The sequence below is a fragment of the Oreochromis aureus genome, linkage group 23, assembly GCF_013358895.1.
Source record: "Oreochromis aureus strain Israel breed Guangdong linkage group 23, ZZ_aureus, whole genome shotgun sequence".
Taxonomy (NCBI): domain Eukaryota; kingdom Metazoa; phylum Chordata; class Actinopteri; order Cichliformes; family Cichlidae; genus Oreochromis; species Oreochromis aureus.
Window position 1 is genome coordinate 28,152,615 of NC_052963.1, and position 72,089 is coordinate 28,224,703.

General features: G+C 39.5%; 2 protein-coding genes across 11 annotated transcripts in view; one reads left to right on the top strand and one right to left on the bottom strand.

Moving 5' to 3' along the window:
- Positions 1-1,653, top strand: part of LOC120436318 — a 12,905-nt gene extending 11,252 nt beyond the window's left edge. Inside the window, exon 2 of the mRNA XM_039607139.1 lies at positions 1,503-1,653. Coding sequence (XP_039463073.1) covers positions 1,503-1,588 — 86 coding nt within the window. The 3' untranslated portion in view covers positions 1,589-1,653. The remainder of the gene's footprint in view (positions 1-1,502) is intronic.
- A 19,857-nt stretch (positions 1,654-21,510) lies between these two features.
- LOC116333029 lies at positions 21,511-55,231 on the bottom strand. Of its 10 annotated transcripts, XR_005610296.1 has the most exons (7): positions 53,922-54,311; positions 53,088-53,219; positions 50,064-50,297; positions 45,542-45,602; positions 44,415-44,568; positions 38,927-39,079; positions 38,575-38,836 (listed from the first exon to the last, which is right to left on the bottom strand). XR_005610296.1 is itself a non-coding variant. In XM_039607122.1 (6 exons), the coding sequence occupies exon 2, from the start codon at positions 52,902-52,904 to the stop codon at positions 50,247-50,249; it is 2,658 nt and encodes an 885-aa protein (XP_039463056.1). In that variant the 5' UTR covers positions 52,905-53,219; positions 53,922-54,342; the 3' UTR covers positions 21,511-21,531; positions 26,333-26,445; positions 44,415-44,568; positions 45,542-45,602; positions 50,064-50,246. The 10 variants fall into 10 exon arrangements, 9 of the variants coding, with proteins under 9 accessions (XP_039463056.1, XP_039463061.1, XP_039463055.1 ...); XM_039607122.1 differs by lacking the exons at positions 38,575-38,836; positions 38,927-39,079 and adding exons at positions 21,511-21,531; positions 26,333-26,445 and having other exon boundaries at positions 50,064-53,219; positions 53,922-54,342; XM_039607121.1 differs by lacking the exon at positions 38,575-38,836 and adding an exon at positions 26,338-26,445 and having other exon boundaries at positions 38,902-39,079; positions 50,064-53,219; positions 53,922-54,342.
- Between the last annotated feature and the right edge of the window lie 16,858 nt (positions 55,232-72,089).

Here is a 72,089-nt window from a genome sequence, read left to right on the forward strand (position 1 = left end):
CCTGATCAGAGTCATAACATCAATGATGAGCGACTTCCATAGAGAAATGGAGGGAGGCTCAACCCCCACCCATCTCAACATAATGCTTTTTCTGGCCAACATTAACAGTGACTGAATTACATGCTCATGTTGCACCAGTGAGACAGGAATAGATCCCAATAAACACATTAATGGGTTTTCTGTCACCTGATGACCAATGGCTGTACTAATATTGGTGCAGACCTCTTTCCAAAATGACTGAATAATAGCACATTCCCACAAGCAATGGAATCTAGTGCCCACTCTGGCCTTACACTTGAGACAATTCGGAGATGTTCCCATATTATACTTGCTATAAATATACGGAGAAATATACACATTGTGCAAAATTTTGTACTGCAGTTCTTTAAATCGGTTACAAACAGAGATTTTAGATGGAAGGAGCAGGATTTTGTCCCATGCCTCTATATCTATTTCACATTTAAGCAACATCCCCCAAGATTTTCTCAACCATGCCAATTTGTCCACACTTGTGGCATAAATCTCTGGATAAAACTTTGATATAAAATGTTTATGCTCCCTGTTATCCAGAAGAAATTTCTCGAACCGAAAAGAGGCTGTTGAGATTTGTAATGATTTACCATTTTTTAATACACAATGTCTCAATTGCAAATACTTATAAAACTCAGTATTTGACATAGAATACTGGGACTTCAGGGATTCAAATGATTTAAACTCACCATGTTTAAAGAGGTCATAAAACCTCTTTAAACTCACCATGTTTAAAGAGGTCATGAAACCTCTTTAAACTCACCATGTTTAAAGAGGTCATGAAACCTCTTTACACCTACTTTATGCCATCCCACAAAGCTTTCCTTTCATTGCTAAAAAATGACCCCGTCCATATTATTTTAGATATCCAGCATGACTTGTTTCACCACTGAGATCTGATGTGTTTTAAAGTGTTTTTGTTTTGTTTTGTTTTGTTTTTACAAACATCATGATCCCTATAAGCCAGTTTGAATGTTAAGTTCACATGATTCAAATCCTTCTGTGCCTCAGTGTCGCTACGGTAGACATTTTTTTTCTCCATTAACCTTACTTTGTTATTCAGCCAAATTAGTTTATTTCCATTTGTGTGTTTGTGTGTGACAGAATGGAAACTTTGTTCTCTACATTCACAATGATTATTCACTAGCCTGTGAGTATACTCGGTTGCTTGCTAACTTAATTTTCATTCTTATGTACAGTAAATATGTTATGAAATTTAGCCTAAAATGATGTGACAAAAACATGATATGTGAAGTACGTTCAAAGATGGATTCCATTTTTGCTGTGTTTTCCTAAATGCAAATATTTGAGTGTCATCATTATTGGTTGAAGGTGACATAAGAGTGTGGTGGGGTGAGGTTGGTGGTTTGGCTGCAGGGAAGGCGTAGAGCAGTAGGTTCATGGCGTCGTGGTAGGGAAGGCAGGGTTTCGCAGCTGGTGAGAATCTTCTAATCATGCCTTCCCTATTTCAGTAGTGGTCAGGCCGAAGAGGAGGAGGAGGAGGAGTAGCTGCAGCAGAGAGCCGGAACTGGGAGTGCTGCAAAGTGCCGTACTATAAGAAGCACCAATCACAGAAACAGTGTGAACAAAATAAAAAGGCTGAAAGTGAGTTTTCTGAGTTGTGTCGGGTCCTTCAGGATTACAAAGAGAATAAGTTAAAGAAAACACTGAAGTTAAATCACAGACAGAGGATGAAGCACAAAGCTCAATCATGCACAAGCCCCTCTGTGACTGCGAGACATTACCAGTCCTAAACCAACACAAAGAGGATGCTGTGGCGTATAATTTTTAGTGCTTGTAATATTTACCACTTGTACATTTTCCAACACAGAGAACTGGCAGAAAATTGGTTTTCTTTGTTAACCATGTTATAAACACAGAACACAGAAAACATTAACTTTAAGTCCTGGGCTCCTGAATTATGGGATGTGCTTAAGTTTTTCACAGTACTGCATAGAGTCACGTGACTGTATAATTAAAGTATGTCTCATATGTACTGGACATGTGCTGAGGTGAACGGCTGCACTAAACAAAGACTTCGTCTTATATTTTATTGAAATCACTGTGAAAATTAAATTCCAGAAGAGGGTGATGTGAAATACTTTGTGTCAAAGAATGCGTAACAGCCCTATGATTTATGATTGGCAGTAAGAAAAATTTATGACATTCAGAACTTTTATACCATGCCATAAAGTTATAATATTTATAACATCTTTGAGATATGTGATAGAAATTTAATTAGGTAAGGAGCAATAATTTATAATTGTGTTTTGTTGTAATTTTAAGCAAAAAAAGTTTACTTTTGAGACAAAAAGTCTACTTTTGTGTGTGTGTGCATGAGAGAGAGACAGAGAGAGAGAGAGAGAGAGAGAAAATGTGTTAAAACGATACAAGATTATGTCTTTGCAGGTTCATCATAGTGTAAGGAGCTTGGAAAGAAAAGCGTCTGGACTGGAGTCTGGATGACGTGTGGGGTTGCTTGAAGATGTTTCACTTCTCATCCAAGAAGCTTCTTCAGTTCTAAGAACAATTGGTGCAGAGTCCCAGATTTTGAGCCCCCTATTGATCCTCTGCCTAATCACTTGAGCCAAGGTTTGAAACGGGTGTTGGTCCAATCATCCAAGGTTTCGGGTGAACCTTTTGTGAGACGTTGCCCCACCCTTTGGAATGAGTTGTTACTGTGTTTTGTACTACCAGCTTTTAAGAGAGCACACAGGCAAAGGGAGGGCTCTGCTTTTACTTTGAGCAGTTTGTTTTTATTTTTTTTTCACGAGTGTGTATTTTTCTAAGGAGATCTGCATCAGTTAGATTTTGTTACAACAAACTTCGTGTGAAGTTCACAACAGAGCAAGAGAGATTTAAACACACCAGTTTAGGGAGGCAGGGGGGTCCAGAGCGTCAGACTGGGTCCACAGGAGAGGTGACGAAGAGAGAGTCAGGGGAGATGTGCAACAGAAGCAGAGGGAACATTTTTACAAGATGGTAAATGGCACATTTAGATGTTTAAGGATTTTGTTGATGAGATTAAAAGATATGTCCATCAATGTTCAGCAACATTTCAGTTTGATTAAAGTTTTAAACTACACAGGGTCTATTTTCTTATCTGATATAATTTTTATATTGAACAAACCAGTGATGGAAGCAAGAATCTGATGAAAAACAGTAAACGTGTGTCTAATTAAACTGTTCCAGTGAACCTTCAGTCCCAAACAGCCTTAAATCATCCTTTAATATGTTCAGCATTACAAACTTGAAGAAACACAGAAAAGATAATCAGACATTAATTTAATCAGTTTTCAGCCTCATATTGAAATGTTGAAATCTTTCCCGCTGGACCTAACTGCAGCGTTCAGTACTGTTGATCATAATATTTTATGACAGTTATTATTATTTATTAAATGGAGAGTCCACTTCACACACTGAAGTTAATTATGGAGTTCTACAGGGTTCTTTGCTAGGACCAATTCTGTTTACATTATAAATGCTTCCCTTTGGCAGTATCATTATAAGGCATAGCATCCATTTTCACTGCCATGTAATTGATACCCACTTTTATTAGTGAAACTGCAGGGATGTCTTAGACACATAAACACCTGTAATTTTCTGCTTCTAAATTCAGATAAAACTGAGGTTATTGTACTCGGCCATGAAAATCTTAAAAACATGGTGTTTAACAAAATCCTTACTCTTAATGGCATTGCCTTGAGCTGTCTGTTGTAGTAATTTGGCGCATTGTAAATTAAATTGAAGAACACAATCCCGTCGCACGACATCAAGATTATTTACATACAAAAAAAAAGTAAAATTGTTACTTCCAACTCATCACGATACAGGACCAAAACAGATTACGTGGGTACATAGGGTAAGTCCTCATCTTTAACCTATAACGGTTCTCTATGAGCGCATGCCACAAACCTACCCCCCTCGTGTTTATAGGTGACCCCCTGCGAGTGGGTAGAGCCTCTCAGACTCTGCATTGTGTTGGTCCGTTTAAACAAATTAATAAAGCTGTGTGAAATTTCAAACCCGACCCCTGTGTGCTCTTTTAAAAACTGGTGGTATAAAACACAGTGACAATGTGTGTATTAGATACCCTCGCTCCAAAAGCATAAAAAACTAAAATCCTAAATAAATGGCATTCTGGGATTGTTACAGTGAAATAAAAAAAACAGCCAAATTTTCATCCAAAAATGTTGAATTTTAGTAAAAGAAACAATGCTCTGAAGTTTGATTCTGTCATTGCAGACAAAGTGGACGTTTAAAGCCTACCGGTATCCTTATAAGCTGGAAATATTGAAGTCATAAAATGACTATTGAGAGCAGTTAAAAACCATTAAATATTGACCATGTTGGGCCTGTTCCAAAATTTGAATGCACATGCGTTGAATCCACAGGTCTTGCTGAATCATTAAACATAAATTTCTGACTCTGTATAAGCAAAAAAACTTTAAATTATTGTCTGCTTGAATATCAGCCTAGTTCTACTTATCATTGTTGAGTCAGTTATTTGTTTGTGCTACTTTTTGAAGAAACAATCAGATTGTTTATTATTGGCAAGAGTGAATTTATGTGTTTGGTTACTTACTTAAGTGGGAGTACTGTGGAAGTTTTACAAAGACCTTACATACATCTAACAGTATGAGAGAGGGATGATTCAGCAGGTTCTGAGGTAACTGTGAGGTAACAAAATGTTGTATCCCATCCAAAAGTTCTTTACAATTTTACATTCAGAAACATATTTAACCCACATCAAGTACTATGGCCATCACGCCTTTTTAACTGTTTAAATAACTTGTGTCTTAAGTCATTCCATCATACAGAAAATAAAAACGGCACGTGGTTCGCTTTTGAATAACAAATTGGTAGAAATATGAGCCATTCATAACAACCTGAAAGGTTGGGCATGTAATATGCAAACTAATGGAAACACGAGGTTGTGAGTAGAAGAGAAGTAGAAGGCCATAATGTCACAGAGCACATGGTGTCTATTATTGTGTAGACATTTATAAATAAGAACTTAATAAAGACGTGACATGCTTAGTTAAGAAAGCAGATGGAGTGATCTTAATCCAAAATTGGAAATTACATTTGTAGCTAAACCATTGTACACAAAAACTTCAAAAATGTGTGTGTGAGGCTGCATCAGTTAAGGGTGACTTGCACTTCTGGCCATGTGCAGTGTTGGTCAAGTTACTTGAAAAAAGTAATCAGTTACTAATTACTGATTACTTCCCCCAAAAAGTAATCTCGTTACTTTACTGATTACTTATTTTCAAAAGTAATTAATTACTTAGTTACTTAGTTACTTTTTAAAAACACGATTTACAACCTGAATAGGTGATAAAGCGATAGATCTTTCAGCCCAATTCTACTTTTTCTGCATAATCCATCATACAAAATGTAATCAAATGGAAACGTCTCTTTTTAAAACTTTAAATCTTTTAACTTTATGCATCAAGCAAAAACTTAATTATATGCAACATTCTCTGACTGGAAGAAATTTGTTTAACATTTAAACCTATTTTCTGCACATTCCAGCACATAAAATAAAATATTTTTTTTGTGTTTACACTCACTCTTTCAAATAGATGAAAGTAAAACACAGCAGAAAATAAATAAAATCAAAGACTCAGCAGTCCTGTTGCTCTATTTTCACCTGTAAAGCAGGAGTGGGGTAGGCGGAGGCTTACCCTGGTGCAGGTGTGCCGCGGTGGTCAGTGGAAGAATCCGCGAGTTACATTACGTCATAGCGCACTCGCTGCTTGCTTGGAAGTTTAGGGGTTTTTTCGCTGTAAAAAGAAGTTTTCTTCCCACGCACAACGGACACTAATGTTTTTGTCACTTTTTATGGAATCAAACTCAAAGTAAGGTCAGTACTTCCACGCTTTAAACGCTGCACGCTCATACTCTCTCCGCACTCGATATATTATCCATTGTTGATCTGCAGACAGCTGTTGTCATGAACGTCGCACTCGCTTACCTCACTGTCATGAGACATTCTCGCAAAAAATCACGGTTTTAGTAACGCAGTAACGCAGCGTTCCTACGTGAAAGTAACGGTAATCTAATTACCGTTTTTGCAATAGTAATCCCTTACATTACTCATTACTTGAAAAAAGTAATCAGATTACAGTAACGCGTTACTGCCCATCTCTGGCCATGTGTAATAAACCAACTGTGGATTTTACACTTTATAGTAACACTTAAGCAAATGACCACAGACTCTCAGAATCAAGGTTTCAACAGGTTTTACTTCCAGCAAGGACTGAACCATACAACTTCTCTGCCTCCGTTTTAGGGAGTCGCCTTCTGAGTTACACAATGAGTCTTTCAAATGTGTTGGAATATCCCACTGCATGTGCAGTCACGCTGGACACCACATGGTCTTATTTTTATTAGCCCTCGACTCTGCTGTGACCTGCTTTTCAATTAGTTACAGGGTCAGTTTGTTTTTCATCAAGTCTTCTTACAAGTGCATCAGAATGATCTGCTCTCATGCAGACATGAGCTGATTGTGTCTAGGAAAAAAAGCAGCTTATAGTTAACTCTGGATGTTTGTGGGTTTTTGTCAAACTTGGAGAGAACAAAAGCAGAAAAACAGTAAAAGATGCAGACTGTGAAAGATTAGTTTATTTCATTAATTCAAAAAAGTTTACAGTCCACAGAGCAAAGTAGCGTACATGACAAATGGACGTGAGAAATAAAACTGATTGTCTTACCAGTTATATTCTTTAAACTTAAAAAAAAACCCTTGTCACAGTCTGATGTCTTAGGTCTGCTGTGTTCTGGCTGGCCTCCCCCTGGGGACTGGCATAGGTGCCGGGGCAGACTGGACACTAGCTACTCCCACCTGAGGCACTGGTACAGGTGCAGGGGAAGGCTGGACCACAGCTGCCCTGGGAACAGGAACATGGAGAAGCAGAGGAGAAGACTCTGAAAACAGATTGTCCTTTTTCCAGCAGTAAAACAAAAACTGGGCGCACGAAAGGTAACCAGGTCAGTTAACTTAGAAACACTCAATTTTAGACTTTTAACTAGCTTGGAAGCAAAGAATGTAGTATTGCCTTTCACAGCATCTGGCTTTGGAACAGAAAAAGCGGTCATATGTTCTGTTTACCCAAAAACATGAAAGTCACCTTGAACATCGTCCAGTTCTGAATAGATCATTTTACCAGTGTTCCTGTCAGCTTCACAAACACCAAAATCATTGAAATATTCATTCTGCTCAGAAACACCAAGGTCACAGGAAAGGTTAAGTTCTGAAACAAGAACCTGACCAACACTGTCCCGCTTAGAAATCATACATTCCTGTTCATTCCAGTTTGACATGGGAACAAACCTCCAGACGGCTGGGCTGCGGCTGTGGAGAAAGATGCCGGGTGGTGAGAAGGGACCCCCTCATCAGGGGGTGTAGCAACTCCATCAACCAGGGAAAACCCAAGAAACATCCTTGTAACTGGCAAGTCACTTCCTCATGGTTTTCCTTCATGAGGAGCTCCAACCACTCGGTTCACAGTGACTCCACAATCCGTATTATTTCCTCTCAGAACCACACAGAGAGGCTGCAGTCTGCTGGGTCCATCATGGTTGGATCGTACTCTCAAGGTCTGATGCTGCAGACCGAGTGTAATAGCGGTGTGGACCCAAATGCAAAAGCACAAGAGGCAGGACTGAACAAAAAGCAAGCCTTTATTGTAGTCAAAAACAAATATAAATATAAACAACAAATTAACCTGGGAGAAAACTAGAAAAACCCTAAACTGAGAGAAACTAAATTCATGAAAAAACTGGAAATTTCTGTATTCATGACCCAAGGAAACACAGGGGTGATTAGCAGACAATCCAACAATGAACAGATGGAGACAGAGGACTAAAACACACGGGAGGGTAATGAGGGAAATTGAAACACATGGGGAACGCAGCTGATACGAGACTGTCACAATAAAACAGGAAACAGTGGAATGCAAGACTGACAGACGAGCTTGACACAGGAGTGGAGGAAAGGCAGACGAGAGAGGGAGCGAGGGAGCACGAGAGAGAGGGGAAAAGAGAGACGGACTGGGGAACATGGATAAACATGATAGACTGGGGGAACATGGAATGAAACACAAGGAGGCGGAACAAGACACACAAACACACACACACACAAACCCACATAGACACTGACACACAGAAAGGGACACAAAGGACAAAGACACACAGGGAGCACAAGTGGACAAGAAACCAAACGGGCAGTATAAGGAACTCAAAACAGACTAAACTTAAGACTACTAAGGAACCTAAAACATAAACCACAATATAAAATACCACCAAAACACAAGAACTCAAAAACACTGGGTCAAAATGACCCAGAACCATGACACCCCTGATATTAGAGTTTACTGTTTTAAGTCATCTATTAAAAAAAATGTGTCAATACTTCTTTCTCCCAGCAGTATTACTGAAGGGACACTTTAACGTACTGCTGATGCTTCACATCACAATCTTTATGATGAAAAAACATATTTTTTCACTATGTCCCTGAACGCTTCAAATCTTTTGAGTTTTTGAGTTTCATATTTATAAAGTATTAAAAAGAAGACATTTATTCCAATGTATGAACTACTCCTCTTGTAAAAAAGCTGTTCAAAGTTCAAACACTACACATAATTACAACACATGGTTTGAAAAAAGATGATGGTAGATAAAAGTAATTTTGTCAAGAGTGATGGTACTTTTATGTTCACCAACAGCTCAGGAAGTCCTGAGTCCAAACTGACTTTATGGTGTATTACGTGGGAAATGTCAACTCAGGAAGCTCCTGAGTGACCTCATGACCTCCCCTGTGCGAGCATACACACACACTCGCATAGTAACACACACCGTATCGCACACACACATACAGAAAGAGAGAGAGAGAGAGCTCATTAATTAAAAGGTATCGTAGCATTTTAAAGACACATCTTAATATGTTGACACTTTGCCAAGGTCTGGAACAAGACCCAAACTGTGACCCTCAGATGAGAGGAAATTGGGCAGGATGTCTGTGAACAGCCCAGGAAACACCAAGGCTCAAGCCTGCTATGAATGTGAAAGAGCTAGAACACCAACATCACTCTAGATGTTGATCATATTTGAGATTGAAGCATTAATTAATAGAAAGACTTTTTTGATCAGTCTTGATAAATGTGTTTTACCTGATTTTACACATTACATTGGAACAAGACGAATGGACGAAGGCACCAGGTGGTAGCACGTTTGAGCCCCTGCCCCAGCCGTTTGCCACTTTCAAATGTGCACGCACTTCAGCACCTCCAACTTCAAGGCCCTTCCCATGGCTCTGCTTCAGAAACCAACACACAATGTCATGGTGACTTTGTCCACCTTTTAACCTCCATTTGGTCTCAGTTAGCCTAATTTTTTTTAACCTAAGTCCTGTGTGATTCCTCATCAGTGTTAAGTTTCTCTGGATGTGGAGTTTGTATTGGAATCTGTGCTGTGCTGGGAACAGGCTGTTTGGTGGTATTAGCAATTATCAGATTCTTCAAATTAATTTGTATGAAAGAAAAAAAATAACGGTCACTTTCCCTCACTACACTTTCATGACAGTTAAAGTCCTTTCAGGCAGCAGTTCTCCTATAACTCATTTTCAAATGCATTTATTTATACATGTTTGACTTCAGCTGTTTCAGCTGCTTAAGCCTTGACGCTTCATTTGAACTTTGCAGTGTTTCAGCAGTGAGTAAAATATTTAATATTTATTAGTTGGTTTATTTTTGCATCTTGTAGCTGACAACTCCGATCCTGTCACATTTTTCTATATGTTTGAACAGACTCCTGTTTTAACTCTGTTAGACATCAGCAGCCCTGTTAAACAGGCTGAAGCGTGCAGTTATTTCAGATATCATGAAGTTGACATTCCTCAAAACTACAGTATGACTTACAATAAAAAGGCTTGAGTGGCTTCTTATCACAAAGCTGCAGTTTCTGAGGCACTTCAATATGTTTTTAGACACTTTATCATCATATTTCTCTGATTTTAGAGCCACAGAACTGATCAATTTTAATGCTTTGAATAAGAAACACGTCTGAGGTCATTTAGTCCATTAATAAAATACAAACTTTTTCATGTAAGTGTATGCACAAACCAGACCAAAAGAAAGCCACAATATGTTTCACAAAATAAAGTAATTTGTCAGTATCAGTCTGCAGGAAAAGCAGACTGAGTGGTGAGTGGATACAAGCACAGATGCAAGTAGAGTTTAAATGAAAGTGAGTTGTTTCTTGGCTGATTGCAGGAAAGTCTAGAAAGATAAAAGACATAGTCCAGAAAGGCTAACTAAGAAACTATAACCACTAAAACATGAAGGGGACAAATTAAATTCATTTGAATCGTTAGTCTACTTGCCTATCAATCCACTCATTGGTTCTTGCACTTGGGCTACATCAACTGATTTCAGTTGTCATCATGAAAATAGCAGGGCACTTTACAGAAGAATATGGACTTTTTTTTTTGTTCAAAAGGACGAGACCCTAATGCTAAAGCCAAACTGCATCCAGAACAGAATCAACTGTGTTTTGCTGCCACCACAACTTGGGCTAGCCAAAAACCCAGAGTGAGGCGAAAGCTCAGTTAAAGTCGACCCCACCCCAGCACCGTGGTCAACTAAGCAGTTATTTGTGAGCTGCGGTGAAGCCAGCCACTGCTGAACTTCATCAGGTAACAAAAAGATGAACAGTCAGGCTGCAGCTTCTGTTTCTACCTGCTCATCTTTCTACCGTAGAATCACCGTGGTGATCGCTTTAAAGTCTCTTTGTGTTGGTTATATCTTTATTTTTTTGGCTTTGTGTTCATAGCCAAATACTAAGAGAAAGGTTATTTTCTCCTTGGAGTATTCTTGTCAATTCCATCGCTGGGGACTAGAACAGACAGATAAAAAGAGGAGACATTGACTGTATATACACAGAAGGGCAATGTGGAGAAGAGGAGACAGTTGTGTAGAACAACATATACGATAAAGGTCTAAATTTCTCTTTACTCACAATTCACAGAGTGTATGTTTGTTAATAATTTGATTTGAGTTATTTTGGATGAGGATACAGTGTAAGATAATGGGGAATTTCAGTCTTTACTTTACAATTCTGTTTAGTGTAATTTTGATCGCTAAATGGTATTTTCTATCCTTATTTAACTTTTACGTAGGCTACTGATCCTTTAATACATGGTAATTATGCACAGGGGGAGCGGTCGCGACCGGCACTGTGGAGTAACGGAGCTTTTAACTTGCTGTGGAGTCAAAGACTTTTCTTACCGTGTTTGGCAGTGAACAGGAACATTCAGATTACAGATTACTGTAATTCAAGACGGTGGAAATAAATGTTTGCATGTTTGTTTTCAACTACAAGCGGACTTTGTGGATTATTTTCAACTGCACAAGGACACGTGCACTGCCTGACCAGCTAGTGCTTCCACGGTAATACAACACAGCTGAACTAAACCTCAGAAGATTAGACAAGGGAAGCAAAAGTAAAAGCAAAGCACAAGAACACTTCAAACTTTTAAAAATAACTTTTAATCCCTTCATGCATGAATTATGACAACCTCTATCAGGATTTTTTTCTTAATTATTTTTAATTCATCTATAGGCATGAAAAGATGAATAATAATACTTAAGAAAAAAATCATGATAGAGGTTGTCATAATTCATGCATGACAGGGTTAAATAACAAATATTACAATGAAACACGTCATACATCTATAGCAACATTAAACGACCAGTGGGTGGCAGGGTATGGAGTGACACATCACTGTCCAGTGTAGTGGTTTTTATGCAAGTAAGTCATCAACACTGACACAAATACAAGAAAACAGCCTTTGAATAGCTGTCCACTGTAGTGACCACTGTGTGTGAAAGGATCAAAATAAAACTGGAAGTTAGATAACTTAATGGGGAAAACACAGATACATGAAACAATGTGATATGGGAGGGATGAAACAGTATAATTCAATCCTCAAACTTATTACTCTCAGTGGTGGTATGTTAGTCATGATTATGTGTGTATGTGTGTTTGCAGGAACTGTACAGAGGAGGTCTGAAAACACCTAGGGGAGATTTGCCCTCCAGAAATTAATATAAAGACATCAATGATTAGATTTTACAGTTTTACAAGATTAATGTTGTGTTTGAAGTACTTTAGGCTGTATCCTAAAGGAGATGTGAGGTGGTGCAAGCTTTAAAATAATGTTGCCCCCACCCTCAGTGCTGATTGACGACATCAAGAACCAGACTCCAGAGATAAGTGAACTGAAACTCCATCCATTTGGTAAGCATGGCAGAAAATCTTGCAGTAGATTTGGGTCCTTGTCTCTAAAATCAAGAACTGGCTGTGAGAAAACATTGAACTACAAGTCAGTTTTCTCTTCTTTGACACAAAGCAGTCCACATAAATGTTGTATCAGTGTTAGATTTCTTTAAATATTGTTCCATCTGAAAACGTGTGCATTTGAGAACAAAGATGTAATCAGCTGTGAATATTGTACAAACCTTTGTAGTACAGACCTGCATGTATGAATACACATTATACGTGTTATTACAATAAAGAAAGTTAATGCATATGTTTATCTTGTTCGTTTTCTTTAATACACATAATATGCATTCGAAGGAGACTGGAAAGAAAGCAACTAGATTGCTTTAAGTTTCTTGAAGATGATTCAACTCTCATCCAAGAGTCTTCTTCAGTTTTAAAACCAAATGGTGGACAGTCCCGGGTATTTAAGCCCTCGTGGGAGTTGGCTTTTAAGAAGATCACTGACACGCTATCATTCATGTGACTCATCACATGAGCCAAAGTTTGAAAAAAGGTGTGTCATTACCACCAGAAGTTTCAGCTGAAACCATTGTATGACCTGGCCACACCCTATCATGTGTCTTATTAAGGCCTCCAAATGCAAGATGTGAGTTAGGGTTGATGCACTTGGGAGGGATCTCAACACTAGATTATAGATGGCAGACAGTTGGTGTCGTAAGCCACCCACTGTGTTCACGGATAGTCGTTCAAAGTGGACATAGATGGCCTCTTTCACCCCTCTTTCAAACAATCTGCCTTCTTTGTGAAAAATGTGAAAATTGGCGTCTTTGACAGAGTGACCTTTATGCTTCCTAAAGAATAGCTTCATGTTGCACTGAAATTACTATTAGCAAACCCAACAAGCAAATTCAGGATGTTTAACATACACTGGATGCAGTCTTCTGTGAATGGTAATCTGTTTATTTTGTTATTAGGCCCTCTTATGTTTATCACCTTATCTAGAAGACCTGTACACTTGTGCTTGATGGGAGTTGTTGCAGCAACTAACTGTGTTGTTGCATTAAATGTTGTGGGTAGCATCCACTTGCTAGTAGAAACAGTTTGGTAGAGCTCGTTGTGCTATACCGGGATCAGTCTGCTTATATGTGTTCTTATTTAGTTTTTACATTCAGCATTTACAAGTTCTATTTGCATTCTGCATTATGTAATTTACATAATTAAACTGTAGGAACCATAAATAATGTTAACAGTTTAAACAATAGATTTTACAGAGAAAGCATTAAATCCTGTCTGCTTTTAGAGATTAGTGAGGCGTTGAATGACATGTTTACAAAAGTCAAAAATATAACACACCATTACTACACCATAACTCATGTCAGTATAGTTTGGTCCAAAGGTACATTTTGTCCTGTCCTAAAATTTAACTTAATATAAGGTTAGTTTTAGATTTTTATCAGGTTAAGTTACCATATTTTTTCCTACTAGTGTGAACTCACAGAGCACAAGACTCCATTCAGATGTCTCCAAGTTTCAAAGGCTTTCAGTTTTGTGCACCACATTGAACTGAAAAGAATTTTCTGTGTTGTGCATGAATATGAGCGTCTGTGTTGCAATGCTGCCACCTGCTGGACTGTTTCTCTCTAAGACAAACAGTCTCACCTTGAACTTGAATCCAGCTCTGCTCTTTACTTTCATCAAATAAAAACAAAATCACACGGGCACCCTGACTGGTCTGCTGCTATGAGGCCCCAAACGCAACAAACTGTGGTGCACTGTGTATTCTGACATTGTTTTGTCAGATCCAGCAGTAACTCATTCAGCAGTTTGAGGTACAGCATTTCATGTGTTGGTTCGGACCACACAAGCCAGCTACATGACCCTATTGCTAGTTCATCACTGCTCCTTTCTTGGACCACTTTTGATAACTACTGCCCAGTGCAGATTGGAAACACACTGCAGGGGCTGCAGCTTTGGAGATGCTCTGACTCAATGGTCTAACTATCAAATTTAAGCACTTGTCTAACTTAAAACCCCTTTTTTCTGCTTCTAACACGTAAACATTGAAGACAAAAAGCTCACTTTCTCCCTAATATATTTCACTAGCAGGTGCCATGATGAAGAGATATTTACTGTTATTCACATAACTTATTAGTGTTCAGAATGTCACATCTGATCAGTGCAAGCAATACACAGCTGCACACATGCTTATTAATCGTTAATTTACCGTGCAAGTACAAAAGTAACCGAGGGAAATATGTTTTTGAGAACATTTGAAGCAGAAATTAATTTTAATCTAATTTCAAAGTTTTCAAAGAGATGCATGCTCTAATTGACATATAATAGTACAAACTGCATCTTTATGTAAATGATGGTTTCACAAAAAGTTAAAAGTATAAAAATGATAATGACCATTATGAGACTAGAGACAAGTAAAGGCTGAGGATAAAGATCATTATTTTCAATTATTATTTTGGCCAGCAGGTGGAGACACTCTGTGATCATCATTATTATAAAGATACTTTACTGACCATCTCCAAAAGTTGAATCTGTTCATCTGGACGTAGCATTTTGTGGGAGAAACGTTTCGTCACTCATCCAAGTGACTTCTTCAGTCTCAGCTGACTGCAGGTTTCCCCAATCTTATAACCAGTACATTTGCATAATGACTGAAACCAGCCCACTGAAGAAACAATGGGCTGGGAGGTCAGTTCCTTAATCATAATTATGCAAATTCTCATGACCATTGATCAACAACCACTGACCAAAACCCATTGATCAAAGAACACTGATCAATGGCCATGAGTACCATTCACAGAGAGTTGGGGAATGGCTGCAATCACAGCATTGTAAGATGGCAAAAAATGCCAGATACAGGCCAGCGGAGACTCTTTCAATGATGAGGATGTACACATCCTGGACAGGGAAGAACGCTGGTTTGAGCGCGGAGTCAAGGAGGCCATTTATATGAAAAGGGAAAGAACATCTCTGAATCGAGGAGGGGGCCTAAGGGTACATCTTTCATCATCTTACAATGCTGTGATTGCAGCCATTCCCCAGATGAGATTGATGAGATATGTGCAAGCATTTTAATATCTTTAATGATCACTTGATGATTTATTTATTTTTACACTCATAGGTACCTTACACCAAATAGAAATACAGACTAAATATATGATAACTGTTTGAATGTAAGTAAAGTACAAAATGGGGTAATGGTATTTTTTACTGGTTAAATGTTTGTATTTATAATGTTAAGTATTGGCAAATATAACTTAAGTAATGTTTCTGATACCAATTTTCAGACAAAGTATAGCCAGCTATGTGGGTTACAATGAAAATGTATTATTATTACAAAGTAAACACATTTTTTATATAAGAAAACTCATGTTGTTCTTCAGATATCAGTAGGGCTGGTTCAGTGTGCGGATTTTGGGTGTGGGGAGGTGGAAGTGGCACAGGTAAACCTGAGCCAGATGCCGTGTTGCCTGGCACAAGGTCCGCAGACATACCAACTTTAGTGATAGTGATTTAGTATACACAAGTACAAAGGATCTTACATGTTGGCTAAAATATCACAAACACACTATTTTCTGTTAGAAAGTAAGCTAGCTAACACTGGGAAAGTATTTAATGCCGGCTTCGTTGTGAGTTCCTTTTTTTTACGCAGACTTCACTTTTATCGGAGCCATCCCACCGTTTTTTTGTTTTGTTTTTTTAACCTGTCCCGTTTGGTTCTTTTGCCATCAGAATTATTGTCTAAAGGCGAAGAAAGATGCCCAACGGATTTATTTTACCAAATGGACCATCCCAGCCTTGCCGTAATGGTCCATCTGATTCACCTTTTATTGTTTATTTTATTTTCACTTGCTGAATACGGGACAGACTTGACTGGTGGAAAGAAAGGGGAGAAAGAAAGAAGGAAAGAAAAAAAAACCTGAGAAGAGGGACGGGGAAAAAGGGCAAAAAACAAAAACCAACAGAATAAGCAGACAAAAAAAAAATACATATCGATCACCTGGATCACCTGTTGAGAAAGAAAAAAGAAAGCAAACAGAAGAAGACAAGAGTAATAAACAAGATCACAATGATATATGGGAATATGACAGTAAATACTAAATATTAAACATTATGGTGCAGCACGTGAGATCGACAGAGCCATCCCACCGTTATACCTCACGTTCACCTGGATCAAACCAAACCATGAAATAAGGAGGGGGGAGGCGGGGTCAGAGACTTGGTCGGGGTGAAAAATTTGTTATGTTTATTTCTTTAATAAATCATTTTGATCAATAAGCTTTCCTTGTTTAAACATGCTCCATGGTCAGGTCTTTCTTTGCTTGTGACTTGTTGATGTTGGTAAATACAACAGATGAAAAATACATATAATATGCATATAATAATGTACAACACATTATGGAGTATGCTTCTGCTGTGAGGTCCTGCCTCCGTGCACTCAATTAATCACTGGGCAGCTGGACAGGTATAAATAACATCATATTAGGCAAATTCTCTTATACGTGTTTTTGACCTGGGGGTCGAATTTATTGTGAACTGGAAAGGGAGAATGCTTATGAACATGTAAAGTAAAAACATGCTGCATTTAAGGTAACCCTTTTTTATTTCTTTTAAGAAGCGAATTTGTTCCACTGTGCGATGGCCGAGTCTGTTTTTTTTTTTCTCTTGGAGATAAGAGAAAATCCTCTCACATGGAACAGAAGATGCTGGAGAAACTGAAATGCAAGTTGGTAGGGATGCAAGTATACGGTCTTCCTGGGTCCCACAGAGCTAATGTGTGTTAATGAGTCATCCTTAATTTAATGAGAATGGAAGTCTTTCTAAAGTTATTTAATGATATTTATATTATGAAAAGCAGATTTATGTTTTGCTAAGACATTTTAAGTTTTTCACGTTTTCAGATAAAATAAACACATACAAAACAAAAGGAAACAACAAGAAGACAAAGCTGGCAAACCCATCCGACTGACCAAAATCAACTCAAAATACTCCACACGACAGAGCCTCCACTCTTCCTCGCTGGCTCCATATCTCTGAATAGAATGATGAGTGGTTCGCTATCTCTCACCATCAAAACACATATCCCGAGAATGATTCACTTTCTTATAAACCACTGTGGAGCTAATGTGGCTGTAATTAAGGAATTTAATTTAAGACGGTGTTCTGACAAACCTGTTTTGTGCAGTGAAAATAGTCGGCAGGATGCGAGTAAAGATGCAGGAGGAGAACTGTACCGGTGAGTTAACAGCATACTGCATCATACACCAGGAAACGCTGTGTGGTAAAGTCCTTAAAAGGAGCATGTAATGATCACCGTAACGCAAACCGTAAATTTTATCTGAGCTAAAGGTTTAAATCACCCTCAATTTCAGTCTTTTATGTGGGAAATAGATTCAGAGTTTGCCGACATTCCATATCATACGGAGGTCCGTTGGCTGAGTTGGGGAAAAGTTCTCAAAAGAGTTTTTGAGCTCAGCAAGGAAATCTGTCAGTTCATGGACATGGCATGTATGATGCGGTGAAGGCATTCCAAGTGAAGCTGTCACAAATGCACCAGTGCAACTTGCCTCTTTCCCTGTTGCCAAGTAATGTTGAACCGAGTCAGCGGACTTTGCTGATGCACTGAGTGCGCACTGAGTACGCACGGCGCTTGGGTGACTTTGAAGCACAAAAAGAGAATTTCGAGCTGCTTCGCAACCCATTTACGTGGAAACTGCACCTGTGCATATTCAGATGGAGCTGCGGTGTAATGGGACACTCATGGCAAAGTACGACACTGAATGGCCCGCACAGTTTATTAGTTCCATTCCTGAAGCAATACCCCAGCTCCGTCTACATGCGGCTCCAACCTTGTGTATGCTTTCATTTATTTTTTCTGGGGTTTTTGGCAGCATGTTCATATTTCTTACTTGCATAATTTGGTTGAAAACGATGTGCCGGGAGTCCGCTGTTGAGTTTTGGACGAAATGCATTCTGGGATATATAGCTGTCCCAAGTCCACACCGATGCATGCTCGATAAAACGGGCGGATCGAGAACACATCCGGGACTTTTTCGCGTTCTCGGCTTGATGCGTACTTCGAATTGGAACAGTACTTGGTCTCCGACTGATGACGTATCACGAGTACACGAGAACGCAAGTACGCACAAGTACGCATATTGAGAAACGCCCAATGTTACTGAAGCAGTGTGTTGCTTTGACACACGCACCGGAGCGTCAGCTTCTAGCGGGGCATCATTAGTCATGGGCGCTTAGAATCATAAAGATTTTCTCCGTTCGCAACAAAAACCAAAAAAGGGTCCACAGGTGGAGATGGGTGATGAAAACTAAGCAGCAGGCAGGAAGCAGGTGAGGTCTTCCACTGTCCCATTTTGTGAATGTGTATGACGTTTTGTGATACTTTAATGTTTTAAAACTAAACACAGTCCTTTGAAAGTCGGCTGTTTTGTGTATCTGATCTCGTACATTACTGTTAGTGTGCTATGATCACTTTATTCTTATTATCCACAGAAAATAGCCATAGCATAACCATCGCTGAGCTGATGGTTATTCAACATGGAAATATTTGCTGACCTCAGGAGGCAGTTCTCCGTATTTCAGTGGCATCCAGATAAAAAGAAAAGTTTCTAGCACACTAGAAGCTTTTTACTTGTTTGACTTAGTGATATGAAAATAACCTCGATACTTAAGCTGCTTTGGCAGCTCAGTGCTGTATTTGAATTTTGTCAGTGTTTCATCTGATTATCTCATTATCCCAACAGACTTTCTGTAAGTTTGAAAAGACTCTTTGTGTTTTTGGTTTTTTAACTCTGTGTAACATCAGCAGCCATTATAGATGTGTCAGTGTTTTCAGTCAGAATGGATCCACGTTTAAAACTTGGTTGTGGGCACCTCACCTGGGGCTTATCCTGTATACCACATGTAATGTAATAACTTAAATAACAGGAATAGTAATGAATAATTAATTGAAATGAATAAATAAAGAGATGAAAGAAACACCTGAACAAGAGGAGCATATAAAGACTTTATAGGAAAAGCTAAATGTGTTTGACAACACTGTGCTTGCAGATCATAATTCTGATTGCAAACCTGCCAGACAGGACAGGGAAAAAGCAGTTTTAAAAGAAGCTTGTGGGATCATTTTTAGTTAGTGAATAAAATACAGACCTTAAGATTTTATACACAAAGAAATTTCATGTTGATCCAGTTTATCTGCAGAACAACCAGTCAGAAAACAACATAAACCTGAACTAAGACGGGTCATTTAACATGAAGTTTGAACAATATCAATTCAAATAAACTGACCACAAAACTCACAGTATGTTGCAAGAAGTTATTTAAGTCTGTTTGACTCTGTGGGATAAATGTAATTCATTTAAATACATGATTACAAATAACCAGAATATCAGGGCTGCAGCTGTTTTCCTCTGAATAGTTTTATTGTTTCCTTTTTTCCCCTACAGTGAGCCTTTAAACTGTTGGACTGTTGTGAAGGTTTTATATGAAGACATTTGCTTCTTTTATTATCTGTGCAGGCTCAGAAATACTTTAGGATTAGCATCACTGAGAAATCACTCGGCTGTTTGAATGTAATAGATTCGACCATCTGTATGCAAGGAATAAAGGAGGCATTGAGGGTAAGGCCAGTCCTGAGGAGGAGAATGGAAAGAACAAGATCTGGGCAATCAACACCTACGTCCTGCCCGAAATGAGAGAACTTGCTGGGATTAAAAAGCTCACTAAAGGATGAGACAGTAGCCACTGACATCAGCAACCTGATCTGGCTCGCTAAGCAGAAGGAGGGAGGGCGAGGACTATTGAGTGACAGAACCACAGTCCAGGATGAAAACATACAGATCAACAACAAAGAAGTACACCAGGAAGATGGCCCCAACCAATCACGTGCTTAGTGATGTATAGAAGCAAAGCAGATGAAGACGGCCGTAGTGATAGACGTAGCAATACCGAATGACGAGAAGCTGTAGAAGTACCAAGGGCACAGAGAAGAGCTTGAAAAGATGTGGAGGGTGAAGGTAACAGTGGTCCCAGTGGTAATTGGAGCACTAGGCGCAGTGACCCCAAGCTAGGCGAGTGGCTCCAGCTGATCCCAGGAACAACATCCAAGTTCTCTGTCCATAAGAGCGCAGTCCTAGAAACAGCAAAGATACTGCACAGGACCCTCAAGTTCCCAAGCATGTGGTAGAGGACCCGAGCTTGAAGGATATAGACCGGTTAGGGTGAAGAACCAGCCTTCACTTTAAAAGTGTAATGTCCTTCATTAACCCGATAATTTTTTTTATTACATTTTTTTTCCCCAGAACTTGAATAAGCCGTGAGTCCTGCAGGCCAAGCGTAAATCAGTTTGGACGCATTTATCCTGATGTCCTCCTGTCAGCATTCGGCTCTCTGCATCTTGGTGGTTTTGATGTGTCTGCTGTGCACTTTATGCCCAGGTGAGTCTCTGTAAGCTGAGGAACCCGTTTACTGCTATTCATCTGTGAGAAAAGAGAACAGTCATGGTCAGAACTGTCACCTCAGAGCAAGAAGGTCCTGGGTTGTCTTAACAGCTTGAGAAGGAAGGCACCTGGACTTCTTTAAGTACCTAAAGGTCAAAGGTCACTCTTTAAATACTAGGGTTTAAAATGCTGAGCCTTTCGACCATTTGGTTTTAGACCTGAAGAAGTCCAGTTGGCGTTTTTTCAGCCTCCTAAGATGACCATGACCTGCATGACTTAGAACCTACCTTCATATCCAGGCTGGAGCTTATGCCAGCTGTGGTAGGGCAAAAGGCAGGTTGCCAGTTTATTGCACGGCCAACATGAAAAAACAGACAATAATTCACACCTACAAGCAATTCAGAATCAACAATTAACCCAGCATGCACTGGTCTTTGGACTGAAACCCACTCAAATTTAGGAAGAACATGCAAACAAATCACATAACGTTCTAACTCTCTGTGCAATGAAATGTGCACTTGTACACTAGATTAGCATTTAATCTCCCCTTGCCACACACAGCCTGAGGCCTGGCTGTTACTGGGTTTACTGGGTTCTTCACTATGGACACACCGAGCTAAACCACAAACCTGTCCTGTCGTCCTGCAGCCAGCAGCCAGTCTGTGAGGACCGGCTTCATCCGGGATGAGGTCCTCCTGCCCTGCGTCTACTCTGAACAGCTGTCTGAGCCGGTCACCGCCTTCTGGAGGGACAAGGATGACAAAGTTGTGTTGGACATCATCAACAGCAGAGAGGATAAAATAGATCCAAAGTTTAAAGGTCGTGTGGTCAGCTTCCCAGACCAATACAAGAACGGAAACCTCTCCATCCTCATAAAGGGCCTGAGGGCGGACGACGCCGGCCCGTATGACTGCAACATCCCCAAAGTGGACTATCAGGCCAAGATGACTCTGAAAGTCACAGGTCAGTTCAGCAGCACGAACACTTTATTAGGAACACCTCAGTGTTTGTGCAGCAGCAGCTCAGGAGTATCTGAAAAGCCTTTGAAATTTCCTCTAAATCAATTTGATTTAGTTCAGTTCATGTCAGCCTTAAAAAAAATCACTAAACTTTTTCAAAGTTGTCCTGATTTTCTGGAACCTTTCCTCCACTCCAAATATAACTTGGTAACAGACCATCAGAGGTTTGTATTCCACACACATTGTGTTCATTTTCCATTTGACTCAAAGGTGTATTTTACATATGTATTAAAAGGAAGGTTAAGAGGATATGAGAAAAAAGAAAAAATATGAAAAGACAGGGACTCTAACTTGTGCTGAGTCAGATTGTGACTGTTTTTGCCTCTTTGTAGACACAAGTATATCAAGTCAAGTGGCTTTATTGTTATTTCAACCATGTGCAGTGGTGCAGTATACAGTGAAGCGAGACAGTGTTCCTCCAAGACCATGGTGCCACATATAACAGACAATCAACACAGACTACATGAAGTGCAAGTGTGCAAAAATTGCAAAAAAAAAACCCAAAAGAAAGTGCAACACCAGACAGAACAGAACGATACAGACACAATGAAACTAACATTGATACTAACCCACTGCAACAATGACAGTGGGTTAGTGCAAAAGACTGAGCATTGTGCAAAAAGTAGCTTGATATATGCATATATGTAAATATGTAAGTGTAAGCTAATTCTGTTCTCAGTGCTGTTTCATTTAGCCCTGGGCGACCTGTCCGCTCTGAATTCTTTTTTTATTTTTATAGAGCTTTTTGATTATTTCCAGAGTGAGTTTGCTCCGTTCAGTTTAAACATTATTAGTCCCAAAGTTCAGTTTTTTCTGACCTGACCTTCACACTCATGATGATGATGATGATCTGAGCTATGTTCATTCAGGCATCTGTCCTTAAAAATAAAAACTTTCAGCTCTGATTAAACTGATGTTTGGTTGTTTTGTGTTGCAGAGAAACCTGCTGTTAAACTAACGTTCAAGGCTGGAGACCCTGTGAGTGTTTCACCTCGTGGTGCAGCAGTAACCGCCTCCTCAAACCACCTCCTGACTCTCCTCTCTGCTCCTCTGTTTGCACTGTTCTGCTCTTTAAAGTAGGCACAAGTTGGGTTTAACTTCAGTCATAAATTATATACAATCACGTTGACATTCCACACTGTGAAGGGATGAAGGGAGGCAGTCTTTATTTCACCAGAAGAAGCTCTAAATTGTTAAATCACAGACTTCAAGCCTTTCTGAGTTTGTGTGTCCTCTTCATGTCTGTGTAGATTCTCTCCGGATACTCTGGCTTCCTCCCACAGTCCAAAGACCTGGGTACTGGGTTAATTGGCTACTTTAAACTGGCTGTATGAGTGTGAATGGTTGCTTGTCTCTTTATGCTAGCCCTGACACAGACTGGCAACCCCACTTCTCAACCTGACTCTATCGATAGGCTCAAACCCCCAGGACCAGAATCCAGCACGGGTTAGCCTCTTTTATTTTGCTTCTCTTATTGGCTGATGTTTGCTGTCAGTGATGAACATTTGCCACTAAGATGGAACTTATGTACATCTTACTTGTACAGTAAATTATCCACATTCATCTGTCGTCTCGGATCAGTTTTCAGTGCAATCATAAAATGCTGGAGGAAAGTGAAGAGACTTTAACACAGGTCAGTTATTTTTCAGGATGAAGCTCTTTAGATTGCTTGGAAAAAATCACCCTGATGTGGCAGCTCTGTGTGTGAAGTTTGTTAAGTTTACCTTCCTACCAGCGGTGGTAATTTGTGCTTTTGTGTGTATTTGGGAGAAAAAGTCAAAAATTTCAAAGCCTTTAAGTTTGAGCCACAAGCATTTAAAACTTGATGAACCTTTAAAGTGTCAGAGCCACCACATGGTACTGTTACCAATAATAATAATAATGACAATTACAAACTGCTGTGATGCTGCAGCAGATTTAAGACTCAGGGATGTTGATTGGTTCAGAGAGCTCCTGACATCACAGATGATTGGCTGGCTTTAATGGAAAATTTTGTACAGATTTGTTTTTTCTGCTACATTGAAGTGAAAAAAGATGCACTGACTATTTATTTATTTATATATTTATTTAATTATTTCTTTAAAAAAAATAAAATGTGCAAAAGGAAAAAAAATAAAAAGAAGAAAGAAAGAAACACACACCAAAAGTTCAGCAAATTCTTCACACTGATTATTACAATCATTGCTGGAAAAGCAGTGAAAGAGATATTGCACTTTACAGAAACATTTGAATCTCTCACTGCACTTATTGTTTTGTTTTAAATACATTATATTGACTGTGAAATGTTTGTATTGTCTAGCGTGCTATTTAAGGTGTGAAGGAAGTCAGTTTGCTCGCATTAAAAAATACATTATTGATTCTTCAGTTGGTTTGAGTTTTAGTATGTTGAAAATTCTTGTTTTCTGCTTCAGACAGACTGCAGTTTGCTAGTGTTTAAAGTTCGACTGAGCTGTAAAAACACTGAACTATTTGTTAAAAATGTGTTTGGAGAAGTGAAGGTGTGTCTCCACCTGGTGACACATCCAGCTTCTGCATTTCCCCCATAGGTAACTGCTGTTTGCTGTAATAAACTGTTTGCTATAATAAACATATTATAGATGAGATTTTCTCTGAACTGTGGAAATTTATACTTTTTGTTTTCCAGTTTTAATTTTGTTGTCATTTCAAACAAAGTCAGAAATGGTGTTCCTAAAGTGAACTTCACTCCTTAAATCAGGGATGTCACATTCATCTTGCATTGTGGGCCACTTGAGAGCCCACTTTCACCTTAAGTGGGGCAGACCAGTGAAATCCTCCTTTTTGTCAGTGTAAAGAAGTTTAACCACACGCTGAAACCCTCAGTTATCATGTAAGAGGGGGAAAAAAGTGCTTTTCAACAACACCCCTCAGTTTTTCTACATGATAAAGAAATGCTTCTTTAGTAAGTGGAAGAAATCTGGCAGAACGACTCTTTGGGACTAAATTTTAAGTAATAAATATGTAAAATTAAAGAAATAAAATGTAGCTTACTGCACAGACTGTCCTGTATGTATGTATGTGTGTGTGTGTGTGTGTGTGTGTGTGTGTGTGTATGTATATATATATATCTATATATATAGATATATATATATGTGTATAGGCCCAGGCCTCTGGTAGAGGACCCGAGCTTGGAAGATAAACCGCCCGCAGGGGCGAGATGGGTGTTTTTTTTTTTTATATATATATATATATATATATATATATATATATATATATATATGTGTATATATATGTATGTATATATATATATATATGTATGTGTATATATATATATATATATATGTATGTGTATATATATATATATATATATATATGTATGTGTATATATACATATGTGGGAAGTTACAGGACTGAGTCTGCCACCTGTCACAGCTGCACACTTCCCACTCTCACTCCAGATAAATCCCACCACGTAGTGTTAGTAAAGCTGACTGGTATGCGTTTCCAAAAATAACTGTAATAGACACCAGCAGCAGGAAGTATTCATCCTCGTGTCCATGTCGTGGCCTGTTCACCCTCATGGCTTGTCTCTCTGGACCTCAGTGGGGTTGCTGTGTCTGCTATGTAGTCTGAGCTCAGGTAAGTCCCTCTAAGCTGTGAGGGTCTCGGGTTTAAAGTAGACCCGGTCTGAAATCTGAAAGTGTCGTTTTTAGAGGTCAATAAAGAGTTCAGAGTGTCGGTGGGGCGCGTCGTCCTTTTGGCTTGCACCACTGGTATCTGAGACTTACAGAGTGCAGTCTGTATCAGTACAGAAGGCATGTACAGCACTATGAAACAGAGACCAGAGAGTGAAAAATAACATTTGAGCCATGAAATCAGAGAAGGGATCTTTGTAGTTTTTCTTCCTTATGTGGGAAGCAAATGATTTAAATCCACAATTTTAAGTATATATTTACATATAAGCAAAGAGCAGAGCTGAGCAGGGAGTCTGGTACTGTGGATACCATCTATCTCACACAATAAAATGGGCTGCATGGTCACTGAAAGTCGCCTATGTGCACGTTGTTATGCCCAAATATTCAACCCTTTTGTCCACTATGCAGAAAACAGAGACTCCATGGGGTCTTTATGACTGGATGAAACATAGATGATTAAAAAAAAAAAAAAAATCAGGTTAATGTCCTCTGCAGCATGGCTGCAGCAGAAACGAAAAACTAACAACACAGTCATTGCGAACAAACTCAGTCATTGTGAATAAAATGAAGTAGCTGAAGGTGAGCATTCTGAGCCGTGTCGGATCCTTCAGGGTTACACACCCCTTTCTTCATCACACCTTTCTGCAGCTCTGATGGTTTACTATCTTCTCTTCGTGGTACCCTCCATGGAGGATAATGTTCCCCGTGGCTATTCATTTTATAGCCAAGCATTTCAAGGATAACTTGGTTGGTTTGTTTTAGTGATGGTCGCAGTAGTAATACTACATTCACATTTTCTACTAGACTTTGCACACAGCGAGCTAAAGCACAGAGCTGTGGTGAAGCTGTGCACAGGGAACCTGTAACTCACCTGTCCTGTCGTCCTGCAGGCAGCGGCCAGTCTGTGAGGACCGGCGTCATCGGTGATGAGGTCCTCCTGCCCTGCGTCTACTCTGATCAGCTGTCCGAGTCGGTCACCGCCTTCTGGAGGGACAAGGATGACAAAGTTGTGTTGGACATCATCAACAGCAGAGAGGATAAAATAGATGCAAAGTTCAAAGGTCGTGTGGTCAGCTTCCCAAACCAATACAAGGACGGAAACCTCTCCATCCTCATAAAGGGCCTGAGGGCGGACGACGCCGGCCCGTACGAGTGCGACATCCCCAAAGTGGACTTTCACACCAAGATGACTCTGAAAGTCACAGGTCAGTTCAGTCCAGCTCATTTCTTTATTTGTATTCATAACAAATTGTACCAAACTGTCTCATAAAATTATTCTGGCTCTTCTTTTTAGCCATATGTGGACAAGCAGACACTGGGTCCTTTTTGATAGGTGTCTTGATGTAAAGATGGAATACAGACAAAATCAGTGGCTTGAATATTCCTTAGTGGAATAATTTGCTACACTCGTGGCATCAGAAGCAGACAGAACTTCGTGTGGGTGTTTTGTATGATTTTTCTCCAGTTTGATTCAATTCCTTCAGTTTAAAGATGTTTTCTTCCTTGTTTTTTCTTGTTTTTTATTTCAGTATTTCAGTGTCAGGTATATTTCAAGAAGCAGCAGTAGTGTTAAAAACAGAGTGGATCAAACAGGAAACAGACCATCTACAGCTCAAACACTGACTATAATGAACAGTTATTTTACTGTAGAGATAAGAGAATACGCTCCTTCTGGCAGGTTTCAGTCCAAATGATCTTCACCAGTTTGGTGTTTCAGTGTTTCTTTACATGTTCAGCTCTGATTAAACTGAAACTTTTTTGTGTTGCAGAGAAACCTGGTGTTATTAAAATAACGACTCCACATCCTGACCTTCCTACGATTAGTGGTGCAGCTGTAACATGCTCCAACCACCACCTCCTGGTTCTCCTCTCTGCTCCTCTGTTTGTGCTCTTCTGTTCTTTACAGTAAACACAGGTTCAAACTTAAGCCGGGTTTAGCTCAATTACACCTTAAAGTATTGTCTTGTTTAAACTGCCTTTATTAATAAATAATTGATATCTCGGATCTGCTGTGTTTTATATTTCCTGCTGCTGTTGTTTCTGATTCAAATAAGTACAAAATATCCTGAACACTCACAGTTTGAGCACTTTATAAACAACCATTAAGCGGCACTTTAGTAGCTGTGTTAATATATTAATACCTTTGTACAACAGTGAAGCAGAATTTAGTAGAATTGTTCTTCAATTCAGTTCTTTTTACTTTCTTACTTTGAGTACATTTCAGAGTTACTTGTCTACTTGAGTAAAAAAGTTTCTTCAGTATTTTAACTTTTACTGGAGTACTTTTTTATCTCAGGCATTTGCACATATCCTTAAGTAAAGAAAGTTTGTACTTTTGCCACCTCCTGTTTTTAGTTTTAGTTCACTAGAATAATTCTGCTCGTCATTCATCTGATGCTGAGCAACGGATTGTTCTCAAAATGTTTCATTTCTGTAAGTTTTCTTTGTTACTTTGTTTAGTTTATATATGATGGAGGTAAACACAAAACCAACAGCACAAAGCAAAGATGAAAAACAGCACAAAGAGACTTTAATGCGATTGCCACGATGATTTTACTGTAGAAACACAAACGGGTTGAAATGGAGGCTGCAGCCAGACCGCTCATAGGTTTGTTACCTGTTGAAGTTCAGGGTCTGGCCAGCTGGGCTGTGGTCAGCGTTCATTAAGCTTTATCAACACTCTGGGTTCTTAGCTAGCTTAGTGTTAGCATGTGTTAGCATGGCTGCAAAGCTCCAAAGTTGCGTTAGCATCAGAAAGCAGTCGTTTCTGTTCTGAACAGAGTTTGTACTTTACCAAAAATAAAAATTATGTCCATCTCTACGCTGCAGACTGTTACACTATTTTCCTCCTCCAGCACGAAACTGAAATCACTAAAAGTAAAAGAGAAAACAAGAAACAGGATCTATTGACAGGCAGACTCACAAATCCAAGGAATTGAACTACTAGGAAAAGTTTTTTGATTCCCATCCCTAGTACAGTATCATTTTTTATCAGAAAAAACCTGACCAACTTAACCAACTACAAATCTGTGATTATGTGACCAGGATGATTTAACTATTAGAAATTACACTGCTTGTTTTTGTCTGACCACAGGTAGCACACAGTGTAGATTTTCTCTTAAAAACCATTAAGGAAGATGCTGCGACCGCACAAAAACTATTTGTCAGTCAACACTTCAGCTCTGAAGTGCTTCATGTTTGTGTATTGATTGTCATCGTGATCAAATATCGATACCTGATACAGTCTGAAAGGTGAGCGTCTCAGCTCAGGTAACCGGTGACATCTGAAGGTAATCACAGTGGTCATGTGACCCTAGTCTCGTTTACTGTAGTAGACCATGGCCTGAAGTGTAGAAACCAATCTGGATGCATTGTTGGAAATGTAGGAAAAAGTAGCCTGTGTAGGGTTTTTTTTTTTTCTTTTCCTCCCTGTCTGTGGTTGTTTTTTAGAATTTACCTTTGTTGTGTCGCTAAGTGTGATATTGCAGGTTCATCTCTCATTCTTAATAAAAACCTGACTAAAACTAAATAAGACTAAACATTTCTCTGCAGTTTTCTTTTGTTCTGCCACAACGAGGAGCCACTGCATACACGCTAATGATGGAGATGTTTAATTATTACATAAAAATTTAGTATAGTGGTAATTTGATGTATTTATACATCTTTTTTATTCAATAAAAAAGATCACCTGATCATTGTACCCCTAGTTCTGGTCCCAGTAAATCAGGACGGGTGGCCAGCGTGGAGTAACTTTCAAAATGTCCACTGGAGGTTGCTGTATAGTCCACAGGCACTCATAGGCATTGGTTGGTACTGACAACAGGAAATAAAGCCGGTCTGCGCTATGGGCTGAATCATTTTTAATTGTGGATTTTAACACAATGCAATATATTCAGTTTTAGAGTTTACGTTCAATATAAATTGTAGCTAGGGTCACATTGTTAATGCTGGCTTATTTTAATAAATAAATTGTCAAATACACAACTAGGGTGGCAAGAGATTGGCAAGACATGTCGAGGAGCGTGTCAGGATACATTTCACTGTGTGTTATACTTGTATAACTATGCATGTGACAAATAAAGAACCTTGAACCTTGAACCTTGATTATTTTAGGGTGGCACCCATGTAGATCCAGCCCTGAGTGTTAACGGGTTACGGGGTGAAAAAGTTAGCATTTCTTCAGATCAAATCAGAATCAGAATCCAGAAGTTGCTGAGAAAGATTGCATTTTTTTTAAATAGCAATTGGCACTTGGCTAGCATTTTTTACAACTGAAGTTCTGTCAACTCCAAGCATTGGTTTTAAGACGCAGTCGTGGTTATGGGTGGAGACCAGATGGATAAACAAAATAAATAAGTATAGTAAGGCAGGACAGCCCTGCTGGGTATCACAGCTTAGCTCGGGGAGGATCCATTTTTCTCTCAGCTGTGACACCAGCAACAAGAAGTATGGTCATCCTCAGAAGCGTCTGTCAGTGCTCGCCTCTCTGCAGCTCGGTGATGCTGCTGTGCCTGCTGTGCAGTCGGAGCTCAGGTGAGACTATATTTTAAAACCTGCTTACTGTGATTCATCAGGGAGAAACAAGGACCTCAGAGTCCTTCCAGCTCACAGACTCTGACAGCTGTGAGGTGAGATTAGTACACACTCTCTGATACAAGTGCTGTGATTCATGGGGGGAGAATGTCGAGCAGAGAGATTACCAGGTGTGAGGGTGGTGGGCTTTATTCTATTTGTTGTACCTAATTTAGAGGACAGAAGACTTCAGTTTGTCTGCAGGTTTGTTTGTTTTTTATCTCAGTTTTAGTTCCTACCACTGGTATCTGAGGCATGCCTGTTGAAACCAGCCGAGTAAACCTCCACATGCTACTGCAGCGCTCTCAGCTGTAATTAGACGTCTGGATCTGTGGGTGAAGATCAGCCCTGTAATCTCTGCTGTAATTATGGGTTTCAACTTGTTTTTCTTTGGGTTTAGATGTTTTTTTTCTCTTCTGAGTTCAGTTGCCACAAAGGGTTTGCTAACTTTGGTTTACTGTTTTCTTTACTTAAGTGATGATAATGTTGTTTGTGCTTTGACTCATGTCATTGCATCAGGCCAGGTTCTTCTGAGCAAACAGGGGAAACATGCACAAACAACGTCTGTGTGGAACTACAGGTCTATTACTGTGCATTAGAAAGCAGCCTTAATGATTCAGTAGTTCCCACTGATCACATTATAGTTATTTTCTGAATGTAAACACCTCGTCTGATTGTGATTTCTCTTTAAGATATATGTAAAAAACAAAAACTTGTACAGCACCAGGACTTCAACTGAGGGTATTGTTGGGAGCGGTTTGCAGTGTGACACAGCGGGAATGAGAATCAGAACCTCCAAATGGAGGAGTTTAAGTATTTCTGGGTCTTGTAAATGAGTGAGGGGGAGCAGGAGATCAACAGACGGATTGGCGCAGGTGCAGTGATGCGGACACTGTACTGGTCCATCGTGGTGAAGAGCTTAGCATAAAAACGAAGCACTCAATTTACCAGTCAACCTACGTCACAACCCTGAACTTTGGTAATTAGCTTTGGGTATTGGCTGAAAGAACGAAATCCTGGACACAAGCGGCAAAAATGAGCTTACTCTCTGAAGGGTAGCTGGCCTCTCTTTTAAAGATAGAGTGGATGAACTGGCTCCACACTGAATGGAGCAAGCTGAGGTGATTTGGGCATCTGATAGGAGGCCCCGGGCCAGAACCAAGACACACTGGAGAAATTATCTCTCCAGCATGTCCTGGGAACACCTTGGTGTTCCCCCTGACAAGCTGCAAGAGGTGGCCGGGGAGAGGGAGGTCTGGGGTTCTCTGCTTATGGTTTTGCCCCCACGGTCCGGCCAAGGATAAGCAGAAAAAGATATATGGATGAACGCACATCTACAGCAGTATGAAACAGAGATTGGAGAGTGAAAATTTTTATTTCTGTAAATTCAGAAACATCTTGATGCATGCTCAATCATCCAGGTAAGTAAATCTCCAAAAGTTAACTTTTAAATTCAGAAACAGGAACTAGTTTTTGTTTCCTTTGCGAGCAGCAGAGGGTTTAGATCCAGTTTTGTATGTACTTGCATGTAAGTGAAAAGCAGAGCTGATCAGGGCATCTGTTGAAACTGTGATGCACAGAATAAAGAGGCTGCAAGGTGGCCAAGAATCACTGATGTATATGTTTGTGTCCCTTATTGCATTATTTCTGTTTTGTCCAGCAGAAAAGGACATGGTCCGTGGAGTCCTTATGGCTCTATGAAATATTCATTAAAAAGGACCTTTAAATTTGTAGGCTGGTATACTGTTCATATCATATGTGATATGTGGTTCAACCAATGGCAGAACTAGGAAATGTTCATCTTTGTCTCTCTTCCACAGCAGGTCTGTTTGTCCTGTCTCCTTCCTCTCATCCCCAACCAGTCACAGCTGACCACTGTCTCTCCCTGTGCCTGGTTCTGTTGAAAGTTTCTTCCTGTTAAAATGGAGTTTTTCCTTCCCACTGTTGCCAAAGTAGTTGCTCATAGGGGGTTGTCTGATTGTTTTCTCTGTATCATTCTAGTGTCTTTGCTTTACAGTATTAAGCACCTTAAGGCAACTGTTGTTGTGATTTAGTGCAATATAAAAAAAAACATTGAATTGAATGGCTGTATCCCAATTCAGGGTCTGCAGCCTTAAAGGCCGCATTTTAAGGCTGATTACGTCACAGCGACGCAACGAAGGCTGTCCCAATTCGAAGGCTGCTCGAAATGCAGCCTCAAATGCGTCCTTCATTTCCGTGAATTTTAAGGATGTGGCGGTGTAGACTTCGTGGGCGTGGCCCAACATATCCCGGACTTCATAGCGCGGCAGTGGGTGTGGATAATTTTGCCGAAAAAAGACGGTGGAAGCAGAGCGGCCAAAGAGTAAACTTTTAAAAGTAAGTACAGAATATTATGTAACTTATTTATGTGCAAATGTTTAATAATGAAGAACATTAAAACATTACTGTTGGCCACATGTCGGCAAAATTATGTGACATTAGCAATGTTTGTACTTTCAGCGTTTACTTGGTTTTAAAGCCTTTAAAATATACACCGTTCAATAGTCGACCTTAATCTTACAGAGAATGTGATGATTTTATGCATAATTAAAGTCAGTCATATATCCACAAACACAGCAAGCTGAAAGTCAGTGATGCTGCTCGGTTTGCAGTCCTGAATATCACGGCACAAGCAGGATTCACTGCACTGTTAATGTTAGCTATGTTATATTGCTGCCTCTGTTCGGTGGTGTCGAGCCAAACGGACTTTAACGTTTGTTTGAACGAGCTGACGGTTCACTCGTTGAGCTGAAAGAAAGATGCTTTAATCACAGGAGTCACACATGTGTCCACTGTACCATCTGGGAACTCTTCTTGTTTAGCACTCGTAATAACACAAACACTAAATCCTCCTTCTCTTGTGCTGTTTTGTAGCAGTGTATACACCTGAGACTGTCACCTGTCTGTCTGTCCTGCACTCTCTCTCTGTTTCTTTCTCTCTGATTGTGGAATAAAAGTATGAACATGTATTTATAAGTTACACTTGTGTTTGAATCCTGCAGCTTATCACACATTTGATTTCCATGTGTGACAACTGCAAGTGTCCAGAGTGAGGACAGACTGAGGGACCCACTGCTGCACATCATCTGTGAGGCTTTGCACCCTGATGATCCACCAGGACAAACTCAGCAGTGTGTGAGGAAGAGGAGGAGGAAGAGCCAGCAGCAGCTGACAGATGGAGAGAATAGACAGACTGTTCCCTGTTTGTGAAGGACTGCTAGAAAAGTTTAACATAACTAATTGTCTGTCCTGAATCAGTCTTATTAGGTAATGTTCAAATAATGTTATCATTCCAGTGTTTTCAGTGTGGGAGAAAGTACTCAGAGCCTTCAAGTTACACACTATGAAAGGCAGCAACAAGTTTAATATTCAGAAACCTAAAGTATGTATCAGCAGCAGAATGGACCTAAAAATAAATGTTTGTTTCAGTTCTATGAAGCTTTGAGTGTTTTGGATTAGTAGTACTGCTGTGTTTGTTGCATCATATTGCTGTAATTGTTTATATGCTTTATATATTCTGAGGTAAGTTGATCTATAGTGTTACATCATATTCTATAAGGATGTTATGTGTTTGTATACTTTCTGCCCAGTTTGACCCATTTAGCAGAAGTCAGCCTGTTTAAGGCTCTGATATCTATTCTGTATGACTTAAAGCAGTTATGTGTGTCAAGAGATGTATTCTAAAAGACACTTCTTCAGCTGAGAGTCAGAGAGTAGAAACACACACGCTGCAGTTTTTACTTGCAAGGGCACTCACAGAGCGCTCGCACCCGAGAGTGGGGGCTCAGGGACTCGCGCTCTGTTACTGCTCTGGTCTTTATTTATATACATGGATAATACAACAGTAAATACGTTTGTTCATGATAGAGGAGAATGTTGGTGCATAAGCACGTGCATATGTGTGTGTGTTTCTGTGGGAAACGGCTCCTGTTCCTGATAGGGAGTGAAACTGCTTGTTCAGCTCTTATTATCGCTAGAAGAAGAAACTGCTTTGTATGATAAGAGGGAACAGAACAAGTCTTGTAGAGAACAACAGTCTGAGTCATAAAAAGGTCATCATGCAGTATTCTATCATATGCAAACTTATATTATTAAAAGATTATACTGACTACTAAGTACAATTTTCTATTGACAATGTGGTCTGATTTTCTCACCCAATAAAGGAATATTTAATATATCAGTCTACTCTTCATTTTATCAGAAACAGTTATCACAGCTCGGACACTTGCTTTTTCCACATATATGTAAGCATTGAGCCAAATTTAGTAATGCCAACATACTGAAAGACCAATATTTGTCTCTTATATATAATACATCTGTATATACACTGTCAGAGATACTTGTCTTTGAGTGAAGATTTAAGGTGATGGGAAATATAAATAAATGCCACTTGAATCTTTACTGAAGCTCAGTATTTGACACAGAGTTCAAACTCACTGTTGTAATAACTAATAATGATTAATATAATAACTATAATATTGGCCATATTATATTTACATTACCAAAGTGAGATGACTTTAGTCTCATGAACAACATTAGCTAATTGTTATTTACTAGCTAATCTTAAAATAACTGTTCAGTACAGAAATGAAGGCCAACAATCATGTTTTACAGTCCTGTGGTCTCAGCCTCAGATACTTATCACACAAAGCTCATGTAGAAACAAATGAACAAAATATGTTCTCCTTCATTTCTGTCAAACAAAGCTGTATGAAACATTTCCAGCTGTTAGTATCATGGTTGCTAGGCAACCTGGGCAGCGCGACGGAGGCTAGACCGTCCCATTTCACAAGCCTACAAGCCTCGCACTTCCGGCCTTAGCGGTCTTTGAGTACGCGGCCCTTGAGGACTGTTGAGGCTGCGTACTTTAACGGTGTGTTCACACCGAACGCGATAGGCGCGAGCGAAAACGCCCCAAACGCCCCTAATTTGACGCGTGCACATTCGCACCTCGAACGCCTGTCCAAGAAAAATCCATCGCGCGTCAAAATTGCATATTTTGACGCGCGTGAACCGGAAATGTGGGAGGGATGTGGGAGGAAGTTGTGCCAGACAGTATCTTTGCTAGACGGCAGCTGTCTAGCTAGCGTTTCTATTTACTGTGGAGAGCAGAGCAGCAGCGTTAAGGACGTCCTCGCCGTACCTGGGTCCATCAAGTCCTCCAGACGGGTGAGCAGTTTGGTGAGTTTCACCACTTGCTCCAGGAGCTGCGCCTGGATGACAGCCGATTTCAGCGATATCGCCGTCTTTCCCTCGCCCAGTTTGAGGACCTGCTGTCCCGCGTTGGTCCAAGCATCGCCCGCCTAGACACCAACTACAGGCGCTCAATCCCACCTGCAGAGCGCCTGTCCATCTGCCTGCGGTTAGTAAAAGTGTTTAATCACGGTAGTCCTTTATTGATACCTGTGCTAATATGCTAAACTATCGTTTATACACTGCTAACATGGATGTGCTATGCTATCAATGAATGCCGTCGGTGTTTACTGATAGCAAACTGTGGTACGGAGAGCGACTGTTTATAATATTTCTAGTGATGCTTGAAAGGTCTCATCAAGTCCCGATTTAATTCAATTTATGCTGTTATCAGTGTTTGCATTGATAGCATGGCTGTGGTGTCTATCAGTGTATGCTCTCTGTGTTTGCTGATATCAAACTGGTACAAGGGCCACTGTGGGTTAATCTTTGTAGTGATACTCACTCCTTATTTACACCTGGTTTAATTCTGGTATAGATGAATATTTGTATGTAATCCTCGCAGCTGTCAGACTCTATAACAGGGGTCAGCAGCCTTTCTTTAAACTGAGAGGTAGATAAAATTGTGAACAGTTTGGTTCATCTTTAGTTATATGGTTCTATCTTGATAAGCTATGTCTTATCACAGATTAATTTTTCAAAAATATTAATGATTTAAGCAAGGAAAGGGCTACATGTCAACATACAACTCTTTATTTCTATTAATGTCTTACTTCATTCCTGCCTGATTTACATGTTTAGGAATTATGAGTGATTGGCTCACTGTAGTGGTAAAAGTTGCTACCAATCAAATTATGATATGGTAAAGTTAAAACAAAACACAACTGACTGTTTTATATTATATCTAATATATATTATGTAATTATCCTTATAATTAGAAAATGTTTTATGTAAGATTTATGTTTTGTAATTTAAATCTGACATCACAAAAGTATTTGGAATTTGAATAATGTATTTTGTAACTGCAGTACACACAATACTAATTTTGAACACTTTTGTCCAGGTTCCTTGCCACCGGGACTCCTTCAGGACCATCGCGTTCAGTTTCAGAGTCGGTGTGTCCACGGTGTGCCAGATCACCCCCAGGTAGCGACGGCCATCTGGGACTGTCTAGTGGGCGACTTCATGGCTGTGCCTTCACCTGGAGACTGGCGGTCCATCACAGAGGGATTCCAGGGCGCTGGAACTTCCCTCTCTGCTGTGGAGCTCTGGATGGGAAGCACGTCCAGACAAAGGCCCCCCATATATCACATAGGAGACACACACATTGATATACACTAAATATTTATTTCATTTCTTTTTGTGGTGCCCAAATTTATGCTCCTGCTTGATTTTGTTTAAACAATTATTGCACACTTTTTGTAAATCCAGTAAACTTCTTTTCACTTCTCAAATATCACTGTGTGTGTCTCCTGTATGATATATTTAACTGACATTTTTATTGTAACAACTAACGATTTATACAGGAAAATAATGGCTATTAACAAGGTTGCCCAAACTTTTCCATCCCACTGTATTAGTATATTCTGTCATTAGTGTAATATGAAATAAATTCTACATGTGTCAAGTCGTGTGCCAACATTTGCTGTGTAGTAGAACTGAGACATTAGTCATTATAAAAATTTATTTGAAATAATATTAAAATTCTCACAGAGAAAAACATTAAACATAAATATATAAAATATAACTATTTACAGAGAGACAGGAAAAAAAAAAAAAAAGACCCAGCTGCTCTCCAGAGCAGGAACAAGGCTGAGGAGGAAATGCTCCATTGCAGACTGGTGTGGCCTCTTCAGGGACTCCAGGATGGCCAGCTCCACTGCCGATGGACCGTCCTGGGACCCGTCCCTCATCTGCCTCGGAGCTGTCCTCCTCTCTGGGCGTGTAAAACACAGCACAAAACACAAAGAAATGAGAAGGCTGCTACTAGATTTTAATTTCAACATTGAAAAAACAAAACAGGATATAATCAGATTAGTTGTAGATATTTAGTAAAGGTGATCACAAGGCAATCCCACACCGGTAAAAGCTATCAGTGCTTGCTGTACATACCTGTGGGTGCAGCAGCAGGAGCTCAGGGACTGGGGAGCCAGGAGAAGCAACAGGGGATGCTCTGCAGCAGAATCAGTTGGTTCTATCAAGACAATATTAACTGTTAACAGGTTGAATACAATAATCATAGAGAAAGTATATACAGTGGTCCCTGTTTTATTGCAGCAGGGGTTCTCAGAATAACTAGCCCCTCGCCACGCACTTTCTACACTTTTTTCCCCACACACATGAACATTAGTCACAGTTCTCACAAGTTGATTCTCAAAGTGCAAACCTTTGTAGATTGCAAAACGTAAAAAGTATTTTTATGCCGCGTTTGTCTTCATCTGCCTGCCACTTTCGGCGCCTTTTCCTTTTCCTCCCGGTGCAGGTGTCTATTTCGAATGAGGGTCATAGTTATGAGTGTTTTGTGCTGTTTTTTCTATTGGACGTGATGGTTATCAAAACCAAACATGATCAATTTGGCAAGCGCAGGAGACACGACACGGAGGAGATTTGTCAATCAGGCTGCAGAATGCAATGCTGTACGGTGCAATGAAAAATCAGCGAAAAAGCGAGGCAGTGACGGATGAGCGGGACCACTGTGTGCTGTTTATTAATAAACAATATATTCCTATATGACAACATGCATAAAACCAGAACGGTATTTGTACATCAGTGGGAAAATAGCGGGACAGTAGGCGGGCTTGCTAGCTTTTAGCGGCTTCATCGGGTCAGTCTGAAAATTAAAAAGAAGAACAAATGAACTTACCAGGTTGCCCGATCTCCTCACTTCTGTGCCTCCAAGCTCGGTCCTTTTTATTCCTGTCCCGGTAGAAGTAGCAGCTAGCATCGTATAGTTCTGGACGATTAGCCACTGCGTTGATGAGTTTTTCCTCCATACTGAATGAAGAATGAAGGGCTTTGGTTTGATCTGCCCTTTGACCTGGTTACAGCCACGTCACCAGGCTCCTGATTGGTTGACGCGCGCGACCGGACGCTGGAGTTCAAATTTTTCCAACTCGAGCGGTAGAGGCGAAAGACGCGTATGCACAAAATGCAACACAAAAACTCACGCGCGTGGTTTTTTCCGCGAGTCAACGCGCCAGACGCGCTACACTGACGCAGCGTTTCAGGCGTTTTGGCGTTTTCGCGACGCAAATCTGCTTCAGAATTTTCGCGGACGGCGCAATCGCGTGTCATCAGCCTCTTTCCATTGACTTTACATGTAAACCTGACGCTCTGGCCGCCTCTATCGCGTTCGGTGTGAACGCACCGTTAGCGCTGACCACCTTCGGCGTGTGGGGAAGTAGGGCCCAAAATGCAGGACTTTTCAATGCAAGCAGTGCGTTTATTTACAGTGATGTAACAAATACACAACAATAAATCCCCAGTGTGTTCCCGACTCCCGTTCCGTGTCTTCTCCCTACACCCATGCTCCGTGTCCCCGTTCCCTGTGTACAGTGCGTCAGCTGCTTCCTCGTTTTCACAAATACTCCTGGGAAACACACACACACAAAGGCGACTGTGAGTACTTTCACACAACGGCAGACTGGCACTTACTTTGCACATTTGCTGAGAAACTGACGGGAAGTCACTCAACAATCCAGCGTCGAGGAGCTCTCAGCCACACTGCTTTGTAGCTCCCTCGATGATGGTTGATCAGCTGCAGGTGTGTGTGATCATTTCCTCACGAGTGGCCAGCCACCTGGCAGGGCACACCCACCAGGCCTGAAGACTCCTGTAGACCAGTGCTCAGTACACACACACACACACACACAGACACAAACCCACAAACCAGGAAGACGAGGGACAGCAGCACCAAAAATCAACATGTCCATAACTGCTCAGGGACCCTGGGTCGCTCAGATCCAGGACCCTGCCAGAATGTTATATGGATTAGGGATGGGCTGTCACTCAACTTAAAAGGCTTAAAAGGCAGACAGTTGAATACTTTTGGGAATGTAGTGTACCTCATCTCATCTGTAGTGTACCTCATCTCATCTGTAGTGTACCTCATCTCATACTCAGTTTACAAATAATTCAGTTTATAATAAGAATATAATGAAAGAATCTGTATGGATTTCAGTTACAATGAAGTCAAGTCTGAAAATCAAAGCGTAGGAGGAACTTTGAAGGACTTGGATTCAAGTTTGAAAAATGTGTTCGTAGTCTGCGGTCTTTGAGGCCGTTTAAAGTCCAACAACAAAGATTTAGAGTTGAGCAGCTTCTAAGAGATAGCAGTAAAGAACTGCTCCTGTTCGAATGAATGACCTTTGCTGTGAGGTGCTGATGTTTTTAGGTCAGTCACTCACAGTCATTCGGATTCATCACAGCACTGAGTATTCAGTAGGCAGTGCAGCAGCAATGAAAAAGCCAGCATCCAGGATTGGAGCTCAAGTCTTTCCATCATTATGTGGAGGATTTTAATGATAGTAAAAAGTGACAGGCCTCTGTATGTTTGGAGATATTCATGAGTTTTTGCTGAGTTTTTTTACTTTGTCCTCCAGCAGAAGAGCATCCAGTAAGTGTTGATTCTGCTGTGTTACTGAGGTCACCAAATGTGCTAAACCAAAGAGCTGTGGTGGAGCTGTGCACAGGTAAACTGTTACGGTGCGTTCACACCGAACGCGATAGAGGCGGCCAGAGCGTCAGGTTTACATGTAAAGTCAATGGAAAGAGGCTGATGACACGCGATTGCTGCGCGTCCGGCGAAAATTCTGAAGCAGATTTGCGTCGCGAAAACGCAAAAAACGCCTGAAACGCGCGTCAGTGTAGCGCGTCTGGCGCGTTTGACTCGCGGGAAAAACCACGCGCGTGAGTTTTTGTGTTGCATTTTGTGCATACGCGTCTTTTTCGCCTCTACCGCTCGAGTTGGAAAAATTTGAACTCCAGCGTCAAGTCGCGCCGCGTCAACCAATCAGGAGCCTGGTGACGTGGCTGTAACCAGGTCAAAGGGCAGATCAAACCAAAGCCCTTCATTCTTCATTCAGTATGGAGGAAAACTCATCAACGCAGTGGCTAATCGTCCAGAACTATACGATGCTAGCTGCTACTTCTACCGGGACAGGAATAAAAGGACCGAGCTTGAGGCACAGAAGTGAGGAGATCGGGCAACCTGGTAAGTTCATTTGTTCTTCTTTTAATTTTCAGACTGACCCGATGAAGCCGCGCTAAAGCTAGCAAGCCCGCCTACTGTCCCGCTATTTTCCCACTGATGTACAAATACCGTTCTGGTTTTATGCATGTTGTCATATAGGAATATATTGTTTATTAATAAACAGCACACAGTGGTCCCGCTCATCCGTCACTGCCTCGCCGCTGATTTTTCATTGCACCGTACAGCATTGCATTCTGCAGCCTGATTGACAAATCTCCTCCGTGTCGTGTCTCCTGCGCTTGCCAAATTGATCATGTTTGGTTTTGATAACCATCACGTCCAATAGAAAAAACAGCACAAAAACACTCATAACTATGACCCTCATTCGAAATAGACACCTGCACCGGGAGGAAAAGGAAAAGGCGCGCTAAAGTGGCAGGCAGATGAAGACAAAACGCGGCATAAAAATACTTTTTACGTTTTGCAATCTACAAAGGTTTGCACTTTGAGAATCAACTTGTGAGAACTGTGACTAATGTTCATGTGTGTGGGGAAAAAGTGTAGAAAGTGCGTGGCGAGGGGCTAGTTATTCTGAGAACCCCTGCTGCAATAAAACAGGGACCACTGTATATACTTTCTCTATGATTATTGTATTCAACCTGTTAACAGTTAATATTGTCTTGATAGAACCAACTGATTCTGCTGCAGAGCATCCCCTGTTGCTTCTCCTGGCTCCCCAGTCCCTGAGCTCCTGCTGCTGCACCCACAGGTATGTACAGCAAGCACTGATAGCTTTTACTCGGTGTGGGATTGCCTTGTGATCACCTTTACTAAATATCTACAACTAATCTGATTATATCCTGTTTTGTTTTTTCAATGTTGAAATTAAAATCTAGTAGCAGCCTTCTCATTTCTTTGTGTTTTGTGCTGTGTTTTACACGCCCAGAGAGGAGGACAGCTCCGAGGCAGATGAGGGACGGGTCCCCAGGACGGTCCATCGGCAGTGGAGCTGGCCATCCTGGAGTCCCTGAAGAGGCCACACCAGTCTGCAATGGAGCATTTCCTCCTCAGCCTTGTTCCTGCTCTGGAGAGCAGCTGGGTCTTTTTTTTTTTTTTATTCCTGTCTCTCTGTAAATAGTTATATTTTATATATTTATGTTTAATGTTTTTCTCTGTGAGAATTTTAATATTATTTCAAATAAATTTTATAATGACTAATGTCTCAGTTCTACTACACAGCAAATGTTGGCACACGACTTGACACATGTAGAATTTATTTCATATTACACTAATGACAGAATATACTAATACAGTGGGATGGAAAAGTTTGGGCAACCTTGTTAATAGCCATTATTTTCCTGTATAAATCGTTAGTTGTTACAATAAAAATGTCAGTTAAATATATCATACAGGAGACACACACAGTGATATTTGAGAAGTGAAAAGAAGTTTACTGGATTTACAAAAGTGTGCAATAATTGTTTAAACAAAATCAAGCAGGAGCATAAATTTGGGCACCACAAAAAAGAAATGAAATAAATATTTAGTGTATATCAATGTGTGTGTCTCCTATGTGATATATGGGGGCCTTTGTCTGGACGTGCTTCCCATCCAGAGCTCCACAGCAGAGAGGGAAGTTCCAGCGCTCCTGGAATCCCTCTGTGATGGACCGCCAGTCTCCAGGTGAAGGCACAGCCATGAAGTCGCCCACTAGACAGTCCCAGATGGCCGTCGCTACCTGGGGGTGATCTGGCACACCGTGGACACACCGACTCTGAAACTGAACGCGATGGTCCTGAAGGAGTCCCGGTGGCAAGGAACCTGGACAAAAGTGTTCAAAATTAGTATTGTGTGTACTGCAGTTACAAAATACATTATTCAAATTCAAAATACTTTTGTGATGTCAGATTTAAATTACAAAACATAAATCTTACATAAAACATTTTCTAATTATAAGGATAATTACATAATATATATTAGATATAATATAAAACAGTCAGTTGTGTTTTGTTTTAACTTTACCATATCATAATTTGATTGGTAGCAACTTTTACCACTACAGTGAGCCAATCACTCATAATTCCTAAACATGTAAATCAGGCAGGAATGAAGTAAGACATTAATAGAAATAAAGAGTTGTATGTTGACATGTAGCCCTTTCCTTGCTTAAATCATTAATATTTTTGAAAAATTAATCTGTGATAAGACATAGCTTATCAAGATAGAACCATATAACTAAAGATGAACCAAACTGTTCACAATTTTATCTACCTCTCAGTTTAAAGAAAGGCTGCTGACCCCTGTTATAGAGTCTGACAGCTGCGAGGATTACATACAAATATTCATCTATACCAGAATTAAACCAGGTGTAAATAAGGAGTGAGTATCACTACAAAGATTAACCCACAGTGGCCCTTGTACCAGTTTGATATCAGCAAACACAGAGAGCATACACTGATAGACACCACAGCCATGCTATCAATGCAAACACTGATAACAGCATAAATTGAATTAAATCGGGACTTGATGAGACCTTTCAAGCATCACTAGAAATATTATAAACAGTCGTCTCCGTACCACAGTTTGCTATCAGTAAACACCGACGGCATTCATTGATAGCATAGCACATCCATGTTAGCAGTGTATATAAACGATAGTTTAGCATATTAGCACAGGTATCAATAAAGGACTACCGATTAAACACTTTTACTAACCGCAGGCAGATGGACAGGCGCTCTGCAGGTGGGATTGAGCGCCTGTAGTTGGTGTCTAGGCGGGCGATGCTTGGACCAACGCGGGACAGCAGGTCCTCAAACTGGGCGAGGGAAAGACGGCGATATCGCTGAAATCGGCTGTCATCCAGGCGCAGCTCCTGGAGCAAGTGGTGAAACTCACCAAACTGCTCACCCGTCTGGAGGACTTGATGGACCCAGGTACGGCGAGGAGGGCGCCCTTAACGCTGCTGCTCTGCTCTCCACAGTAAATAGAAACGCTAGCTAGACAGCTGCCGTCTAGCAAAGATACTGTCTGGCACAACTTCCTCCCACATCCCTCCCACATTTCGGTTCACGCGGCGTCAAAATATGCAATTTTGACGCGATGGATTTTTCTTGGACAGGCGTTCGAGGTGCGAATGTGCACGCGTCAAATTAGGGGCGTTTGGGGCGTTTTCGCTCGCGCCTATCGCGTTCGGTGTGAACACACCGTAAGTGTCATGGCGTGGGCATGTATGGCTGCCAGTGGAACTGGTTCTCTTGTTTTTATTGATGATGTGACTGCTGACAAAAGCAGCACGATGAATTCTGAAGTGTTTCGGGCAATATTATCTTCTCATATTCAGCCAAATGCTTCAAAACTCATTGGACGGCGCTTCACAGTGCAGATGCACAACGACCCAAAGCATACTGCAAAAGCAAACAAAGAGTTTTTGAAGGGAAAGAAGTGGACTGTTTTGCAATGGCCAATTCAATCACCTGACCTGAATCCGATTGAGCATGCATTTCACTTGCTGAAGACAAAACTGAAGGAAAAATGCCCCAAGAACAAGCAGGAACTGAAGACTGTTGCAGTAGAGGCCTGGCAGAGCATCACCAGGGATGAAACCCAGCGTCTGGTGATGTCAATGTGTTCCAGACTTGAGGCTGTGATTGACTGCAAAGGATTTGCAACCAAGTATTAAAAAAAAATGAATGTTTGATTTATGCTTCTTCTTCTGTCCCATTACTTTTGGTCCCTTAAGAAGTGGGAGGTACATTTGCAAACTAATGTAATTCCTATACCTTTCACCTGATTTGGACGTAAATACCCTCAAATAAAAGCTGACAGTCTGGAGTTAAAGCACGTCTTGTTCGTTTCATTTGGAATCCATTGTGGTGGTGTATAGAGCCAAAAATGTTAGAATTGTGTTTATGTCCCAATATTTATGGACCTGACTGTATACGATGCTGCTCAACCAGTGAAAAATCAAAGTGCTTACCTTTGAATGAACTCCAGGGTAAGTGACATCTCTTTTGGGTATTTTATGTTCAAGACATAAAACAAAGCAAAAGTGTACGCCAGAGCCACAATAGGGGAGTTGATGTGGTCGTTTACAATTTCTTGGTCAACAGCTACCTTGAATCGCTGGTCACCTTAAAACATAAGACATCAGCATTACTAAAGACAATCACGAATGCTCATATACGTTTGCTTATTAGGATGCCATTAGTTGCAACCTAAAACAGTGTCTTCTTGTGGGTCCATGTTAAAAATATACATCAAAACAACATTAGCGTTATACTAATATCATAAAAACAATGACAACCAGGTTAAATTCCACAAGTGTCTCTTAGGTGACCTGCTCTAAAAACTTTAAACACATTTTTTAAAATCCAACTTCACGGATAGTATTAAATTTGTGACATTATTTTTTAGAGTAGGTATCTGTAATGTAAATTAGCTTTAATAATATAGCGTTTCATGCCCAATCTGTATAAAAGAGTGGTCTTCATAACAGCCCACATGACAATTGCTATGTCATTTGATCATGACTAAAACCAGTACTTTAAGGAAATGTGGCATAGTTTTTACAATAGCTATGTGTAAGAATAACAAGACATGCCTATAACTTAGTTAGTTAAAATAATAGCAATAATTAAAAAGTAATAAATTTTTTGGTTTACATGTTTTTCAGCAGGACAGGACCAAATGTGTGAATAGGTGAGCAGATGACATCAATCAAAACAGAGATGAAAACATATACCATATAGATATGACTAGACCAAGATAAAGATCTATTTAATAAATAAAAAACCAAAACAAAATGAAAAAACCTAATAACGATATTTGAACAACCTGCTCAATTGAGATCTCATCTATAGACCATTCCTGTTACCCAACTCAGTGCATATAGTTTTGACAATGTTTAACTCCAGTTTGTTCATTTTGACCCATTTGGTAATATTCTTCCTTAGTTCTTCTAAATTATACTCAAAGCAATTTGGTTGTCTATATCCTGTGTGAAGACAACCAACCCTCTCAAATGTAATGCTGCTAATGCATTGGATGGTAATATTCCCAGATTTTCAACTGGAAAGTGTGTAATATATAATATAGACTACAAACCCATAGCAAGTATACAGGGGGTGCATGGGATGCTCAGTCCATCAGCTGTGCAAATCTGTTGCTGTAAAATAAAACACAAACACACAGGGAATGTCATTGTGAGCATTACTTGGGCAATGCAATTGATTGGTCTGCATTTAGTTTAAGGCATTTCATGCAAAAGCATATTTTATGTTTGAGTACATTAAGGGGGGGGGTCTAAACCCACCTCATTTTGGTACATAAGATGGTGAGGGTTTTCGTTGAAGTATTTTGCAATTCCAGCTATCAGTGATAATGGACCTTCCAGTATTTCAATGCCTTTTAAGTTAAGAAAGTCTTTTATGGGCTTTTCTTTGGTTGTTAGTTCTTCTGATAGCCTTGTTTGAACTGCAAAGCCAAGGAGAGTCTGTGTGTGCTCAAAAAGGTGGACTGCCTCAAAAAGGAAGGGCCACTCATCCACTATTTTGTTTACAGCAGTTCCTTTGTTTATAGTTGCACGTTGGATGCAATATGTTTCAGCCATCAGTTTTCGAACAGATGATTCCTGAAGACGGTCAGTGTTGAAGGCTCTTTTTAACTCATCTTGCTTAATTTCTAGTTCTTCTGTGTCCTCAACTGCAGGCTGCCACTCAACACATCCATACCAATCTGAACATGTAGGCTTCTTCTTTCTGGCTTCATCATCTGCCATTTTCTTTGCTGAGCAGACCGTTAAAGGCCTCCTAACATTTTCAACTCTGTTTTCTAGCTGTATAAACAAAGACTCATATCCTGTTCCAATGACTTTAGTTCCACTGAGCGCTCTGTCTTGAAAAGAGCAGGGATATTCCTGCACAATCTGCCTTGCAATCTCTCGCAGCTTTGCTCTTCCAGGTCGTATATTTTCTTTACAGAGGACATCATCAATAACGACACGAACAAGTTCTCTTCTCTCCCTAGGCTTTGGTCTCTTCTTTTCCCTCAACGCAAGCATGAGGTTGGGAGGCATTTTGTGCCATGGTACAGCATATGGCTCACAGGGTAAGGAATAATCCATGGGACCAGGAGTTAGAGATGGAGATACACAAATTAATATTAGCTCAGTTTTCAAAGTTACTTACACACATAATTTTAAGTCTCAACAATCTGGGGAAGGTATACACAAATCTATTCATAACTTTGCTTTGGTAGCAGCATTTCCTTTGGAAAAACATTTTCCAAAGACTTTTTGTACACACACTAGGGTATTTTACGCGTCGATTAAAAAAATCTGCGTCGATGCGTCGTCATTTTCAAAACAGACATGGCGGCAGCGAGTAGCGGCAACATGAGTGAGGCAGTTACGGTCGACTTAAACCACTCCACCCGAACACGCAGTTCTACAGTATGGGAATATTTTAACCGAAAAGGAAGTGATTCAGTCGTTTGCCGGCTTTGTAAGGTGGAAATGGCCTATCATAAAAGCACGACGGCTATGCACCAGCACCTCAAACGACGGCATCCCGGGGCAGCTTCTGAAAAGGATAAACCACCGTAAGTTTTCAACTTTTTTTTTTTACTAACGCTGGTTTTTACCCTTCATCCAGACACCCTCCCCACGTAGACATACACTCACCCATAGACAGAGATAAACACCCAACCTCCGTAAATGCAAAATACATTTAAGCTGCTTAGTAGTAACATATAGCAGCTGCTGTTTAGTTGGTTTTTATTTGTGGCCCATGCTGGCAAAATGAGTCGGAATGCGCGCAGGCTGATTATCAGAATCGGCGAAACACGAAAATGTGAGACAGCGAATTGACCGCAGGAAAAATGTTAACAAAGACAATGCACCCCCTGCTAAACGTAGCCGTCGTGGACACTATTACTAGATAGATAGATAGATGGATGGATATGATAACCACATCCTTATCAAATTATTTTGATATTATGCTTTCCATATAATTATTTTGATACTATGCTTTCCATATAATTATTTTGATACTATGCTTTCCATATAATTATTTTGATATTATGCTTTCCATATAATTATTTTGTAATTATTCGAATTCATCTGTGTGCTGTGTGTGATTTATGATTTCAGGAACAAACAGAAAAGTGTGGAGGACTACTGTCAGAGAAGAAGTACACCATGCACCCCCAGGAGGTGGCTGTACTTACCGAGAGCGTCTTATCTATGATTTTAAAAGACATGAGACCACTTGGTGTGGTTGAGGGTGAGGGATTCAAAGAAATGCTGACCACTTTCCAACCAGGTTACACTCTGCCGTCTAGGTGTCATTTTACAAGCATGATGGAGACAAAGTATGAAACGTCAGTGGAGAAACTAAGGAATGAACTAAAAAAGGCCACATCCAAAATCTCCCTTACCACTGATGCTTGGACAAGTCTGGTCACAGAGTCCTACTTAGGGGTAACTTGTCATTTCATTAATGACAATTGGGATCTTCTCTCCTTCAATTTAGGAACACTGCCAGTTGAAGAGCGCCACACTGCAGAAAACCTTGCCTCCTGGGTGGAGAAGGTGGCAGAAAAATTCCACATTTCCTTGCATAATGTCCTTGCCATTGTGCATGATAATGCAAGTAACATAGTCGCAGCTCTCCACATCCTGAAAGAGAAGTTTGGAGTGGTGTCCTATCGGTGTGCCGGGCATACACTGCAACTGGTTGTAAACCATGCACTGAAAGACCCCAAGATTGATAAGGCACTATCGGCTGCACGGGGCCTTGTAAAGCACATCAGGAAAAGTGAGCCAGCTAGCACCAAACTTAAGCAGAAGCAAAAACAGATGGGTACAGCTGAGCATAAACTAATCCAGGATGTCGCTGTCAGATGGAACAGTTCATACTACATGATTGAACGTCTGTTGGAACAGAGATGGCCGGTGGTTGCGACGCTTTCAGATCCAGAAGTCACACAGCGTGGGAAACAGTACCTGGATCTGAAAAATGATCAGTGGATTCTTCTGGATGAATTGAAGGAGGTGCTCAAGCCTTATGAGCAAGCCACTAATGTTCTCAGTGGACAGTCTTATGTCACAGTCTCTGTTCTTCCCCCCCTGCTGAAAGGTCTCCTGAAATCCACCCAAAGCAAATCATTTGATTCTGCTGCAGTGAACTCTTTCCAGAACTGTGCAGAAGAGGAAATCTTGTATAGGTGGCAGCCAGAAGTATCTGCATTTCAAGCAGATGGGAAAAATGTGTCACTCATTGCTGCTGCCCTCGATCCACGTTTTCGTAAACTGAAATTCTTTTCTCCAGAAGATGTTTTGAAACTGCAAGTAAGAGTACAGAGGGAGGCACTTGATCTCAAAAGGGAGCAGAGATCACAGCTACAGCAGGAACATGTGGGACAGGAAGCCTCAGCAAGTCCCCCAACAAAGAAGAGGTCTGTGTTGGACACTTTGTTGGGTACAGATTCTGAGGAGGAAGATTGTAATGAAAACACTGACCAGGGTGGGGATGGAGAAAATGAGGCGGTCAGGAAAGAAGTACTGTTGTATTTTGGGGAAGCCCCTATTCCAAGGGATAATGACCCCCTTACATGGTGGAAGAATAATGCAACAAGATTCCCCACACTGGCTAATTTAGCCAAATCATATCTGGCTGTACCTGCCACATCAACACCATCTGAAAGGCTTTTTTCAGTTGCTGGAAACATTGTCACCAAAAAAAGGGCAAGTCTGACTGCTGAGCATGTAGAAATGCTAACATTCCTCCACTCCAATGCATAACTACTTCATGTGATGAAGGTCATTGAACACACACACACACACACACAGAAATAGAAGAGAAGGCAGCAAAATGGATATTTTGTTAATGAAGAGCACTTTTTTTGCAGAGAGCAAAGTGAATGTTATGTTTTATTTGTTCAAAGACGCCATTGCTGCTGTTTATATTTTATTAATGTTTCGCAATGATTTCCTTTATTCATATTTGTTTTGCACAACATTTAATTTTTTGTTAAAAACAGAACAGAAGATTGTACTACAATTTTATTGTGGATTTTGTTTTTATTAAATCTCCAATCCATAACTACTTCATGTAATTAACATGATTGATGATTGAACTCGCACACACAGAAATGTGAGAAACAGGAACAAAATGGATTTTGTTTTGTGAATGAAGAGCACTTTTTGCAGAAAGCAAAGTGAATGTTACATTTTGTTTGTTTAAGGACACAATTGTTGCTATTTATTTTAAATGTTTTGTTAACTTTTCCTTAATTTTATATATGTTTGCACATTTCATTTCTTGTTAAATGCTATCTCTAACATAAGATGGTACGACTACTACAACTTTATTTTGCAATTTTGTTCATTAAAAGGTCTTCAAATTAAGAAATTTGTGTTTTTCATTGATATACATAAATTAGTAAATGTGAAATTGCTATACAAGTCAAATAATGGGGAAATAATCGATAATCGAATCAAATCGAATTGAAAAATTAATCGTTAGATTCATCAATGCATCGAAAAATTAATCGCTAGATTCATCGATTAGGAAAATAATCGTTTTGCCCAGCCCTAACACACACACACACCCCCCTATAGACTTACCGACACTGAAAGCCTGAATCAGTCTTCGACACTGAATGGGTGGTAGAATTCCATCGATGTCCTCAATCCTGACAAAGTTGAGGTCATCTACACTGTTTACTCCAATCACCTCCAGTCGAGCCATGAGTAAATCCATGAGATCATTGCTGAGCAATGGCATAGCTTTTTTAACCAGCTCTTTTACTAGCTCCATAGTGGCATATGCTTAAGCGGGAGGAGGGACCTTGCACCTTTCTGATAAAAGGAAAGGGGAGAAAAATCACCAAGCTGGTCAATATTTTTGCAAATGAGCTTATGAGAACAATTTTTCTCAAGTTCATATATCCCAAGCTCAGGCACCCAGCTGGCATTTTTCTCCCTCAGCAAAAGAAGGACAGTTGTTTCATTTTTAATAACAATGCTTACTATTTGTCCTAACTGTAGCTGTCTCTTGGTGTATCTCATTAGGACAAGGAAACCATTCTCATATGAAGTACCTCTGACTTTAACTTTATCTGTCACAACTGAGTTACTTGAGGTAACTTCAAAGTCTGCAACTGCCGCTCTTATGCCACTGTCATACAGATCTGGATAAAATGTAGTTGAGTTGAAAACCTGAACCTGTGGACTGAACAGGCCACCATGACTCTGATAAGCCTGGTACAACTGATGTCTATCAGCAAGCGACTTGGTCACATTTTTGAAGTTTTTACTTGACCTGATGCACCTTTTGAAATAACTATGCTTGCTTTCAAAGCGCATAGTCCACGTATGTATGAGTGGCCCAAACTGTAAACTCAAATCAGCATAGTGAAGCAGATAGTGGTGTTTTGGTCTGAGATTTACATGTGGGAATAACTCCTGCCTCATTTCCACATACTCTTCGACGAGTACCTTCATGTACGCAATCTGCGACTCTGATAGCATAGGTGCACAGACAAATTCAACCAGCTCCCTCAGAAGAAGTATAAGCAGCCATACAGCATTGTCAGCATCTTTAATTCTGTCATGCACCAAAATGGGTAAAAACCTCAACAGCCACCTGTTCTGGGCTGCATGGCCTCCAAGCTTTATTCCCTTGTTGGAAATGGCATTTGGTTTGTCACCACTTTCACCAGAAAAAGATCCAAGTCTGTCATTTAGTGACTCATAGCTGAACCACTTTTTTGTTTTTATTAGGAACTGCAAACATAGTGCTATGTCATAGTCAACAACACCTTCAAAAAGGTCATGTGCCAGACATGGCGGCAGTCCAGGCTGACAAACATGAAAGTTAGATAATCTGTTGAAAACACTGTTGCCTTTAATCCCATGATGCATTGTTACATCAGGGTGACTCTCCAAAAAATTCAGAGACTCATTATATCCAACAGGATCTCTATGCATGGCAACTGTGAGTGAGTTACACCTAAAGTCATCTTTCGTAACAAGACAATATCTACAGAAATACTCACAAGAGCTGAAATTTTCTGTAAACCCACCAATCATGTGGGAGCCCAGGTTATCTCCCATTATGCATGCAACAGTACCAGTATACAGCTTGCCCTCAAAAGATATGCCCTTTAACTCCAGCTCACACAGGTCTGACACAAGTTTACTGAAAACTTTATCCACACCAAAATATTTGCAGTCTTCCTCTAGACAGAGCAGTACCAACTGTATTTGGTCAACAGCTGATCTGTGGTGTGTACATAAATTTCCCAAGGTTAAGTAGACAGCTAAAATTTTGTGCTTTCGCTTGGCAGATCCAAGAGGGTTGGCCACCTCAAAGGAATCTTGAAAAAGCATCACCTTTAAAGAATCTGGATCTGAAGAAAACATGGCATTAGATTTAATGACATGCCCATCTGTAATATCACAGATTGCACCATCAGCAGCAGAAACAGAATTAGAACTCTGTTGAACTGCATTTCCCTCTTTCAGCAATGCAGTGAGGCTTTCCAGAACTGGAATGTAATGATAATGCCTCTTCTGCCCATTATCATTGTACCCAAGCTTGACTTCCACAGGGTGAACATAGTTATAGTGTGCCTTGTAATACTGCAGCCTTCTATGATGTGTAGATAATGAACCATTTTCATTCAAGGTTTCATACATAGGACTGTGCTTGTAAACATTTTGCTTAAGACATCTAAATGTCTCAGCTGGAACACCATACTGTTCAAGTTCTTGAGACAAAACATCCATTAGGTACTCCTGCTGAATATCCTGAAGGGTTTTCATTTCATTTGCAATCCCTGTAATTGTAGATGCTGGAACTAAACACTTTGCCTGCAATCTCAAGAAAAACAAAGCCAGATTTGTTGTATAGGCATCTTGAATGTTATCATTCTCAACATCAATGCTTTGGGCTGCATCAGTCACATCAGTGTTTTCAGTTACATTTTCTGTTACATGTGCTCCTTCACCTAGTAAGGGCTGTCCAACTTCACATATATGTGCAGGTGCTATCTGGGTGACAGTCCACCCTCTATGACACCTGGAAATGTGAGATGAAAAGGATGTCTTTACATTAAAAGTTTTTGCACAATTATCAAAAGGGCAAGTTACACTTAAACCCTCTTGTATGTGACCACTCAAGTGAGTCACAAGCCTTTTAACATCTGCATATTCTCTGTTGCAAAAACTGAACAAACACTTTAGCTGCACAGACACATTTCTGTTCCAGGTTTGTCTGGTACTTGTATCTTTGTGTGTCCGTGACATATGAACAGCAAAGCAGCTGTATGAGGAAAATCTTCTGCCACAATCTTTATGGCCACACACAAAAAATACATTGTTAATGTGTCTGTGTGATCTGCAGTGTTTCAGGTATTCAGTCAAAGAGATGCACTTAAATCCGCAAACATTGCAAGTCAACATAACTGACTAAGGATGCACCAATCAGATATTTTGATCAGATATCATTCTGATCCAAACACAAAGAGATGGAACAAATAGTCATTGTAATATGTCAAACTACAAGTTCAAGCCTGTTTCAGTGTTTAACTTGCCACATTTCAGTGGCAGCTAGTGCAAGTTCCCCTCCTGCCCGCTCTCACTTACACCGGAGCTCAAAATGATAGCTTCCTTTTCAGCTTCCAAAGGTAACAAGCTCAAATGACCTTGTTCCAGTTCTGCCAATGTTTGTTGTTGCAAAAATCATTTAAGGGTCCCACTCCACAGATCACGGCTGTCCTATGGAGAAAAAAAAAAAAATCAAGATCTTGAAAGACCATGTTTTTACTTAAAAGGAACTTTACCTTTTTATTCAATTATTAATATCCTCAGTTTAAAATTTTACCAATTTAACTAGATAAACACCAAGTTAAAAAGCATACCAAAGTTAATTAAATGGTGTCATTAATAAATGCAGTCAGTCAATATAAAACCAAGCTTCATATGGGCTAAAAACCAACCAACCAAACAAACAAAAAAGACACACACACACACACAAAACCCAGTGCAATCTGTAAGTTAAAATAAATAAATAAATAAAAAAATCTATGCATTAAAAAAGGGATATTTACTCTTCCTACTTTTCACCATTAAAGTCCTGCACAGTCATTGCTGTACTCTGGTTACCTGACATGTGACTATTGTGGTTATATCAGTTTTGGACAAGTATCAGATTTCATTTTTTAATTTCTTTATACATTAAGGAATATAGTCTTTTCCCTTTTCTCTTAAAAACATCTGTTAAGCTAAAATTGTGCGATCCATTAAGAAAAAGCATGGGTTACAAAAAACAAAACATTTTTTCTATTTAACAAAATAAAATGCAGAAATAAGTGTACACATTAGTTTTCCCACTGCTAGTGAAAACTGTTTTCTTTCCAAATAAATCTCTCACTGAACTAACACAGCTAATCCCCCAGCATGTTTGTACTCTATTGTTACCTGGGCCAGGTCTGCGGCTCTGAACCGTGGTAAAGAGACCTCTGGCTAAAACGTCGGGTTCCGTGTCGGGCTCGTAGCCGTTAATTAGCTTTACTGTCTGGGTAAACTTTGCTAGCGAGAGACAGAGAGAGGCGCTGAAGAGCTGCTCCAACGGAACTTTCTGGTTTCGGAGGCGGCGAACACAGTGTACAGTCGAGTCTTAACAGCCTACTTACAACTGGGCTCGTTTTTTGCTGCAGTGGTTATTATTGTAATTATATGCTTTCATCTTCTATTTCTCGTCGGTAACAACTAGAACTTCTCGAATCTTCTTTTTCTCCCTCCCTCGCGCTCACTAACGCGCGCGCACACACAACGGGAGGGGCTTTCCCACACATTCAAGCACGGACTACAATCCCCATCGGGCTATGTTCTAAACGGCTGTGCTTGTAACACTCTGCTAATATTGTCTTCATGTTAAATATTTTTTTGAATAATATATATATTTTTGTATATTTAAACGTCACGTCAATATGGACCGCAAGTAAAGGTGACGCAAGCTGCGAGTTTGAGACCCCTGCCACACCTTAATGCAAGGTGCATTTCCCCAGAAACACACGTCAGTCGACGCAGCTAGCAAACATTGTGGATGGCCTCTTAAGCACAGTCCATTTTCTGCTATTTCCCCCGCAGAGTCTTTAAATTCATCACCAAGCGGATAACAAATTATTCCTCATTTCGGGCCAATTGTTTGCACCAACTGTAATCTCCAACTAGCCAAGTATATCAAACTCCCGTCAACTCATTAGTTAGCTAGAAGGCCTACATTTAGCAAAGCATAAACTATACGATACAGGGAATAAACTTACTCATACCATAAGCATTTATTTATACGAATATCTGCCAAATAAAAACTGGTGATTATATAGCGAAACTCTGCCTAACAGCCAAAAAAGCGTCAAATACAAATAAAATTAAATATAAATTATCCTTACTTCAAGATTACTCAGCAAATTCTTCGATGTGGCAGACACGAGATGACCATTATAAGGACAATTTTCAACAAAAAGCACATAAAATTAAGTATTTTAAGATATACATTTTAAAATGTCAAATACATATTTGATATTTACCTGAGAAAGGTGCAAAATTGTCTCCAAATCCCTGGGCATGAAGATGGATGCCTTGATTGTAAATTTTCCCGCTTCTTGTCGATTCTTGTTCCCAGAATGCAATGCGTAATTAAAGAAATACGGAAAAAAACCTGTGAAAAATCAAAACGGAAATTTCCTTCATAGAAAAACGGTAGATTGTACAGTATTTTTACGGATTTTTTTTACAGTGTATCTACTAACTTGCAGTGTAGTTCCTGCACTCCACAGCCACTTCTGTTCCATGCGAGAGGATTTTCTCTTGGGCAGGAGAAATTATTTCTAAGAAAAGAAACAGACTCGGCCAGCGCACAGTAAAACTAATCCTCTTTTAAATGAAAATAACAAAAGGCTACCTTACATAGATCATGTTTTACTTTGCAAGTTCATGGTTAGGGGTGGGTTTTGATCATCGCTTTTCTGATTACAATCCATTCTAAATTGAATAAAGTGATATTGATTCATTAAAATCCTGTGGCGATTTGTAAATTAAATGTTATTTTGCGTGAAATGCCAGCATCTCAGGTTAAACCTCACAAAATTTCGTCAAACACCAAACAGCTAAAACATACAAACGTAAACACAGAGCGCGGACCCGACGCATCAGAATCAAATTTTGATGTGTCGGCGGGTTTTTTTTTCCCCGCTGGCTTCTGAAGCTGCAGGTTTCATAACTCTCTCTTTACATCTCTAATTAAGTCTCACTAGTGTCAGCTTTCTTTTAATAGATACAAAAATATGGATATATACTGATAAATGATCAGAATTGTAATATGTCTGTGTTAGGATGCCTGGGTCGTTGACCCAGGGTTTTTGGGTTTATTATATTATTTATAATTTCTACTCTTTGGGTTTTTGTTAGAGTCATGTCTTATGGTTTGTCTTCTGTGTAATCCTTAGTTGCTGTCTCCCCTGTCCGCCATATCCCCGTGTCCAGTCAGTGTCTGTGTCTGCCCTGGTCCCACATCTCTGTTCCCTCTGTAGTGCCTGCATGTGAGTCTGTGTCTTTTGTTCAGTCTGTGTTATGTGTTTCCTGTTTTACTTTGAAGGTCTGTCTTATCTCAGTGTGTTCAGTTTACGCTTCCTTGTCTCGTCAGTTCTGATTTGCCCCAGCTGTGTTTCCCTCCTGTTGTCCATTCCCTGATTGCTCCCTCTATGTATTTAAGCCCTGTGTTTCAGTTTGTCATTGTCGCGATCTACCGTTTATTTTGCTGTGTGTTCCGTCTGCCTGCCTGTGTAAGTTTATTTTGTATTTTTGGGTTTTCTGTTACTTTTTGCCATCCAGCATTAAAGCTGAGTTTTTTTGAAATACACTTTTGCCTCCGAGCGTCTGCACTTTGGGTCCTCCTGCTACCACTCCTGCCTGCACACAGCCCTAACCTAACAGTCTGAGGCAAAACCTTCCAGATTCCAATCAAATTGAATCGGATCCTGTATCGAATCAAAATGATTCTACAAATCAGTGACGATACCCAGCCGTACTCAGCCCCCTAAGCATTTTCCCTTTCCAGTTCACAATCAATCCTACCCCTAGGTCAAAAATATGGATAGGACAATTGGCATAATCTAACAGTTTGTATGAACCTGTCCAGCTGTCCAGTGATTAAATGCACAAGTAGATGGAGGCAGGACTTCACAGCAGGGGCATACTCCATAGTGTGCTGTACATTATCATATGTATATTATATATATTGCTCACTTATTGTATTTACCAACATCAAGGAGTCATAAGCAAAGAAAGGCCACACCATGGTGCATGTTTCATAAGGAAAGTTTATTGATCAAAATGTATTAAGCAAATAAGCATTACAAAATTTTCAGCCCCCCAATCGAGGAAAAAAATAACAATTACATGTTCAAAGCAACGCAACGGTGGCGCAATATCAGAGAGAACTCCACTCTGTGGAGTGAGCAGTGATAATTAAGCAGTCCGTTTAATTTTGCAGATTCAAGCTGCTCTTCATAATTTTCGCCACCAGATGTCACCGGAGAGGACTGTGTTGAAAAGCTTCGAGTAATCAACCGTTTTTCAATACAAGCTTCAGTGCTTCAGAAAGCTTCATTTGGCCATCACTACCTAACAGACCTCTACACGATGCTCCACTCCCCCACTCACTGCAGCCTGCATGGCTCTGCTCTGTGCCACTCAGTCATGTGACAGCAGGACAACACTGCAGAGCAGGGAGGAGGGGGCGGAGCGAGGAGGGGCGCTGTTTTCACAGACTGGTCTATTTTCTGATGAAGAGGAGAAACACACTGAGCTTACAGGGCGATGGGAAGTAGGACATCACATCACACTCCGCTTAATGAAGTAAATCCTAATATGAATACTAACTAGAAAAATTTGCATTTCCTGCGAAAATGCAGTGTGGATGCTGTAATGCTGAAGCTGTCTGCTGAAACTAGCAGAAAAAGCTGAAAAGTTGCAGAATTTGTAAAAACTTTGCAGAAGCAAAGGAACTTTGCTAAAATGTAGTAACTTGGCAGAACTGCAATATCTTAGAGGAAACATAATACTTGGCAGAAATACAATAGCATAGCAGAACTTAGCAGAAATATTGTAACTTACCAGAAACACGATAACTTCTCAAAAATACAAGAATTTAGGAGAAATAGTATAAGATAACAGAAAGAATATATTTAGCCAAACATTCTTAAACATTACAGAAATACTATGATTTAGAAAAACAGTACAACATAGCAGAAATGCTGCGATTTACCAGAGACACTGTAATTTACTATTAATATTGAATTTTTTTTAAAAATACTACGTTTTAGCACAAATACTGTAATTTGACAGAAATACTATCATTCGGCAGAAATACTATGTTTCAGCAGAAATACTCTGGTTTAGCACAAATATTATAACATAGCAGTAATACAATTATATAGCAGAAATGCTATATTTAGAAAGAAAAATATAATATAGTAGAAATACTATGATTTAGCAGAAATACTGTAATCAGCACATATACTGTAACATGACAGAAATTCCTCCACTTAGTAGTAATACTATAACATAAAACAAATGTTATGATTTGGCAAAAAAAAACCGTAATTTGGCAAAATACTATGATTTAGCAGAAATACTATGATTGAGGAGAAGTACTAAGATGTAGTAAAAGTACTTTGATTTAACAGAAATACAATTATGGAGGAGTAATACTTTAAAATGGGAGAAATATTGATACACACACACACACACAGAGCCTAAAGGGAACAGTATTTGTGCCATGGAGTGTTAAGAAGAATCTGAGGTCCATATTACAAAAGCTACTAAAATCATAAAAGTTTGCAGAATTGTAATAAATGATGAATATGAATTAGTGGTCTGTGATAGTGTATTAATTTGTAGGAAAAAAAACATGTTGCCCAAGGTGTAATTGAACCCACGACCTTTGGGTTGCAGACCTGTGTCATTACCAACTGCGCCACTGGGAAAGAGAGCGGCGCCTGGAAAACAGGGTGATGAGCAGTCAGAATTAGATTGCGGTGAGGCGAAAAACGCTGTTTTTGGAGTTGCAAAACGTCGTGTAACTCAAAAACTAGGTGGACTAGAAGCATAATTCTTGTACTGGGTGAATCAGCGTACTTTCGTGTACTTTGACTGTGATTTGCATTGCTCTTTGTACATCTGTCGCTGAGATATGACGAGAGAAGAAAGGGCAGACCTCAGATATGATTGGCTGGCTGGGAAGCCGTGCAGGCCCTGATATGTAAATTTTATATGTATGAGTCCTCACAGAGGATAAGCTGCCTGGGGACCTGGCAAAAATATATACAAATAGTATGATTAAGCATAAATACTACATTTAGTAGAAATACTATGTTTTAGCACAAATACTATAAAATGGCAGAAATACTATAATTAAGCAGAAATACTATATTTAGTACAAATCTTGTGAAATAGCAGAAATAGTATGATTTAGCAGAAATGCTGTATTTGGCACAAATCTCATAAAATAGCAGAAATAGTATGATTTAGCAGAAATGCTGTATTTGGCACAAATCTCATAAAATAGCAGAAATAGTATGATTTAGCAGAAATGCTGTATTTAGCACAAATACTGAAAAGCAGCAGAAATGCTATGACTTAGCACAACAGTAATAACTTATAGAAAAATTGGAAAAGCAAAATGGACAGCTGGAAAAATCCTGAACATGCTAAGGGTCCCTCAAATGTAATTGTTAATTGAAAAAAAAAATCAGCAAAAAAGTATAACAGTCACACAATCACAAATATGGGCACATATGGAAACACACATGCACAGAGAGACACACACAGGACCAAATTCAGTCAACCAGTCTAAATATATTGAATTTAAGTGATATAATAAGATGCTCCCATCAAAAGGCTCTCTCTCGCTCTCTCTCTCTCTCTCACACACACACACACACACACAGAGCGTAAAGGGAACAGTATTTGTGCCATGGAGTGTTAACAAGAATCTGAGGTCCATATTACAAAAGCTGCTAAAATCATAAAAGTTTTCAGAATTGTAATAAATGATGAATATGAATTAGTGGTCTGTGATAGTGTATTAATTTGTAGGGAAAAAAAACATGTTGCCCAAGGTGTAATTGAACCCACGACCTTTGGGTTGCAGACCTGTGTCATTACCAACTGCGCCACTGGGAAAGAGAGCGGCGCCTGGAAAACAGGGTGATGAGCAGTCAGAATTAGATTGCGGAGAGGCGAAAACGCCGCGTTTTGGAGTTACAAAACGTCGTGTAACTCAAAAACTAGGTGGACTAGAAGCATAATTCTTGCACTGGGTGAATCAGCGGACATTGGTGTACTTTGACTGTGATTTGCATTGCTCTTTGTACATCTGTTGCTGAGATATGACGAGAGAAGAAAGGGCAGACCTCAGATATGATTGGCTGGCTGGGAAGCCGTGCAGGCCCTGATATGTATTTGTATGTATCAGTCCTCACAGAGGATTAGCTGCCTGGGGACCCGGCAGAAATATATACAAATAGTATGATTAAGCATAAATACTATATTTTTAGAAAAACTATATTAAGTACAAATCCTATAAAAGCAGAAATACTATATTAAGCAATATAAATATCCTCTAAAAATCCTATAAAAAGCAGTAAAACTGTACTATGATTTGGTAGAAAAACCCTAATTAATCAAAAATACTATATTTGGCAGAAATAGCAGAAACACTATATTTAGCACAAATCTTATGAAATAGCAGACATAGTATGATTTTGCAGAAATGCTGTATTTAGCACAAATACTGAAAAGCAGCAGAAATGCTATGACTCAACACAATAGTAATAACTTAAATAGAAAAATTGGAAAAGCAAAATGGACAGCTGAAAAATCCTGAACATGCTAAGGGTCCCTCAAATGTAATTGTTAAATGAAAAAATCAGCAAAAAAAAAAGTATAACAGTGACACAATCACAAATATGGACACATATGGAAACACACATGCACAGAGAGACACACACAGGATCAAATTCAGTCAACCAGTCTAAATATATTGAATTTAAATCATACAATAAGATGCTCCCATAAAACTCTCTCTCGCCCCTCCTTTCTCTCTCTCTCTCACACACACACACACACACGCACACGCACACACACAAACACAGGGAGAGAAAATCAAGTTTCCAGGTCAATCAAGCAGCCTGGGAGCTGCTAAATTTGAATCCACCAATCAGAGAGGCTGTGTACTTTTTCCCGCCAAAACAGGTGCACCTGTTTTTACACAGACGCAGCACAGAGACAGGATTTGTGTTGTCTATTATTTTCATAGTGAGGATTCCCCTCAAACAAATGGCTATAATTTCCTAACCGTAGGGGCTAGAACAGTCATTCTTACACCGTTTTGTTCAGGAGAGATGGGGGAATCTTAAAGTGTTGACACTTTATCATTAAAATATGAATTATTGAAGATATTTGACTTCTAATGCACCATAACTGAGTAGAGGCGAAGCGAAAACTGCCTTGACTTGCCCTCAAACAATGCTTTCTAACTCTAAATCTATTTGGAGTATCAATATCATTCTTTCACCATAAGAGACAGCAGGCTTTGGTGAACAGTCATGGAAATTTTCAGGTCTCTGTGGAAATCCAAAAAAAAGATATGACGAGAGAAAAAAGTGGTTCATTTCCAGAGTTTGAAATCTGAAGAAATCTGAGCGAAGGACGAATTTCCTACCCTCAAACAAGTCTAACTCATTTCAGAATGGTAATAGGTGAGAAAAAAATTCTTGAATTGTGAGCGTCAGGAGTGTCTGAAGATATACGGGGACAAGCCTCATGTTTTAACTTCGCTTCGTTAAGGAGATATGACGATTCGAATATGCCTCTCATTACAGAAATCAAGCGATGATTTTGAACAAACTCTCCATTGACTTTCTATGGAGAGTTTTGCGACTTTGTGTTGGTCTGAGGAGATTTGCCAAAATTCTATAAATCTCACAACAATGATAGTGACATTTTCGGAAAGCCAGCAAAAATACCTACGTTTTGATGTATAATTTGTGTGGGTTGAGTGAAAATTGAGCGAGTAGCAAGAAGTTGTTCGGACATGAAGAGAAAATTGCCAAAGGTACAGTGGCTCACTTAGAACCAACTGCATAGCAACCATAACAACGCATGTATTTTGTGAAAAATCACAAAGATGAAACTCAAAACTTAAAAAGGGATAAGATGAAAACGGTAACAGATATGAAAAAGCTGAATCATTCATGAATAGCCCAATAATTTGTGAACATTTTAACGTTTGAATGGTTGTTCTACGTGAAAGTAGGAAAAAGTAGTTAAGTTTCAAAAACAAGCAAGTTTTAGCAGAATTGCGGAAGTTTCCCATTCATTTCAATGGGACAAATTAAAGGAAAAAAGCTTAATATTTTAAAAAGTATAAGAGCAGAAAATACCAAAAGTCATAGCGATCATTAGCAGAAATAGCAGAATAGTTTAAAATTTGAACGGTGAAAATCGGCTGAAAATTGTGGAAGTAGTTAAGTGCCAAAAAAAGTACAAAAAGTGGCAACTAGAACTAGAAAAATTTGCATTTCCTGCGAAAATGCAGTGTGGATGCTGTAAAGCTGAAGCTGTCAGCTGAAACTAGCTGAAAAAGCTGAAAAGTTGCAGAAATTGTAAAACCTTTGCAAAAATTGTAATAACTTTGCAGAAGCATAAGAACTTAGCAAAATGTAATTACATAGCAGAACTGCAATAACGTAAAGAAAACATAATACTTGGCAGAAATACAATAACATAGCAGAACTTAGCAGCAGAAATTAGAATAAATATTGTAACTTAGCAGAAACAAGATAACTTTTCAGAAATACAGGATTTTAGCAACCATGGTACAAGATTACATAGATGCTTTATTTAAACAAAATACCTAAACATTGCACAAATACTGTGATTTAGGACAAATACTACAACATAGCAGAAATGCTGTAATTCAGCAAATATACTATGCTATGACACAAATAGAAAGAATATGCTCAAATACTATGATTTTGCTCAAATAATATGATTAAGCAATAATACTAAGATTTAGCAGAAATACTGTATTTAGCACAAATACCAAAAAGTAGCAGAAATACTATAATTTAGCATAATAGTAATAACTTGCACAATTACAAATATGGACATGGTAAATGGCCTGTATTTATATAGCGCTTTTATGGTCCCTAAGGACCCCAAAGCGCTTTACATATCCAGTCATTCACCCATTCACACACTGGTGATGGCAAGCTACGTTGTAGCCACAGCCACCCTGGGGCGCACTGACAGAGGCGAGGCTGCTGGACACTGGCGCCACCGGGCCCTCTGACCACCACCAGTAGGCACACAATAAGATACACCCATAAAAAGGCTCTCTCTCTCTCTCTCTCTCTCTCATACACACACACACACACAGCAGAAATGCTATGACTTAGCACAATAGTAATAACTGAAATAGAAAAATTGGAAAAGCAAAATGAACAGCTGAAAAAATGCTGAACATTCTAAGGCTCCCTCAAATGTAATTGTTGAATGAAAAAAAAATCAGCAAAAAAAAGTATAACAGTCACACAATCAAAAATATGGACACATATGGAAACACACAAGCACAGAGAGACACAGCATCAAATTCAGTCAACCAGTCTAAATATATTGAATTTAAATCATACAATAAGATGCTCCCATAAAAACGCTCTCTCGCCCTCTCTTTCTCTCTCTCTCTCTCTCTGTCACACACACACACACACACAAACACACACACTAGCAGCAGCAGCAGCCAAATAGCCTGGGAGCTGCTGAATTTGAATCCACCAATCAGAGAGGCTGTATACTTTTTCCCGCCAAAACAGGTGCACCTGTTTTTACACACACGCAGCACAGAGACAGGATTTGTGCTGTCTATTTTTCATAGTGAGGATTCCCCTCAAACAAATGGCTATAATTTCCTAACCGTAGGGGCTAGAACAGTCATTCTTACACCGTTTTGTTCAGAAGAGATGGGGGGATCTTAAAGTGTTGACAATTTATCATTAAAATCTGAATTATTGAAGATATTTGACTTCTAATGCACCATAACTGAGTAGAGGCAAAGCGAAAACTGCCTTGACTTGCCCTCAAACAATGCTTTCTAACTCTAAATCTATTTGGAGTATCGATATCATTCTTTCACCGTAAGAGACAGCAGGATTTGGTGAACAGTCATGGAAATTTTCAGGTCTCTGTGGAAATCCATCAAAAGATATGACGAGAGAAAAAGTGGTTCATTTCAGAGTTTGAAATCTGAAGAAATCTGAGCGAGAGATGAATTTCCTACCCTCAAACAAACCCAATTCATGGCCAAATGGTAATAGGTGAGAAAGAAATTCTTGAATTGTGAGCATCAGGAGTGTCTGAAGATATATTGGCACAAGCCTCATGTCTTAAATTTGCTGCGTTGAGATATGACGATTTGAAAATGCCTCTCATTAGAGAAATCCAGTGGAGATTTTGAACAAGCTCTCCATTGACTTTCTATGCAGTTTTCAGACTTTGTGTTGGTGTGAGGAGATTTGCCAAAATTCTATTATACAGAAACTGTAATCAGCACATATACTGTAACATTTTAGAAATTTCTCCACTTAGTAGTAATACTATAACATAACACAAATGTTATGATGAGTTGAGCGGCTGGTACTCTGGTGCAGTCAGCACAATCTGGAGCTGAACACTCTTAAAACTGTAGAGATGACAGTGGACTTCAGGAGACATCCTCAACTCTGCCCCCTCATCATATCAGACAGCCCTGTGTCGACTGTGGAGATCTTGAAGTTGCTGGGTACCACCATCTCCCAGGACCTGAAGTGGGAGACCAACATCAACTCCATCCTCAAAAAGACCCAGCAGAGGATGTACTTCCTGAGACAACTGGGGAAGTACAGTCTTCCACAGGAGCTGCTGATCCAGCTCTACACTGCAGTCATTGAGTCTGTCCTGTGCTCCTCCATCACAGTCTGGTATGGTGCAGCCACTAAACAGGACAGGTGCAGACTGCAGCGGACTGTACGGGCAGCAGAAAGGATCATCGGCGCCCCCTGCCCTCCATCCAGGATCTGTACCTCTCAAGAACCAGGAAACGGGCAGGAAAATCATCACAGACCCCTCACACCCTGGACACAGACTTTTTGATCTGCTGCCCTCTGGCAGACGGTACAGAAGCCTGCAGACCAGGACCACCCGACACAGGAACAGTTTCTTTCCCTCACCATCTCCCTTCTAAACAGTTGAACTGTCACACTGCTCCCACTGCCAGACTGCAACTGCACCTTATGTACATTCTGTAGTATTCATTCCACCTCATTTCATTTCTGTATTTTATGTATATACGTTTAGATTAGTTATTTATAGTTGGTTTACACAGCTTTGTGTATGTATGTGTATGCATGTGCAATGTATATATAGATACGTGTGTGTGTGTGTGTGTGTGTGTGTGTGTGTGTGTGTGTGTGAGATTTACATTGCTGTGCTCGAGAGCCACCATCTACCGGAACCAAATTCCTTGTATTTGTCTGCACATATACTTGGCCAATAAACATGATTCTGATGACTTGGCACAAAAACCATGATTTAGCAGAAATACTATGATTGAGCAGAAGTACTAAGATGTAGTAAAAGTACTTTGATTTAAGAGAAATCAATTATGGAGGAGTAATACTTTAAAATGGGAGAAATATTGATACACACACACATTCACAGAGCCTAAAGGGAAGAGTATTTGTGCCATGGAGTGTTAAGAAGAATGTGAGGTCCATATTAGAAAAGCTGGTAAAAAGTTTTGAGAATTGTAATAAATGATGAATATGAATTAGTGGTCTGTGATAGTGTATTAATTTGTAGGGCAAAAACATGTTGTCCAAGGTGGAGTTGAACCCATGACTTTTGGGTTGCAGACCTGTGTCATTACCAGCTGCGCCACTGGGAAAGACAGTGAGCACTTGGGAAACAGGGTGATGAGCAGTCAGAATTAGATCGCGGTGTGAGGCAAAGAGCGCCATTTTTTGGAGTTACAAAACATCGTGTAACTCCAAAACTAGGTGGACTAGGAGCATAATTCTTGTACTGGGTGAATCAGCGGACTTTGGTGTACTTTGACTGCGATTTTCATTACTCTTTGTACATCCGTCGCTGAGATATGACGAGAGAAGAAACTGCAGACCTCAGATATGATTGGCTGGCTGGGAAGCTGGCAGAAATATATAGTAATAGTGTGATTAAGCATAAATACTACATTTAGCAGAAATACTGTATTAAGCACAAATCCTATAAAAAGCAGAAATACTATATTAAGCACAAATCCTATAAAAAGCAGAAATACTATATTAAGCAATATAAAAATCCTATAAAAATGGTATAAAAAGCAAAAATACTGTAATATGATTTGGTAGAAAACTATAATTAATCAGAAATACTATACTGGGTAGAAATACTATATTTAGCACAAATCTTATAAAATAGCAGAAATAGTATGATTCAGCACAATAGTAATAACTTAAACAGAAAAACTGGAAAAGCAAAATGGACAGCTGAAAAAATGCTGAACATGCTAAGGGTCCTTCAAATGTACTTGTTAAATGAAAAAAAAACTGAGCAAAAAAAGTGTAACAGTCACACAATCAGAAATATGGAAACATATGGAAACACACATGCACAGAGAGACACACACAGGATCAAATTCAGTCAACCAGTCTAAATATATTGAATTTAAATCATACAATAAGATGCTCCCATAAAAACTCTGTCTCGCCTCTCTTTCTCTCTCTCACACACACACACACACACACACACACACACACACACACACACACACACACAGGAGAGAGAAGTAAGTTTCTAGCTCAGTCAAGCAGCCTGGGAGCTGCTGAATTTAAATCCACCAATCAGAGAGGCTGTGCACTTTTTCCGCCAAAACAGGTGCATGCAGCACAGAGAGACACAGGATTTTTGCAGTCTATTTTCATAATGACGACTCCCCTCAAACAAATGACCATAATTTCCTAACTATAGGGGCTAGAACGGTCATTCTTACACCGTTTTGTTCAGAAGAGATGGGGAATCTTAAAGTGTTGACAATGTATCATTAAAATATGAATTATTAAAGATATTTGACTTCTAATGCACCATAACTGAGTAGAGCAAAGCAAAACTGCCTTGACTTGCCCTCAAACAACGCTTTCTAACTCTAAATCTATTTGGAGTATTGATATCATTCTTTCACCGTAAGAGACAGCAGGCTTTGGTGAACAATCATGGAAATTTTCAGGTCTCTGTGGAAATCCAACAAAAAGTTATGACGAGAGAAAAAAAGTGGTTCATTCCAGAGTTTGAAATCTGAAGAAATCTGAGCGAAGGACAATTTCCTATCCTCAAACAAGTGTAACTCATCTCAGAACGGTAATAGGTGAGAAAAAAATTCTTGAATTGTGAGCGTCAGGAGTGTCTGAAGATATACTGGGACAAGCCTCATGTTTTAACTTCGCTTCGTTAAGGAGATATGACGATTCGAATATGCCTCTCATTACAGAAATCAAGCGGTGATTTTGAACAAACTCTCCATTGACTTTCTATGGAGAGTTTTCAGACTTTGTGTTGCTCTGAGGAGATTTGCCAAAATTCTATAAGTCTCACAACAATGATGGTGACATTTTCGGAAAGCCAGCAAAAAAATACCTACGTTTTGATGTATAATTTGTGGAAGTTGAGTGAAAATTGAGCAAGTAGCAAGAAGTTGTTCGGACATGAAGAGAAGACTGCGAAACCTACAGTGGCACACTGGAAGCCAAGTGCATAGCAACCATAACAACGCATGTATTTTGTGAAAAATCACAATTTTCCAACTCAAAACTTTAAGAGGCATAAAAATAAAACGGTAAAAGATTTGAAAAATCTGATTTATTCCTGAATAGCCCAATAATTTGAGAACATTTTAAAGTTTGAATGGTTGTTCTACGTGAAAGTAGGAAAAAGTAGTTAAGTTTCAAAAACAAGCAAAATTTAGCAGAATTGCAGAAGTTTCCCATTCATTTCAATGGGACAAATTAAAGGAAAAAGTAGAATATTTTAAAAAGTATAACAGTAATAAACACCAAAAGATATAGCGATCATTAGCAGAAATAGCAGAATAGTTTAAAATTTGAGCGGTGAAAATCGGCTGAAAATTGTGGAAGTAGTTAAGTGCCAAAAAAAGTGAAAAAGTGGCAACTAGAATAATAATAATAAAGTATAAAGAATAAAGAGAAACAGGAACTCAATAGTGTGGATGCTTAAAGCATCCACACAATAATAATAAAGTATAATTGTGTGGATGCCCTAAAGGGCTTCCACACTATTGTTTTCCTGTTTCTCTTTCTTCTTTATTATTATTCCCCTAGTTGCTTCCGTACACTTTTGGCGCTTATCTACTCCCTCAGTTTTCAGCCGATTTTCCGCTCAAACTCTAAACTGTTCTGCTCTTTCTGCTAATGCCGGCTATGACTTTTGGTGTTTATTACTGTTATACTTTTAAAATATTACACTTTTTTCCTTTAATTTGTCCCATTGAAATGAATGGGAAACTCCACAATTCTGCTAAAACTTGCTTGTTTTTGAAACTTAACTACTTTGTCATACTTTCACCTAGAAACTCCATTCAAACTTTAAAATGTTCTCAGACTATTGGGCTATTCCTGAATGATTCAGCTTTTTCAGATCTTCTACCGTTTTAATTTTATACCTCTTTAAGTTTTCAGTTGCAAAATTGTGATTTTTCAGAAAATACATGCGTTGCTATGGTTGCTATGCAATTAAGTCAGAGTGAGTGCTGGTCCGTTCTGAATTTTCTCTTCATGTCTAAACAACTTCTTGCTACTGACTCAATTTCCACTCAACCCCCACAAATTATACATCAAAACGTAGGTATTTTTGCTGGCTTTCAGACAATGTCACTATCTTTATTGTGAGATTTACCGCTTTTTTTTGCAATTTGCCTCGGAGTGACACAAGGTCTCAATACTCCCATTCAAAGTCTATGGGGAGGTTTTGAAATTCAGAGCTGAAATTCTGTAACGGGAGGCATTTTAAAATCGCCATATCTCTTTAACAAAGCAAAGTTAGGACATGAGGCTTGTGCCAATATATCTTCAGACACTGCTGACACTCACAGTGGAAGCAGTTTTACAATTATCTTACCGTTGAGCAATGAATTACGTTTGTTTGAGGGTGGAAATCTGTCCTTCTCTCAGTCTTCAAACTCTGGAAATGAAGCCGTTTCTTCTCTCGTCATATCTCCGCGACGGAGGTAGAACGAGCTATGAAAATCGCAGTCAAAATACACCAAAGTCCGCTGATTCACCCAGTACAAGAATTATGCTGCTAGCCCTCCTAGCTTTTGAGTTACACGACGTTTTGTAACTCCAAAAAGCGGCGTTTTTCGCCTCTCACCGCGATCTATTTTCTGACTGCCCAAGTATCTGTCTTTCAGACCGCCGCCCCCTTTCCAGGTGGCGCAATCAGTAATGACACGGCTCTGCAGCTCAAAGGTCGTGGGTTCAATCCCACCTTGGTCCACGTTTTTTTTTTTCACTACAAATTTATACACTATCACAGACCTGTAATTTATATTGCTAATTTATTACAATTCTGCAAAGTTTTATGATTTTAGCAGCTTTTCTAATATGGACCTCAGATTCTTGTTAACGCTCCATGGCAGAAACAAGTACACAGTCTGATGAAGCAGACTGAGGCAGTACCTCTGATTGGTGAATTTGAGCAGAACCAGGTTGTTCTTTCATTTCATTTCTTTATTTATTTCACACATGGTTCAACAGTGTTTCTTTTTCTACATACAGAACCTTCTGCCTCTTTTCAGCAGAAATTCTGCTCATTCACCTCGTCTCTTGTGTTGGAGTGCCCTCTCGTGGTGCCTTTTGGGTAGTGCCTTAGTAAACATGAACACTGCAAAGAAGTGGTATCAGACTGGTTTGTAGTGGAGGAATTTGTTGCCAGTTTCTTTCATCTTTAATCCGTATTCATGTTGTAATGTAGTAGTACCACAATATGGCAGAAACACTATGTTTTCGCACAAATACTTTTGTATTCTTCACCCTGTAGGCAAAATTTTCATTTTTTCACCCCTTTTCAGCACAAATTCCAGCTTTTTGGCTGTTTTCAGAAAAACAAAACTCTTTTCAGCAGAAACTCTGCTGATTCATCTCTTTCAGCGCAACTTATTGCTTCTTTTTACCTCTTTTCTGCAGAAATTCTGCTGATTCACCTCTTTTCTGCAAAATGTTCAGCCTTTTCACCTCTTATCACCACAAATCTCAGCTGTTTTCAGAAAAAAAAACTCTTTTGAGCAGAAATTCTGCTGATTCATCTCTTTTCAGCGCAACTTATTGCTTCTTTACCTCTTTTCTGCAGAAATTCTGCTGATTCACCTCCTTTCTGCAAAATTTTCAGCCTTTTCACTTCGTCTCAGCACAGTTCTCAGCAGCTTCTGCTCATTTAGCAAAATTGTCAGTTGCTCCATCTCTTGTTTTTGTGAGAATGAGTTTGGTTCAGTGAGATGAGCAGCTGCCTTTGCGACCAGAAGGGCCAGGTTCAAATCCTGGTCATGGCAAAACCTGTTTTCAGTTTTCTCTTTTGTTCTGCCTCTTTTCTGCAGAAATTCTGCTGATTTACCTCTTTTCTGCAAAATTTTCAGCCTTTTCACCTCTTCTCAGCACAATTCTCAGCAGCTTCTGCTCATTTTAGCAGAATTGTCGGTCTCTCCTCCTCTTTTTGAGAGAATGAGTTTAGTTCAGTGAGATGAGTAGCTGCCTTGAGACCAGGAGGGCCAGTTTCGAATCCTGCTCAGGACAACATTTTTTTTTTTTCACCACCATACAACTTTTGCAATTTTCAGCTTTTTCAGCTTTTCAGCAGACAGCTTCAGCGTTAAGGCATCCACACAGCATTTTCGCAGGAAATGCAAATTTTCTAGTAATAACTAGAAAAATTTGCATTTCTCTTGTCTAAAATGCAGTGTGGATGCTGTAATGCTGAAGCTGTCTGCTGAAACTAGCAGAAAAAGCTGAAAAGTTGCAGAATTTGTAAAACTTTGCAAAAGCAAAGGAACTTTGCTAAAATGTAGTAACTTAGCAGAACTGCAATATCTTAGAGGAAACATAATACTTGGCAGAAATACAATAGCATAGCAGAACTTAGCAGAAATATTGTAACTTAGCAGAAACACGATAACTTCTCAAAAATATAAGAATTTAGGAGAAATAGTATAAGATAACAGAAAGAATATATTTAGCCAAACATTCTTAAACATTACAGAAATACTATGATTTAGAAAAACAGTACAACATAGCAGAAATGCTGCGATTTACCAGAGACACTATAATTTACTATTAATATTGAATTTTTTAAAAAAATACTATGTTTTAGCACAAATACTGTAATTTGACAGAAATACTATCATTTGGCAGAAATACTATGTTTCAGCAGAAATACTCTGGTTTAGCACAAATATTATAACATAGCAGTAATACAATTATATAGCAGAAATGCTATATTTAGAAAGAAAAAATATAATATAGTAGAAATACTATGATTTAGCAGAAGTACTAAGATGTAGTAAAAGTACTTTGATTTAACAGAAATACAATTATGGAGGAGTAATACTTTAAAATGGGAGAAATATTGATACACACACACATACACAGAGCCTAAAGGGAACAGTATTTGTGCCATGGAGTGTTAACAAGAATCTGAGGTCCATATTAGAAAAGCTGCTAAAATCATAAAAGTTTGCAGAATTGTAATAAATGATGAATATGAATTAGTGGTCTGTGATAGTGTATTAATTTGTAGGAAAAAACACATGTTGCCCAAGGTGTAATTGAACCCACGACCTTTGGGTTGCAGACCTGTGTCATTACCAACTGCGCCACTGGGAAAGAGAGCGAGCGCCTGGAAAACAGGGTGATGAGCAGTCAGAATTAGATTGCGGTGAGAGGCGAAAAACGCTGTTTTTTGGAGTTACAAAACGTCGTGTAACTCAAAAACTAGGTGGACTAGAAGCATAATTCTTGTACTGGGTGAATCAGCGTACTTTTCGTGTACTTTGACTGTGATTTGCATTGCTCTTTGTACATCTGTCGCTGAGATATGACGAGAGAAGAAAGGGCAGACCTCAGATATGATTGGCTGGCTGGGAAGCCGTGCAGGCCCTGATATGTAAATTTTATATGTATCAGTCCTCACAGAGGTTTAGCTGCCTGGGGACCTGGCAGAAATATATACAAATAGTATGATTAAGCATAAATACTACATTTAGTAGAAATACTATGTTTTAGCACAAACACTATAAAATGGCAGAAATACTATAATTAAGCAGAAATACTATATTTGGCAGAAACACTATATTTAGTACAAATCTTATGAAATAGCAGAAATAATATGATTTAGCAGAAATGCTGTATTTGGCACAAATCTCATAAAATAGCAGAAATAGTATGATTTAGCAGAAATCCTGTATTTAGCACAAATACTGAAAAG

Bases quoted from the DNA above. Each gene is read 5' to 3' on its own strand.
- LOC116333029 (XM_039607122.1), bottom strand. From the start codon at position 52,904: ATGTTGACTTGCAATGTTTGCGGATTTAAGTGCATCTCTTTGACTGAA.